Source organism: Megascapheus bottae, chromosome 10 (genome assembly GCF_031878675.1).
Source record: "Megascapheus bottae isolate mThoBot1 chromosome 10, mThoBot2.hap1, whole genome shotgun sequence".
In the NCBI taxonomy this organism is placed as follows: domain Eukaryota; kingdom Metazoa; phylum Chordata; class Mammalia; order Rodentia; family Geomyidae; genus Megascapheus; species Megascapheus bottae.
The window spans coordinates 43,575,463-43,646,887 of record NC_143518.1 but is presented as its reverse complement, the minus strand read 5'-3'; the positions used below and the strand labels follow the sequence as shown (position 1 = coordinate 43,646,887).

At 42.9% G+C, this 71,425-nt stretch overlaps 2 protein-coding genes, 1 long non-coding RNA gene and 1 pseudogene across 4 annotated transcripts; 1 reads left to right on the top strand and 3 right to left on the bottom strand.

The window, feature by feature from the left end:
* Positions 1-14,431: 14,431 nt before the first annotated feature.
* Positions 14,432-31,013, bottom strand: Hhipl2 (HHIP like 2). The gene is made up of 9 exons (XM_090339909.1): positions 30,901-31,013; positions 26,951-27,603; positions 26,004-26,147; positions 24,543-24,874; positions 21,590-21,716; positions 19,676-19,821; positions 18,183-18,264; positions 16,019-16,101; positions 14,432-14,925 (listed from the first exon to the last, which is right to left on the bottom strand). Exons 1-9 carry the CDS (start codon positions 30,964-30,966, stop codon positions 14,669-14,671), a joined length of 1,890 nt encoding a protein of 629 aa, XP_090196035.1. The 5' UTR covers positions 30,967-31,013; the 3' UTR covers positions 14,432-14,668.
* Positions 31,014-37,038: 6,025 nt separating this feature from the next.
* LOC150058363 (uncharacterized) lies at positions 37,039-47,199 on the bottom strand. Its single transcript, XR_016536873.1, has 4 exons — positions 47,025-47,199; positions 45,714-46,025; positions 41,735-41,840; positions 37,039-37,443 (listed from the first exon to the last, which is right to left on the bottom strand). It is a non-coding gene; the product is annotated as an uncharacterized LOC150058363 (long non-coding RNA).
* Positions 37,635-39,253, top strand: LOC150058364 (alpha-1,3-mannosyl-glycoprotein 4-beta-N-acetylglucosaminyltransferase-like protein MGAT4E; annotated as a pseudogene).
* A 227-nt stretch (positions 47,200-47,426) lies between the features above and the next one.
* Positions 47,427-70,905, bottom strand: Taf1a (TATA-box binding protein associated factor, RNA polymerase I subunit A). 2 transcript variants are annotated; one of them, XM_090341157.1, is made up of 11 exons: positions 70,768-70,905; positions 68,791-68,926; positions 65,379-65,548; positions 64,095-64,208; positions 62,875-63,073; positions 57,790-57,920; positions 56,334-56,492; positions 54,829-54,895; positions 54,059-54,182; positions 50,745-50,899; positions 47,427-47,844 (listed from the first exon to the last, which is right to left on the bottom strand). In XM_090341157.1, the coding sequence occupies exons 2-11, from the start codon at positions 68,912-68,914 to the stop codon at positions 47,720-47,722; spliced, it is 1,368 nt and encodes a 455-aa protein (XP_090197283.1). In that variant the 5' UTR covers positions 68,915-68,926; positions 70,768-70,905; the 3' UTR covers positions 47,427-47,719. The 2 variants fall into 2 exon arrangements, with proteins under 2 accessions (XP_090197283.1, XP_090197284.1); XM_090341158.1 differs by having other exon boundaries at positions 68,791-68,916.
* Between the last annotated feature and the right edge of the window lie 520 nt (positions 70,906-71,425).

Sequence of the window (71,425 nt, the reverse complement as noted above, 5' to 3'; positions counted from 1 at the left end):
GACAAAGGAACTGGGACTGCCCATCGAAAACACTTACGCAGGGTACAAATAAAGATCCACTTCCTCCTGCCTCTAACAATGCCACATCATAGGCAAGAAATCACTTGTGTAAAAACCAAATATAAGGGCCAGGAGTGTGGCCTAGTGGTAGAGTGCTTGCCTAGCATGCGCAAAGTCCTGGGTTTGATTCCCTGCTATCATATACACAGAAAAGTAGCCTTGTGGCTCAAGTGGCAGAGTGCTAGCCTTGAGAAAACCCAAGGACAGTTCCCAGGCCCTGAGTTCAAGCTCCAGAACTGGCATGTGCACACATATAAAAAAATTAGTGGACCATTCATACAAACACACACACACACACACACACACACACACACTAGTTTTAATTTAGATATGTGAAGTGTGTCTAAAAAGTAAGCGAATGACGTCGACCACCTGTGTGTAGTTATGCTCACCTCCATGTGGCGCAGGTGACAAAAGCTCAGCCCCACTGAGCTTTTATCATCCCGAAGATAGAGAGGAGCTACTGTGCTGCTATTGAACTGAGTGCTGGTGACTATTACTGGGGAGTTCAGGGTCACCCAAAATGGCTGGGATATTATAAGATAAACTACAACAACCCTGATTCACACACAGGCCTCCTCTTGTAGACACACACTTAGTCATACACTGCTGTTACCTGCCCTTCTTCACCTTAGATCCCCAGGCACAGCTAAGAGGCAACAGAACCAGTTACCACTTTGATTCCCCAAGCTTATATTCCCTGACCTATTACCAGATCACCTATGGCCAAGCATGTCACAAATCCATCTGGAAAGCTGGACCACCCCTTCCTACAAGGAAAACTAAGGCTTTCAACCAATCCTCTTCACTGATTTGCCCCTAGACTGTCTCATTTTTTTTTCAGTTTGTTTTCTTTGTAAATCTGAGTGCGTGTTTGAAAAACAGAAGGTAAATGGAAGAGGAAAAATGTATGTGATTGATTCTCCTTGGGGATAAACACTGGGGCCAGGGCCTCTTGATTTAAGTGTGCAGATTGAGAATTGAAGTATTCCAACCATGGGCTATAAAATAGATTCCCTAGCCAACTGTAAGCAAGAAGAAAATATTAAGAGTGGCCTGGGTACCTTTCAGTCAATCGGGTGACCAACATTGTCACTCACCAAGCAAGGACAGGCCCTAACACTGCAAAAACCATCTGCCACCTGGGTGAAGCTTAACTGTGTTGCATGCAACCTACTTGTCTTCCTCCCCAGCCAGTCTAACATCACACTCCACCAATGGCTGGGACTGCCTCCTAATGCTCAGGTACACCCAGCCCTCCAGACATAGGGACTAATGCCTTAGAAGACAAAGGACAGAAAGGAAAATCTGAAGGCCATTCTCACAAGCCTCCTTTCTAGGGGGAAAGAGGTATACACAGAGACATATCATCAGAACCCTGAAGTGTCTACAGCAAATCACCAAAAGTCATGTTGGAGATGAGAACAAAGAGCACCAAGTTTCACTCCTACGTGGAGTTGTTCAGGGATGGCCAGCAGAGATGGATACAGCCTAGAAATGCAGCAGAGGAGAGAGGTAGGAAGGAAGGATCCCTGGTGTTTCTGAGGAAGCCCCCCACATGACTTCTTCTGAGGTTTGGGTTTTGTTTTGTTGGTGTTGTAGTTGTTGTTGTTGTGTGACCCTAGGGCATGAATTCAGGGTGTGAATGCTATCCCTGAGCTCTTTTGCTCAAGGCTAGCATTCTACCACTTAAGCCACAACTCCACTTTCACCTTGTTGATGGGTAATTGGAGACAAGAGTCTTACAGACTTTCCTATCTGGACTGTCTGGATCACAATCCTCAGATCTCAGCTCCCTGAGTATGTAGGATTACAGGCCCCTGGCATCTTCTAGGGGTTTTTTTGGAAAGGAGCCCTGCCCAAACAAAACTCTCCTTACTTAGACACCCCTCCATCACTACGCAGGCTGGCCTCAGGGCCTCACCTGTAAACATGTGCTTTTCCGTTTCCTACCTCCTTTCCGTCAAGTCCCCTAGGGTCCTTCCTCATTCTTACCTCTTTCTCACTCTCCATTCTACTCAATGCTACCTCCCTCCTTTACATTTTCCAATTTCACCTCTCAGAAATGCCTGCCTGACCCAACATATTCAAAAATGCCCTCCTCAGCAGCCTTGAGAATGACCTCTATTCAAGGAGAAATCCATTAGGCTGCCAAGCTAGTGCTTGTCAGCTTCACACCTGGGGCTCTTCCATAACATTCCCTTACAGTAGTGCCATAGAAACAACCCTGAAGAAAGCCACAGAGGGCTTTAAGACAGATGGGGGGAGCAAACTAGGTGCTCAGGCAGGCTACTCAGCATCAGCCTCTCCTGACTTGGGCCCAGTGTTTTTCAGCAGCTCTGGCCTCACTGGAGTGTCAACGAGACACTGGAGGATTATAGAAGGGGGAGATGGATCGCCCCCTGAGAGCCATCCAGAGGTCAGCAAGCCACTTTGTACTGCTTTAAATCTATGAGGTGTGACATCTTGGCAGACAGGGAGATCGCCCTTCTTTTCTTTTTGATAGCAATGCTGGACATTCTGCAGCCCAGCCCCCTGTATGTATTCAGGCCTCGACAGCTCTGCAGAATCTCTCTCCACACAACTGGGGCATTCTCCATCATAGCAGGCAACCTGAAGCTGCACACAGCTTCCATTCAGGGCCCTTAACCACAGATGGGTAGCGGGGAAGGTTCGCTTTTCTGTTTGTGAAGGTTCTAGAAGGACTCTGCCCACTGCAACCCCCACATCGACACCCTCCTGGTTAAGAGGGTGAGCCATCGTGTTCATGTCCGACCTCAGAGGCTGGCACCTCGCCTTGACAGAGGTGACCAAGGACCCCATCAGCCTGTCCCTGACAGTCATTCAGGGAAAACAGATTGGGGGATTCAATTACTAAATTCTACGCACAAATCCAGCCCAATGTACTCTCCCACACTGGTCTGCAGAGTGACTGGAGGTGACCTGTACTATTCTCAAGGTAGTCAGGCCTGCTGGGTTGCTTCTCCCAAACCCCTGTATCCATCACTGGCCTTGAGGCTTCCTTTCTCCTTTTCCACCCCTACCACCAGCAGCGTGAGAGCCTAGTGATTTCCCTGTGATGGGAAGCTCCTCCCTAACTCTCACTAGCTATGGAAATCTCATAATTGCTTTTGCACGCACTATTACCTCTGCCTGGAATGTCCTTCTCTTCCTCCCTGCCTGCCCTTCTGTCCAACAATTCCCACTTCCATGCTCAGCTGCAAAGCTTCTCAGGCCTCCCAAGTCCTGTGAAACCCACTCCCCCCTCTGCACACACACCCCTGCTCACCAGACCTGACTAGTGCTTCTCTCAAAGCCTTTGCCGCACTGATGTATACATATCGGTATATACATATGTATATACATATACAAATGATTGCCCCCAAGAGAACAACCTTACTCAGTTCCTGAGTATTCCGTTCTACTCTCTTGATTTTGATGAGTCTCTCAGAAGACTGCGGGACAGCCTTAGGTTTGACTTCTTGCTAAGTGACCATCAGCCTGGCCATTCCCATCTTCGGATGCTACCATGAGCCCTAGACCAGGCCCTGGCTCCTGACGCCTCCTGAACAGAAGTATTCCTCACTGGGGACCTGGGAGGAAGAAGCGGGGCTAACGAGGGAGGAGGGTGCTTCACCAGACATCTTCCCCTGTGGGATTATTCTATTGGCAAAGTATTTTCTGGCAGAACTTGGGATACCGTTTATAGGCCTCCAGAGTATCAACAGATAGAAAAGAGGTAGGAGTACTGTCTAAAAGGGGAGTACCATAATAAACGCTAGGGGACTCTGTTAATCCATTCAAATGTCACCGGACTCCAGGCCCAAGGACAGTCAGCTCTTCGTTTATAATCATCCCTAAATTTATAGGATCTGGCTATCTTTCAAGCATTTCTCTTGGCAGAGATTCCAACAAGGTAGATGATCTTGACTACATCTACAGGAGAGAAAAAGAACATTAAACTTGCACCTGACTTGACTAAGTCCCAGCCCAGCCCTTTCATGCCTCCTGGGTTAAAAATGAGAGAGGCATTCTCAAATGTAAAAGAGGAATGTGGTCTGTGGTAACACAGATTTGAACCAAGGTTCAAATCTCAGTCCCACCATTGACTAGCTATGTGACCTTGAGCAAGGTCAGGGAGCTTGCGTAAGCCTCAGTCATTTCATTATAAAAGGAACACAAAAAGTGCCTAACTCAGAAGCTCCTTTAAGAATGAGTTCAATCTGGGCACTGGTAGCTCATGCCTGTAATCCTAGCTACTCAGGAAGCTGAGATCTGAGGATCACAGGTCAAAGCCAGCCCTGGCACAAAAGTCTTTGAGACTCTTATCTCCAATTAACCACCAGAAAGCTGGAAGTGGCAATGTAGCTCAAAGCGGTAGAGCACCAGTCTTGAGCTGAAGTGCTCAGGGACAGTGCCCAGACATGGAGTTCAAGACACACATCCAACAAAAAAAAAGAAAAAAGAAAAAGAAAGAAAGAAAGGAAGGAAGGAAGAAGAAAGAAAGAAAGAAAGAAAGAAAGAAAGAAAGAAAGAAAGAAAGAAAGAAAGAAAGAAAAACAATCTACTCTTTTATTCTTTGCTGGGTACCAGTGGCTCACGCCTGTAATCCTAGCTACTCAGGAGGCTGAGATCTGAGGATCACAGGTCAAAACCAGCCTGGGCACTAAAGTCTGTGAGACTCTTATCTCCAATTAACCACCAGAAAACCATAAATGGTACTGTGACTCAAGTGTGAGCTGAAACCCTCAGAGACAGCACCCAGGCCTGGAGTTCAAGCCCCATGACCAACAAAATAAAAAGCCCTCTGATCATACAAAATAAGTTTTATCAGAATGAACTCCAGGAAATGAAACCAAGAGATTTTCTTCTTTTTTGCTGTTTTTGTTTTCTTTCCTTTTTCTTCTGTTGGTTCCATTATATGTCTTTGGGAGGGTAAAGGGAGATGCAAAAATGGAGGGAACAAAGGATGAACAAATGGAGCAAATGAATCCACAGGACACGAGGTAGAAAGTGAACTGGACAACTTCTACATAAGAATGGGAGGGGAAAACTAGGAGAGAACAAGGGAAAGGCTGATATTGTCCAAAAATAAATGTACCCTTTATCTGACTGACATAACTGTAGCCCCTCTGTACATCACCTTTATAATAACAATAAAAGCAATTTTAAAGCCCTGTGTATCTTAGACATGAAACATCTAGCATGCCCCTACTTCAGTCTACACAGTTATTCTTGCTCATGGACAGACTTAGCACTTGCTGCTCTAAAACAAAAATCCGGCGAGAGCAGGGAAGTTCAAGGCCCTGGTTGGTTGTCTGAGTTTACCTACAACTTACCTGGATGGGAACTCCTGGGCCTGTTTGAGCCACGAAGAATTAACTAAACTGATTAACTCTGCCCTGGAGAGGAATCAAACTAAAGACTCTATCACCCACTGGCTAAGAAGGGAATCAAGAACCAGAAGGATTAAGCAAGAGAGGAGACTATGTACCATCAGAAAAGGCCCAGGCTGCTAAGCCTGAAAGTTCACCCCCACAAAATGAACGCTGCAACTGTTACTCTGACACATTGACTCTGGATCCTGGAATGTAGTAAAAATCAAGTCAGTTCACAGAGGAAGGGGACTCATGCACACCAGTCCTTTCAATGCCATCTATCAGCAATGAAAAGCCACTACAGACACTTGTGGGGGAAAAAAAAGAAAGGCCTGCCCAGAGTCTTGTCTAATTCCTTAGTTTTTGGATTCGACTCAATGACAATTTATCCCTGAATGCAGATGACAGTTAGAGCCATCTCACCTTTACCACTGTCCCCCGAATCCAGTGACATACTTCATCCTGTTGCTAAATCAAATGCAAAGCACAAGAGTGTTGACCTGTGGAGACAGGAATTGGGGGAACATAGCTACGAGAAGAAAGGTCAGTGTTACCAATGTTGGGACTCAACATGTTGTCACCCTACCCCCACATCTCTCTTGCCCCCTCCCTCCCCCTCCAGCTTTGTTCCTTTGCCTTTAGTAATATTCAACACCTTGCCCTGGACAACCACCACCCCCAATTGATTCAGAGTGAAGACCCTTCTGTTATGGTCACATGAGAAACCTGAGAAGGATCTTAACTGCTTACCAATGCTGCAACTAGCTTTTCATGACGGATGACTCAACCAGGGTTCAGACTGCTTCAGTCCTACTGAAGAATATTCGGGAAACAGCCATCTCCTATGTGAGGCCAGAGGTGTCTGGGACAGTGGAGCTAGTATAGCTCTATTAATGGCATCTGCCTCTGCCATTGTCATGCTGTCCTCCAAGAATCTTTTCATTACCAGTGGCTGATCAATGCTTCCTATTTGCAAGGGAGTGTTTTATGAATGGGAAATGACAATTGCAAGACAATTGCCTCAGAGCACAACTTCATCTGGGAACACAGCCTGTGGGTCTGTGCCAATAGGTCAGCTGTCCAACAGCTGGCTCCACCCACATCGGCGCCATCTTCACTGTTCAAGACATAATCCAACTTCCTACCTTCTCTGTAACCCTGTCCTTACCACCCAGATGCCCATTCCTTCACCGAAGGACACACATCATTTCCTCCTACCATGGAAGACGGCATTGGTGACGCTTCTTCATGTTACTCACTTACATCCATCTGTGGAGGTCCTCCAGCCACAAGTGTTTCATAATTCCCCAAAGCAAGAATCACGGTCTACTCCTCCTCCTGCATTGTCATTGATTCCAGCACTTTCTACAGCCATGATTTCTAAAATAACTATGCATTGATTAAGGCCTAAAATTCCATCGTAAGTCACATTAGGAAGAGCTTGGATCTGAGCTCAAAGCCCTAGTTCCGCCTTTCATCATGCCACAGGATGAAAGACCAGTCAGCCTTGAAGATGGCTCTACATCAAGACTGAAGCCAGCCTCCTGACTGGGGGATTGTAAGCAGTGAGATCCGGAAGCACCTAATGAGTACCTGAAACATAATGTGCCTGCAACCAACGTTAGCTCCCAGTCACCCTACCTGAAACTGATGACCAAGCATGACAAGGATAACTGTGTCAGGACATAAACAAGTTGAGCAATACTTTCCATTGTAAAGCTCAGAGGTCCAGTTCCAAGAAGCTTTGTGCTGGACAAGGTGTGCTAAAACTAGAAGAGGGACTGGAGGACAGTGAGATGCTAGCAAATTACCTCAAGCAGCATGCCCAGTCTAGTGGTTTGACAAAGTGCAGGCAACTGACCACCCATCTCTGATGTTTCAGAAAGAAGAGAGTTCAGTCCTAAAGAGTCGCTAGTTTAGAAAGCTCTGGTTTAATAGAGCTCCTCTATGACCCAGCAATTCCACTACTTGGCATTTACCCAGTCATCCAGAAACAAGGACATACTAAATCCACCAGCACAACAATGTTCATTGCAGCACTATTTACCATAGCAAAGATATGGAACCAACCCAGATGCCCCTCAGTTGATGAGTGGATCAACAAGATGTGGGATTTATACACAATGGAATTCTATGCTGCTGTCAGGAAGAATGGCATTGCCCCATTTATAAGGAAATGGAAAGACTTGGGGGAAAAAAATCATATAAAGTGAAGTAAGCCAAACTCAGAGGAACTTAGGCTCAATGGTTTCCTTCACTTGTCTTAATCAGTAGAAACCTTGGGCTCTCCTAGCAGAGATTTACAATAGAACAAAACCTAAATACATAAGGCCATATAATGAGTTATTGTTGTCCCTAATGTACTATGTTATCTCTCATCTCTTTTGCTGTCCCTTGGCTATCTCATATTGTTATAGTATTTCACCTTGTTATCTGATGTATTGTATATATTTGTATTTGGTTATTTGAAATAGGATAGGGAAAGGGGGGAAACAAGATGAGGGGTGGGGGTGGGGGAGGGAAATGGGAACCAAGACGTGAGAAAGGGTATCAATGTTTATGAAGTAATGCACATTCTATCTGGTGAATATAATGTAACCCTTCTATTAATTACAATAAAAATATATGAAAGAAAAATAAAGCTCTGGTTTATTTACTCCCATGTTTATGGGAAGGGAGAGCTAATCTTATCTAAACTAAATGTGGAAAAATGAGGGTTTACTGGGTCTGGACCTGCAGGCTCACATCCACCATGCATGGCTAATTTAATAACTCGCCATTAGGAGAGGCACCACGTGAGACACCAGTCAAGTCCCTGCTATTTATAACCTGATGAACATGTACAGTTCAGTATAAAAATAACACTGCATCTTCCCGAAGGGGAGAGAGAGAAAGGGGAGGGGGGGCTAGTAAGGCACATAGGTCCTTTGAAGTGTCCTTAAGGACAGAACGAGAACTCATAGTCCATTTTTTCCAGAACAGCCTCACATCACTTACCCTTTGAGAGGGATAAGTGGAGCCCTGGTTTCTCATATGTTTCATTTCCTGCCACCTGCTTTTATCCAGATGAACCTTAATTCGCCTCCAGAATTCACCCACTATTCCAGGATTTTGATGGGAAGGTGTCTTTGCTTTCTCATCCGCACTTTCTTGTTTTGACACCTTGCCAAGGGCTGTAACCACCACGCAGAACGCTGGATCCAGACTGGCTGCTCCACAACCATGGCCATCCTTACCTCATTCTAACTCAACAAACTGAAGCGCAGAGGGTCCACTAAGCATGAGGGGAAGGAACCAAGTAAGAGCAAACGTACAGGAAAGTGAAGAAGTGATTTGAGATGGGAGTTGGCATTGTCCAGCCCCACTCCTTTTCTCCATTTAGCAACAATTTTGAGGTGACAATCAAAATGACACCTTACAGAGACTGAGATTTCCAGGGTCACAGGGCTCAAGGGTCGCACAGCGAGGCTGCAAAATTATCAGCTCCGAAGATGCCATCCATGCCACATTGCGCCCCACCCAGGACTTCACCATGTGGGAAAGGTGACCAGATAGATAACTGTGGACGTGTTAGCAGGTCCAGGGACACCAAATCCTCTGGCAGCTGAGTCACTGAAAAGGCACTAGGGTGCATGGTGACTGTCCCTCAGTCCCCGGGACAATGCTACTGTCCCTTATGTCTACTGCCTCAATGACCTTCTTTTTGCCACCTTGTTTGATTGACTGATTCATTGTTTAGGTAGGTAAGTAAAGCTGATGCTGCTGGAGAAAAACTAAAGCTTGGTAAGGCAGTGTCACACTGAAGGGTCCAGCCATTCCCTCAGAATCCTGCAAGTCACTGGATCCCTGAAACACAGGGTCCTCAAGTTACAGCTTTGCCTTGACACAAGCTAAAGCCCAGACCCAGCATTGACAGGAAAAGTACCTGGGTGACAGAGCTCTGCACATGTCACAACAGAGAACGGCTTAGTGCCAGATTCCAGATACCTACAACTGAGCCCCAGCTGGTTCGCATTTGCTGGGGAGGCCAGACCTGCTGAGAGGCTTCATTTAATTGTGCATTTTAATCATTTAGTATCTGTTGCCAGAAGCCTGTAGGCAGAAAATGCCCTTTTTTCCATCAGTTCAAGCAAGATAATGTTACCTGCCATGGTCATATTTGCTTCTTGGGGCTGCTAACTTATTTTAAGATCTAAATCTGTTCCTATATTTTTCGCTTTGGGTGTTTTGTACTCCCGACACTGACAGGAATAATTTGCGGCCAGGACAGGAGCGCTTTCTTCTGTGATGACCTAGCGCCCCCTAGTGCCCACTCTCTCAACAGCAGCCAAATCAAATAACGTGTCTCATCCTGAACAAAAATACTATGTGCTCTCTGGGAGAGGTTTTATCTCTGCTCACCTAAGAGATTTCCAAGCAGTATTATTCCAGTTTTATTTTTTAATATACAAACTAAGACACAAGGCACTAGGAAGAAAGCTGAGGGTTTCATGTGCCAACCCTCTTTCCTATTTTCCCAACTTGAGTGGTTGTCATTTATAAATGATGAGCTCATGAGAGACAAGTGAGTTAATGCAATCTCCAGGTGCCCAAGGCTCGGCTGTGGAGACATGATGCAACCATCTTGTCATTATTTAACCTTTCAGACCAACATCTCTAAACTTGAGGTCCTCATAGCATCTTTCTGTTCTTGCCTATGGGTTAGCACAGCACATGACCAGAATGGCTGTTCACAGCGCCCTAAATTCATTGCTCCTTTCCTCGCTAGTTCTAGGAGCAAGCTTCATCACCTTGACTCCACCCAACAATTCCTCATTCTGTGTAAGTATTAGACTGGAATTTCTTGGCCTAGGTATCATTGGGTAGATAAGATGTCTTGGAAGCTGTATGATCAAACTGGAAAGTTTGGGCAGCACCCATTGTCTCTACCCCAGCTCCTAACCCCACCCCTGTTATAACAATTGAAATAGCTCTAGACAGCACCACTCTGTCTCCAGGTAGGGGTGCAAAATCAGGTAGGGCTGGTTGAGAACCACTCTGGTACCTGAGCTGTCTTCAAACAATGATCCTCAGATCTCAGCCTCCTAAGTAGCTAGGATTACAAGCATAAGCCATCAGCGCCTGACAAGCGACCTTTTGTCAAGCAACCAGTAACACTCCCAGATAGCCAGAATTGAGGCTTCTGGGGCTAGTTGAATCCTGACTCTCAAATTTCTGTTTCTACCCTAGAATCCCACTCTCTAAACTCAAGGCCATGTCTTCTTCCTTACAAGGCTATTAGGGATCTTGGGAACACAGAACTCATTTCTTTGTGTCATAGGACTGCCCCCTAAACCTTGAACACTTCCCTAAATCTCCCTCACAATCCAACTAACTGACTTCAGTCCTTGAGCTGACCATTCCCAGCATCTCATTTTCTACCAAACCACAAGCACTGGAGCATAACCAATGTCCTGTGGTACACTGGGTGTGGAAACCTGAAGGCACATGACAGAAGACAGCTGCAATCCCCTGAAAGGCAATCTCCTTGGCCTGCTCGAACACTTGCTGTCTGACTTTAATAAGGCTAACTCTAATCCAGTCTCACAGGAGGCGAGGGAGCCTCCTCTTTCTGAATGTGACTTCTATTTCAGGCCTTCTATTTCAGGTCTAAAGGAGGGTGATAATGTCTCACTCAGCAGGTGTCTCCAGGCCCAACTTTGGCCACATGGATGGGACTCTGCACTGAAGTCCCCTGGTCTTCATCCTAACCTGTCCCTTACCATCACTGTTGCTACAGGTGACTTTCCTGTACCAGGACAGTTCCATGGGAACGCCCAGATACCACAGACAATGAAGGCTGTGAGGGCTGAAGACAGGATGACAGTGGAATGAGGGGAGTGAGGAGCAGAAGTGGTTGGGCACCCCACAGGAGCCTGTGGAGAGCCTGCAGTGGCACGTAGAGACCACTGTGGGATGCTGTGGCACCACTCCCAGTCTCTGCTGCCAGCAGTGGGTGTGCAGGTCCCATAGCCTGCCCAGGCCTGCGTGTGGCCAGCCTGGCTGTCTACCCTGTGTCTGACACGTGTCAGCCCAGATCTGTGAACCCAGTCTAAGTTCAAGGCCCAATCTTTCAGAAGGAGGGTACAGGGTGGGGTGGGGAGGGCGGGGCAGGGGAAGAAAAGAAAAGGTCTAACAGTTGGGGAGCTAGTTTGCAACCTCTCCTTTTTAGCCCTGGAGTCCAGAAACCCACAGGATGACAGTGTCCCTGGAGGAAAGATGGGAGAACACATAGAAACAGGAAAGAAAAGAATGTAAACTACTCCACGAAATGTGTTTTATTGATTACATGTTGAAGTCAGAATTCAACATATTGGATTAAATAAAATACATAATAATTGAGCCTGTGTGTGTGTGTGTGTGTGTGTGTGTGTGTGTGTGTGTGTGTGTGTGTGTGTGTGTGTGTGTGTACTGGTCCTGGGGCTTAGATTCAGGGTTTGGGCTCTTTCCCTGAGCTTCTTTAGTGCAAGACTAACATTCTACCACTTGAGTTAGCCACAGAGCTACTTCCAACTTTTTTGGTCATTTAGTAGAGATAGAGTCTAAAGATTTTCCTGCCCCAGCTGGCTTTGAACTGCAGTCCTCAGATCTCAGCCTCCTGAGTAATGTGAGCCACCAGTGTCCAGCTTTGAACCTATTTTTAATGTAGCTATTGGTAACCTTCGAACTACATCTGTGTCTCTTCTTGAGTTAGAGCTATCTTTCTGTAGCATGGTGCAAGTCAGGGAATCAGAGTCCTGTGACCTTGTCTTCAAGTTAATTCTTAACCCGTGTTCACTCCCAGCAAACCATGATAAGCAGAGTTCCCCAGAGTCCATCCTGGGTCAGGCAAATGGTAAGTACTGCCATGATTCAGGTGAAATTCAAAATCTCCCCAACATAATCTTCAGTTCTCCAGAGAGCCAATGTATTTCTTTTACAGTTGAATGCTCTTGGGGAGAGAGAGGTAGCTGGGAAACTAGCAAGACTATCCTGCCTTGCAAAATCAGAAAAATCACACCCTTTACGGTCCTATGTTGCATGTTATTTGGCACTGCAGTAGTCAGGAATCTGCTGCTCGTAAGGCTGTGGAGTGATATGTTCAGAGTGCTTCAAAGAAGTGGGGAAAACTGATGACCCCAAGAAGGCTAGTCCTCCAGTGTGTGCCTTTCTGCAAAGGCATTTGAGCTCCTTCAGTACCTTAAGGCCAGGACCACATACCTTTAGCTATGAAGCAACAGGATTTGTAATCAGGATATGGCTCAGAAGCCTTCCAAGTCCTGACATTTCCTCCCCATTCCCCCCAACACCAGAGCAAGCATCTGCACACTTGCATTTGTTTAACTTTCTAAACTTTGCAACACCGTTGGCCGTCTGGAAGCTGAACTTTACATTTTGACTTGGCTATGCACTGAAGTTTTTCAGAAAGGCCCATGTCCATTCATGAAAGCTCACCAGCATCATTAGCCAGCCATCGTCCAGAATATCAAGCCACTTTGCCAGAGAGAAGAATGCCTCTATCTCAAATCCCCAATGTGTCAGAAGTGCGCATTCATTTCCCACTGTTCTCATAATCAAAACCTGTGTAAAAATGGCTTTGGTTTGGTGAACATGATCTTTTATTTTGATACCTGAACTCTGAATCCTTAGCTCTTCCAAACCACATCATACTTTCGCTGTATGTACTTGAACTGGGCCAAGTGAGGTAGAGTGAGCACAAATGGTCCAGAGGTGAGAGACAATCTCTCTGAACCAGCATTATTTTCCACCATCTTTCAATAAAGTGACCCAAGATATATCCCCTACCTTTATTATAATATCTTCATCTGAGAGGAGTTAAAAGTGGGAAACAGCACAGCTCTTCCGGCATTTTATTTCTATCTCGAGAGCATGCCTAAGAGCTACAAAGGATCTGAATACCAGTAGCTCCCAGCTATAATTCTAGCTACTCAGGAAGCTGAGATCTGAAGATCCAGGTTTGAAGTTAGACCAGGCAGGAAAATCCATGAGATTCTTACTTCTAATCAGCCACCAAAAAATTGGAAGTACAGCTGTGACTCAAATGGTACAGTGCCAGCCTGCAGCCAAAAAAAAAAAGCTAAGGGAGAGCACCTATGCCTTAAGTTCAAGCCCTAGAACCAGCCCAAGAAGGGAGGGGGAGAGGAAAGGGGTGGAGGAAGAGAGGAAGGGGGTAGAGGGAGAGAGGGAGGGAGAGAGGGAGGGAGAGAGGGAGGGAAGGAAGGGAGGGAGGGAGGAAGGGAAAGAAAAATAGCAAGAAGAAAAAAAGGATGGAACAAAGATGAACAAAGCAGAGAAAAACTATGGGGGGAAAGAATAAAATATTATCTAAAAATGATTTACCAAAAAGTGGTAAACAGCATTGTGTGTCTTTTAGAACACAGGGGATAAAAAGAATCAGAGAGGCTTCCTGAGGATGGACTAGACAAGGTTAGGTAACCTAAGAGGAACAATGTGATCTGTTTCTAGAATATTCTTTAAAGAAAAAAAGGCTGTCGAGGCCTACCTAAACTGTTCTCACGAAGTCTAAGTTCCTTAACCTCCTGGTACCACGGGCTTTTTTCTCTTTTTTTTTTTTTTGCCAGTCCTGGGCTTGAGCTCAGGGCCTGAGCACTGTCCTTGGACTTTCTCAAGGCTAGAGCTCTACCACTTGAGCCTCAGCACCACTTCCGGCTTTTTTCTATGTATGTGGTACCGAGGAATCGAACCCGGGTCTTCATGCATGCTAGGCAAGCACTTTAACCACTAGGCCAAACTCCCGGCCCCGGGCTTTTTTCTCTTAAGCCAAATAAGCAGCACTGCTCTGGCCTGCTCTTCAAATGCCACATGAGGCAGCAGAAGGCAATGTGATTCTTCCGTAGCCAGGAGGAGACCGGCTAGATTTCCTAATGCCAGAAAAACATCCAAAAGACTAAAGAATATGCATGGCTTAAGCAAATATGGTTTATTACCTCAGGCTGTAGGCCTTTGAAGGACAGATGGCAAATATCTAGGATTGCAAGGAGGAATACAAACTACTGCATGCAATAACCCAGCATGAACTGCACACAGGCCCTGAGGAAGGCCCGATCTCCAGCAGCCTTCCCAGACGCCATATTTAGAGCAATTCATTTTCCTGATGCTCTTCCTCTTTCAGGTCACTGTTGATCACCTTGACCAAGAAGTCAAGCATGACTTTGGTTCACTGGCCTCTGCTATGCTGACTGCCTCAGCCCATCACTGTGGGTTTTCAGATTCTGCTTCCTCTTGCCCAGGGGACGTGGGGACCACACTCTGGAGTTCTTCCTTGTGTCAGATCCTCGAAGTGTTTTCCTCCTGCTTGTGGCTGAAGTTGGCTTCCTAGAGGAGCCCTTCCTGGGGAAAGCCCGGGCTGGGCTGGCAGGTAAAGTTGTATTTGACGACCGTCCAGCTGCTTTGTCTGACTGCTCCTTCAGCAAGTCCAGGACTGTCTCTGGGAGACAAACACTTAAGAAGTGAGCTAAGTCTAAGAAAGAAGCTACAGAAGACCCACTGTCCATGAAACCTTTCAATAGCATAAACTTAAAAAAAATTTGCTGCGTTGTCCAAGGTGACCTTAAAACCTGGGACTCAAGAATCCTTCTGCCTCAGTCACCAAGCTGGCTGGTACTACAAGTACAGGCTACTGTGCCCAGAATTGCATGAGGGTTCTTCAATACCAATTATTTGTATTCACATTTGTGATTCCCTTCTCTGACCCAGATCTAAATATTTTACTTTTTGATGGGATTTCTCTGGAGAGATCCATTGAGATGGATCTTATGGGATCTTATAGAGAAAAGTCTCCTCTTTATAAAGTTGTGTGTGTGTACATGCATGTGTGCACATTTGCTGGTACTGAGGCTGGCACTCAGACCTTCCTTGCATTCTCACTTAGCTTGTTCACTCAAGGCTCTACCACTTGAGCCATGCCTTTTATCTAGTCTTTTGTTAGCTACTTGAAGTATCACAGACATTTCTGCCTGGGCTGACTTCAATCTGGATCCTCAGATCTCAGCCTCCTAAGTAGCTAGGATTTACAAGCATGAACCACCCAGCACCTGGTCTGCCCACCTCTCTCAGTCTTTCCTGACTCCCCACCTGGCCCCCCTCCAAGGAAGAAGTCTCCACTCCAGAGACCCCTAAAGTGCCTTGGTCACCCTTTTTACTTGTTTTTTTATGGTATCCTCAAAGCTATATTTATTTTCCTGCCATCTGTCCTCCTGTTTGATTTTGTACCACTACAGATTAGAGATTCTAGACAGAGCTTAGCAGAGTACTAGCAACAAATTCAGTACTAATAAATACTTGATGCCAGATGGATAGATGGATGGATGGATGGATGGATGGCTAGAGGACAATACGTCAAAGTAGTAGCAGGTATCACTGTCACCTACTCTGGTAATAGAGGAGGAGATACAAGTAATAATCCTTATCTAAAAGATAACTCTAAAGGAAGAAATTAAGCCCCTCCACCCGGAGGGCTGTCCTAGGTTTATGGAGGACACTGCTGGGCCTCCACATGGAGGCCTCAGACTAAGACTCACTGGTGAATGGCCTGAACCGGATCCTCTTACTCTTCGTTTTCACTGGCACTGGCTTGTATTTGCACTTGCCTGGGGGTGCTCTCCTAAAACAAGACAGAAAGAATGAAAACACAAGACTCTGAAAATCAAGGCCACAGGAAGGTAAACATTTGCCAGAAGTGGGGTTAGACTCAGGTGGCAAGGAAAGAGGCACAGACACCTTGGAGCATTCCAATTTCCTTGGGAGACAGTAACAGGTGTGGCTGAGGGGAGAATGTGTCTCAGAGAGTGTTGGACTTGCTGAAGGAGCAGTGAGACATCATCAGGTTCAAATTCTGGTAACCCAGTCCAGGAAGCCTTGCCAAGTCTCAAATCCTATATCTACAAACTACAAAAAGGAGGAATATTCTGTTTTACAGAATGACGTATTAGTCAATTCTGAGATCAAAATCAAAACCAACACTAGGCGCTGGCATCTCACACCTGTAATCCTAACTACTCAGGAGGAGACTGAGATCTAAGGGGTGTGGCTCAAAGCTAGCCTGGGCAGGAAATCTATGAGATTCTCATTTCTAGTTAACCACCAGAAAACCAAAAGTGACTCAGAGGCTCCAAGTGGTAAGTATGTGCTAACCTTAAAAGTTCAAGCCCCGGGGCCGGGAGTTTGGCCTAGTGGTTAAAGTGCTTGCCTAGCATGCATGAAGACCCGGGTTCGATTCCTTGGTACCACATACATAGAAAAAAGCCGGAAGTGGTGCTGAGGCTCAAGTGGTAGAGCTCTAGCCTTGAGAAAGTCCAAGGACAGTGCTCAGGCCCTGAGCTCAAGCCCAGGACTGGCAAAAAAAAAAAAGTTCAAGCCCCTATGACTCTATAGACATAATGCTTTATTTCATAAATTAATATGTTTCTATGACATACAAACCCTTAGTCTAATTTTGATTAAGTTCTAAATACTAAGTCCCAGTGATTGTAAATAGAGATTCCCTCCTTGAACACTTGTTTGTTAAACTTGTCATTTAAAATATGATGGAAAAATTAACATTAATAAATTCTTTAAAAAAAAAGTTCAAACCCTACAATCAACTAAAAAAATTATAATAAAAACAAAACCAATGGTGGGGGGAATAATCAGTCCTTTAGACAAATGAAGTGGAGAAGGAGATAGAATGTAGCCAAGAATTCGTTGTTTATACCACAATACTAAGAAAGATAAGGGAAGAAGTGGGTTGAGGGGGAATGAGAATGTTGAAGGCTGACACTGATCAAGATGCATTGTATTCATAAATTGCCTTGTCAAATGACACGTTTGTGCAACTATTTAGAGATTATATCTATTAGAGATTATATCTATTATATATATGTATGTTTATATGTCTGTATATACACCCAGAGGCTGGTGGTACAGCTCAGTGGTAGAACTCCTACATAAAGCCCTATATTCAATCTCTAGCACAAAATTAAAGAAACAAACAAATAAACAAAATGTGAAATAATACTAATAAATAAAAGTGCTGTCTTTTTATTGTAATGTATAGAGGAGTTAGTTATATTTGCCAGATAGTAAATGCATTACTTCTCACACACTGCTACCCCTTCTCATGTTTTTGTCCCCATTTCCCTCCCCCCACCTCCTCCCAATCATCTTGTTTTCCCCCCTTCCCTTTCCTGTTTCAAATAAACATATATACAATATGCCAGGTAACAAAGTCAGATACGGTAACAATAGGAGATTAACCAAAGAGCCACAGAAGAGAAGAGAAATAAAGGTGCCTGTCTTTAAGAGAGATGGTAAAGGCTAAATGAGGTCTATGTGCCTAACTCCCAGCAAGTGACTGGAGAAGAATGCAGTTTAGGAGCCAGGCATGGCAGCAGTCAGCTATAATCCTAGCACCTAAGAAGCTGAAGCAGGAGGATGAAGAAAAGGGATTTTTTTTTGTCCTTTTTTGTTTTTTCTTTTAAAGAAAATAGGAACTTCAAGGGTCAAAGTATGGCTATGTCCCATCATTTCTACTGACACCTTGTTCTACATGTTTGCCCAATTGCTGTTCATCTGGTGCCTAGATAGGTTTCTGTATGATGTTTTGGTAATTCTGGAGGACTAATTACTGATTTTATGACCTGCTACAGAGATTTAAACATTAATAAAATACCCCAAATGGGAATATAACCACCCCCCAAATCTCACCTTGAAGGGTCTACGAACTTGTAAATAGATCCTTGTGGTGCATAGGCACTTGGGTAGGTGGTGGCCAGGAAGTACAGCTCCCCTAAGGAAACAGGGATCACACAGCTGGGGGACCAGAAAACAACCCAAACCAGGCTACAGGACACCCCCCCCCAAGAGAGCTCTGGACCCCTGACTAGCAGCCAGGCCTTTATTGGCTATACTCCTTAGAGGAAAATTGGACATGAAAAATCCCCAAACACCAGCTCAGAGTCTTAAGAGCTTAATGGGAAAACAAACCATAATAAAAGCAGAGTTTGGGGTTCCACTGAAAAGCAACTTAACCTAAAGCCACCAGCTCTTATATAAAATAATGAAGGAGGGCTCAGATCTAAAAGGCACCTCTACGTGGTCAAGAACAGGTTAAGATTTGCAGAACATGCAAATCCATGCATGAACCACACAAAAGCAAACAACTCAGGAAGAAAAACAACACTTGCCTGAGGAACAACTGTACCAGACACAGTTGCCCTTAAGCACAGTCTGGCTTAGGAACACTTTGGCCAGTCTACTTCTCAGAATTCAACAAGGACACTGGGACCTGTTTGCCCAAATGTACTGACCAGTTTCCTCTCATGAAAAGCCTTCAGGCACAAGCCAGAGGCACCAGAGCTGGGCTTCTGTGGCCTCCAAGAGAGGAGCAAATCACAGAAGACAGCAGCCCAGCTGTCTTCCTGGGCAGGTGTGCCTCTGGGCTCTGCTGTCCAGGGGGCTCCACCTTCTGGGCAGATCCTAAAGAAGAGTCTCATCTCGGTGCCAACTCTCACACAACCCATCCGCTCTGCTGAACAGCACCCTGCCAACCTGTGGTTTTGCTGTATTTTTTGTCTGTTTGAACTTCCAATTTGGAACTCCTCTAGACTTTTTTTCTCTATTAAAACTGATTGAATTTTCCAAAATACCATCTGTTCTTATATACATAACTAAATAAAACATTCCTCTCAAACTATCTCTTCATCAGCTAGCTGAGAAGAAAGATGCAGGAGCAGACCGGATTTCTTTATGTCCCACTCAACTAAAGGTCCCCTACAGCTTTATAGCTACAGTGAATCTGAGGACTGAAGAGATTCTGAGAGATCATTTTATTATCTTTTTTTTTTGGCTCTAAGCATGGGTAGGGCCAAATATTGAGTCTGTAGAGAGCTCTGTATGCACCTATGTAAAACAAAATGGAATTTATTTAAAATCAGAATATCTTAATCTTCAAAAATAAGCATAACTTGCTGTCACCAGGGGCTCATACCTTTAATGCTAGCTACTCAGGATGCTGAGGTCAGAGGATGGTAATTCAAAGGCAACCCTGGGCAGAAAAGTCTCCAATGAACCACCAAAAAAGCCGGAAGTGGAGTTGTGGCTCAAGTGACAAAGGTCCCCCTAGCTAAGGGAACCTTTTCTGGCCTATGATTACTAAAGCTCAAGCACACAGAAATCCACCAGCTTTGTGCATGCGTTACCTGCTTCATCTTCAGCAAAGGAGATGATGAACTTGCTGTAGGTGCTGCTCAGCCCTGGGAAGGCGCAGGAAGAGGTATTGCCCAAGCAGATGTCCTGCTTCTTCCATTTCTTGGTTTTCCTATCTTCCTGCAAAGCCATAAGTCGACTGGATGAAAAACAAAACCTTGTGTTTTAGGAATCCATTTCCACTCTGTAGGATGGTTTTCTTCCTAGAGCCACAAAGCCTTGAGGACCAGCACTGGTTCTTTCATAAAGACGTCAATAGCCAAGTACCTTGCCTACACACACACACACACACAAACACACACACAAACACACACACCACTGCTTCCAGGATATTTTAGACATACCCTTGCCCTAGATGGAAAGCTTGATTGCTTTATTTTTGGTTTATTTGTTTGTTCGTTCATTTGTTTGTTTGTTTTGATCATGGGGCTTAAACTCTGGGTCTGGATGCTGTTCCTACACTTTTGTGCTCAAGACTCGTGCTTCACCACTTGAGGCACAGCTCTTCCATGTCTGCTTCTTTGGTAGTTAATTGGAGCTAAGGGTTTCTCAAACTTTTCAGCCACTGCTGTCTTAAAGCTGTTATCCTCAGATCTCAGCCTCTTGAGTAGTTAGGATTACAGGCATGAGCTGACTGCTATTTTGCTTTTATAGATGGAATTCAGTCCCCTGAGAAGGCTGCCAATTTGAAGGAAAAACAAAGAGTCTATAACCACAGGCTGAAGAGTTTTTGTGTAGACAATCCACTTGAATCTATTTTTGCTAGCATATTAGATTTTTGCTCTTTGGCTTTTTGTTATTGTTACTTTTGGTCTTTGGGAGAGGCAAAGGGAGCACAGAAATGGAGGAAGGGTAAACAAATGCTATCATGGTACTCAGTAGGCACTAGCGAGGTGGAAAATGCAAGTTGTGAAGAGATGGCAGAGGGAAACTGGGGGAAAGCAAAGGAAGGGTTGCTGTTGTCCAAAAGAGAAATGCATGCATAAGCAAAATTATGAAATGTACAGCACCTTAATAATAACAATAGAATTATATTTTTAAAAAACTTACTAGTGCCAACAAGATATTCAGCAAGGTTGCCAAAACACAAGCTCAATACAAAAAAAAAATTGTAGGCTAGGGATCAGACTCAAGACCCTATGCAGGCTGGTCAAGAAATAGACCATTAAGTCATATCCTGTATCCCAATATGCTTTTAATTAACAGAGAATGACATCGACACTATGCATTCAAAACATTGAGAAATACTTAACTGTGCAAGAGCTTTACATTGAAAACTATAAAACAGCAGAGCAGTTTTATTCATGATATCCTCATACTGAAAGTTGCTAAAAAAAATCCCTAAACCAAAGAATCACCAAAGGAATTGTGATGGATTTATACAAATAAATCAAGCATAAAGTAAGCATAATGTCAAATTATTAGCACATGCCACCACATGGAAAATCTCCGGATGAAAGAAGCAGATACAAAAAAAAAGAGTGCATAAAATATAATTCTATTTACTTATGAAGTTTCAAAAGAAAAGCTAATTCGTGATGAGTGGTCACCTTTGGCCTGGGATGGGGGGTAGGCACATGGGAATATTTACAGGCAGTAGGCTAAGAAAGAAACTTCTAGGCTAATGGAAATGGTCTGTACCTTGATATGGTTAATGATAGTAGTGTGTACATATATAAAATTATATCTGATTTTGCTCCTAAGATATTCTATTTCACCAAATGCCATACCAATAAAAATATGAAAATAAAAAAGGGAAACACTGGGAGAGCTCAAAGGAAAGGGTGACATTGTCTAAAAAGAAATGTACCCTTTAACCTGACTTATGTACAGATAATTCCTCTGTACATTGCCTTCAGAAGAACAATAATGTTTTAAAAGGGAAAATAATGTCAACACTTCCTTACCCACTCATGAAGTCGCCAAAGATGTAGAGGCCGTTAAGGTTTGGGGACTCACACCCACGGTAGACGAACCCGCCTGTAACTGACTTCCCCACAGCATGGCCATAAGCATAGATGGGCAGAATGTCATCTGTCCAAAACAAGAAAAGAGAGTGAACATTATAGCCCCCAATTAGGAATCTTAGGGAGGAAAAGAAGAAAGATGGGCATGGTTAATGTCATTGCCTGGTAGGCAAATAAATCATTTTGTTTTTCTCAACAGAACAGCTACACAGTTTTTTGTTTGTTTGTTTTGCCAGCCCCAGGGCTTGAAGTCAGGGCCTGGGCACTGTCCTTGGACATGTTTTGCTCAAGGCTAATGCTCTGCCACTTAAGTCACACCGCCACTTCTAGCTTTTTTTAGGTATGTGGTACCCAGGAATCAAACCCAGGGCTTCATGCATGTGAGGTAAGCATTCTACCACTAGGTTATGCTCCTGGTCCAGCTACACAATCTTTGTATCTCCATGATTGTTGTCTAAGTCAAATCTCTCTCTTCTCTACTTCTCTCTCTGCCCACCTACAACTCTCTCTCTCTCTCTCTCTCTCTCTCTCTCTCTCTCTCTCTCTCTCTCTCTCTCTCTCTCTCTCTCTCTCTCTCACACACACACACACACACACACACACACACACGGTAGTAACCAACAGACACATAAAACACCTAAGATTCTCCCCTAGGTTGACAGGGAAGAGACTCAGGTTTTAAGATATTGTGAGGATACATAGACTGCTTTATAATCTAAAGAAGAAAAACAACTAAGCCATGATGGCAGAGATTGGACTTTTGAAACAGCTATAATTCCCAAACCATTGAACTTTTACTTGAGTGTGTATGAATTATTATCTAAAGGACTTAATAGAGTGTCTTGTGGGTTCTCAAAATAGTGTACCTAACCAAGTGTAGTGGTACAAGTCAGTAATTTCAGCATTCCAGAAGAAGAGATAGAAGAATCAAAAGTGTTCAAGACTATCCTTGAAAATAGTGAGTCAGGCCAGCCTGAGTTGCATAGTTTGAGCTATAGTATGCCTCAAAAAAAATCATACAGGTAACTACTTTAAAATATACATCCTGGTCAATCTCATTGATTCAACAAACCCAAAATACAAACTCAGGTCTGACAGACAACATGGGAACCTACTTCGTTAAAAAAAAATTTTAATGGAGAACTGGTAGCATACACCTGTAATCCTAAATACTACTCAGGAGACTGAGATCTGAGGATTGAAGTTCAAAATCAAGCTAGGAAGGAAAGTCTGTGAGATTCTTAGCTTCAATTAACCACCAAAAAGCAGGAAATAGAGCTATAGCTCAACTGGTAGAGTGGTACCCTTGAACAAAAAAGCTCAGGAACAAAACATCATGACCCAAGATATTATAAGGACACCTGCTCAGCTATGTTCATCTCTGCACTATTCACAATAGCCAGGCGATGGAAACAATCCAGATGCCCTACTGCAGATGAATGGATACAGAAAATGTGGCATATATACACAATGGAATTCTACATAGCCAACAGACAAGATAAAATAATGGCATTCGTAGGGAAGTGGATGAATCTAGAGAGGATCATGTTGAGTGAGACAAGTCAAGACCTAAGGATCAAAAGGCGCATGGTATCCTTAATATGTGGCTATTAGATCCAAAGAGTACAAGAGCGAGGACTCAATAACTGCATACCCAAAGCTACGGACATGGTAATGGAAATATAAAGATAACTATATAGACATAAAAACCTACGACTCTATAGACATAATGTTTTATTTCATAAATTAATATGTTTCTATGACATACAAACCCTTAGCCTAATTTTGATTAAGTTCTAAATACTAAGTCCCAGTGATTGTAAATAGAGATTCCCTCCTTGAACACTTGTTTGTTAAACTTGTCATTTAAAATATGATGTAAAAATCAACATTAATAAATTCTTTAATAAAAAAAAGCTCAGAAACAGTGCCAGACTCTGAATTCAAGCCCCAGAAGCAATGTACATGTACTCATGCATACTCATGCATACACATACACACACATACACACACACACACACACACACACACACACCTTAATTAGCATTATTTTCTTTGTAAAATCAGGCAGTAGTGGCTTGAGTTCAACACCAGTACCATCAAAAAATAAAATACAATGGTAACCCCTTTGTACAACTAAAGATAATACAATAGTAAAAGAATCAGGCAACATATCATTCCATAGAATAAACATTCTAATGGTCTGACAGAGGAGGCTGATTTTATAGAAAGAGAAGCTTAAAGAAAGCTGAATCATGGAGGCACTAAGAGTGAACAAATGCCGCAGTGCTACTGGACACTATGTTGAAAATGAACTATTCAACTCGTGGGTGGGCACAGGAGGGAAAAACTGGGAGAGAGCAAGGGAGGGGGTGCCTTTGTCAAAAAAGAAATGTTCTCTATGCCTGACTTCTGTAACTGTAACCCTTTTGCATATCACCTTTATAATAACTTCTAAAAATAAGAAAGCTGAGACAAAAACACAAAGCAAAGTAGAAATCTGAAAGTCAGTCTTCATATGTGTATGTATGGGGGGGTGTCTGTGTGGGTGTATGTACGCACATGCATGCGCCAATACTGGGGCTTGAACTGCAGGTCTTACACTCTCACAAGTCACAAAGCTTTTTCAGTCAAAGACGGCACTTTAACACTTGAACCACACCTCTACTTCTGGCTTTTTCTGCTTAACTGGAGAAAGAAGTCTCACAGTTTGAAGTCCTGCTGGCTTCAAAGCTTGATCCTCAGATGTCAGCCTCCTGAATAGCTAGGAGTGAGCTACCATAGTTGTGATGAGTATCTCCAAGATGTCTGGGGCTACAGAAGCAGAAACACCCTACCACTATTTCCAACCCATTGACTCATCCAAGAAATCCCCAGATGGCTTCTTACTTACCCAAAGAGGTGTTGTGACAGAGTTTTTTGTCGTAACATTCAAACCCTTCCTTGGCCCTCCATCCATAGTTCCCGCCTTTAACAATGAGGTCTACTTCTTCAAACTTGTTCTGGCCAACATCCCCACAGAAGATCCGGCCCCGGCCCTGGCGGGAGACTGGGTCTCCTCTGTCCACAGAACAGCGCCACATATTTCTGACCCCATACGCATAGATGGCCGGGTTGGCCCCTGGCTCAGAAACAAAGGGGTTGTCTGGGGGGATGCGGTACCGCTTGCCATGGGAGCCTGCCCTGTTCACATCGATCCTTAAAACTTTTCCCAGCAAGGAACTTCTGAAAGATAGAAGGCCAAGAAACAGGTCTAGGTAAGCAAGGACACCAAACCACAGGAGATGACCCGCAGTGAATGCCAGGAGCCTGCTGGGAAATCAGATGGGGAAATGCAACTTTTTTTTTTAATATTTGCAAGGTGTAGCTGGATGCCAGTGGCTCACATCTATAAATTCTAGTTTGTCAGAAGTTGGAAACTTGAATGATTACTCAAAGCCAGCCTGGGCATTAAGATCACTATCTCTGAAAGAGCCATAGATCAAATTTTAAGAGTATCAGCCAAGCAAAAAAGCTAAGTATGAAGCCCTGGGTTCAAGTAGGGTGTGTGTGTGTGTGTGTTTATAGTTTCCCCATTTGAGGCTCAACTACTAGGCAAAGTGTGATGTGGTCCTGCTCCAGGCAACCCTGTACCCTCTTTTAACTATGAGGATGGTTGCTTCTGACATAGTCTAATATGACTTCTTTGTAAATTAAAAAGCTTGTCTTATTCTTCCTCTGAAAGGTGATGCGATGAGAAGGAGCAGAGGCTTGGGCCTCTGAGCTTCCGTCTCCTCATCCATAAAGCAGAAGATAGAAATGTTTCATTGCCATGTGGTCCAGATCCCAGGGATAAATGATAGGGATAAAATTTCATGCATTTCCTAATTTGCAGTAGGCATTGGGCAAATGTCAGCTTAGTGGAATTTTTGTTGTTTTGTTTTGTGTCAGTCCTGGGGCCTGGACACACATTTTGCACTCAGGACTCTTGACCTCTTATTTCATTAACATTTCATGTGTTCCCTAGGCTGATACAAGTAACTCACTAGACTGAGGGCTTGGCATTATATATATATATATATTATATTATATATATATATTATATTATATATAGTTTTATTTAAAATGTTAAATTCTTCTCTGCATAGGACTTTGAAAGTCACAGTAGGCATCTATGTGATATTAACTACCAAAGTATACTGTAGGCATTCATTAGAAGACAAGACCACAAAGGCTCCTCCTCTCACTTGCCTTAATGCAGAAACTACATAGTGCTCTGAATGATTTGAGTTTGACTCTCATCTTGGGGAAAACATTGTACCCAGGGCTCATTCTCAAAGAACAGAGGCAGAGGTCCAGCCTCCATCCAGCTTACTTGTTCTGAGCATTCCCAAACTTGCCAAAGGGGTCTCCAGCCTGCCCTCCGTCCCCAGAGAATATGTACAGATACCCATCCAGGCCGAAAAGCAGTTGTCCACCATTGTGGTTTGAAGCCGGTTCTTCTATTTCCAAGATGACCCTGGAAGAGAAGATGAAACTAGACGCTAGGCTTCTGATACAAATGCTGTCTCTTCTTGGAACATGCCACCAACACCTATAAACCACCAAGATTTAAAGATTCTACCCAAAGTGATAGCCTTGGCTGTTATATCCTAATATAACTTTCTTGGGTCCTTTTTCTTTCATATCATGACTTTATGAGCTGAGACCTAGCCAAGATGAACAACCACCCCTTTCTATAGCATGTCCTTTACCCTCTGCTCTACCAGAACCCTACCTCCCTTCCTTTGAGCAAGTTATCCCATCTTAGTCTATCAGTTCTTCATGTTCTTTCCAATCAGTCAACCTGTCTGTGATAGGAAGGGAGAAGGAGGGAAAGTAGTGTGGTAGAATGCCCTGAACATGAGCTCAGAGTCAGCTGAGTCGTCATCAGACCTGCATGAATAGCTTTATAGTCATACACCACTGTTACTATGAGAGTGAGAATTATCACATTTGAGGTGAAAGGCCCACACAATAATCAGAAACTGTTACTGTATTCAGCATGCTGATATTCTCTATAACCATTTCTATAGCCTTCGGGTAGCTGGCCATGGCTTATCTCCTGGAAAGGCAAGCAAAGCATGTTCTGATTAGGGTTCTTCACAGTGATGGCTGTACCCCATAAAGTGCCTTGACTCAAGAGTCACACTTGGGCTGTCCTCCTTTCTCAGCATTTTAATCTGGTGCTCTAAAATCAGTAACATCTTCTCTGTTCATATGACAGCAGGGCATGAGGCCACAGCACAGCACAGCATTTTAGATTCCCCTGAGACGCCTCACCTTTCCGAGTGTGGGTCCGCTTTGTTGGGATCCACCTGAGAAACCTTCATCTCACTAATCCGGATCTTTTCTACCTTTTTTTTGCCCAGGCATGAATAATAAATATAGAACTTGTGGTTGCGATGGAACTTGGGATGAAAAGCCAACCCCAAGAAGCCTCTCTCGTCCCCAATCCATGGCGTGGTCAGCACGCTGTTCTTGAGGTCCAAGAAGGGTTGGTCCAGGCGACTGCCATCCGGCAGGTAAACCCACACCACCCCCACCTGCTCGGCCACGAAGAAGCGATGGGTGCCATCGCCTGCGTGGACCATGGAGACCGGGTTCCTTAGTCCATTGGCTACCTCGGTCAGACAGAGCTGCAAGCAGCCCTGATGGTCCTCAGACACCACTCCCAGGTTGTGGTTGAGACGGTCATTCCTCAGGACGTTGGGGAAGCAATAGTCCTCATCAGGGAGGTTGAGGAGGTGACAGAAGCGGGCACCATCTTTGTCATGGGAAGGCTGGAGGCCACGATCACCAGTGAGCAGGGAGATGGCAGAGTGGCAGCTAGAATGGAAGGCCGAGCAGTAGTCAGAGCAGAGACCGGGCAGATTCCGAAGGGGTGTCTTCGGGTTCTCAGCGTCGTAGAGGTGCGCCGCATAGGGCGAGCATTCCTAGAAAAGGAAGCTTGGCCTCAGTTTGAACAAGGAGGAGGCAGATGGAGTCTGAGGAGAAGGAGCAGGAGGAGGACAAAGGGGAGAGGGAAACCGAGACAGAGGGAGAGGAGGTAGAAATGGCCTAGAGGAAAAAAAAATCAGGATTCTTGAGCTTTTATCGCCAATTACAGGCAAATCACTTCTCTGGGACCCAATTTTCTACTCAGTTAATACTTCTGGAAGGAAAAAAGAAAAGCTTCTTCATTGTCCCCAATAAAATTATCTTGGATTCCTCACATATGCTAATGAAAAATCTATTACATTTACTGTACTGTCCAGCCTTTCAGCTAAGCTCTTAACATTTAAGATTACAGAACATGACGAGTTAATCATTTTAACTGGCAATATCATTTGGTGCTGGTGGCTTGTAATCCTAGCTAATTGGGAAGGCTAACATTAAGTTTATATAAAATGATAATGATGAATAAATGTTTTTAAAAGAAGAGCTCACCAGCACCAGTGGCTCAAGCCTGTAATCCTAGCCACTCTGGAAGCTAAAACCTGAGGACTGAGTGTTGAAGTCAGCCCGGGCAGACAAATACTCAAGATTCTTGTGTCCAATTTACCAGCAAAAAAAAAAAAAAAAACAACAGAATGGGAGGCATGGAGACACGATTCAAATAGTAGAGTGCCATGCATTCAAGGGAGTATTGGCTTCTTGGCCCTCCCTTGATTAGAGCAATTTGTAAGAGAGTTTAAAGGGCAGAGTTTGGAGCTAGGGAGTAGAGGTAAGCCCACCAGTGTTGCAGCCCCTGATACAGCAGCTTCTGTAAGCTGGTGGCCTGTGCAGACCTGATTCACTCTCTGCTAGAAAAATGATACCACTTTCTTGTGAGCTTTTCCTGTGCTCCAGAGCTCCTTGTTCTCTTACTTCTTCCTGACTGAATGTCTCAGAGCTCATAGTTTACCAGGCAGAGCCCAAGACAACCCCTTTCCCCTCCCCAAACACACACACACACACACACACTCTTTGTGGGCTGTCTGCTGCAGCTGAAACTACTTGTGCAAGCACCAAGTAAAAAGTAACATAAGCTTGCTCTTGAATCTATCTGAATCTGCCCTTCTTAGGAGATTGTAAAGCAAAGACAGGCAGACTGGAGCAAGGATGAAATAATGACAAAGCAGGGAACAGAGAAAAGCTATGAAAATGGAGCCATCTCATAGCGCTCTGCAACAGCCATGTGGAGTTTGCAAAGTTGCTTCCACACAACAGCTCAGTAGCAAAATGTTTTTCTTACAAGGCAAGAAAACTCAGCCAAGGAGGTATCTTTGTTTTTTCTTTCTGTTTGTTCTGGGATTGGAGCTTGAACTCAGAACTCAAAACCTCAGCACTGTCCCTTAGCTTTTCCACTTTACCACTTGAGCCTCAACTTCAATCCCAGCTTTTCTGCCGATTAACTGGAGACAGTAGTTTCCTGGGCTGACCTCAATCTCAGCATCCTGAGCAGAAGGGAAAATTATAGTCATGAGCCACTAGCACCTGGCTTCTAATAGAGTTTAGAGAAAGCTATCAAGCAAATTGGCCACGGCTGCTGTTACTACGCTGATGAAATGCAGTAATGACTCAGGACCTGCTAGACAAGTACTCTACCACTTTAGCCATGTCCCCAGCACTTTTTTGCTTTCTTTTTGTTGTTGTTAGTGTTTTTGATAGGGTCTCAGCCTTGTCTGGCAATGGCTTCAGACCACATTCACACTACCTCTGCCTCCCATATGACTGAGATTACAGGCACGTGCCACACCCATCCCCTGCCGAATGTAGCCTTCTAAAACCTCACCCACATTGATCAAGATACAGTGTATCCATAAACTGGTTTGTTGAATGGCCACTCCTTTGTGCAGCTATTTAAAGATAATACAAAATATATTTTTAAAGTTAAAAATAAAAGCTTATCTAGAGAAGTGGCCTGTGGCCTTGAGCTGAATTGCTTAGGGATAGAACCTAGGCCCCAAGTTCAAACCCCACAACTGAAAAAAAAAAGTTCACCTAGCTGTGAACAACTATAGACAATCAAAATACAGATTATCTAGGTGCAGGTGGTTCGTGCCAGTAATCCTAATTACTCAGGAGGCTGAGATGTAAGGATCACAGTTTGAAACCAGTGCAGGCATAAAAGTCCCTAAGATTCTTCTCACCAATAACCCACTCAAAAATTGGAAGTAGTGCTGTGGCTTAAATTGAGCACTAGCCTTGAGCAAAAGAGCTCAAGAACAGCATCCAAGCCCTGAGTTTAACCCTCACAACCCCACTCAACACACACACACACACACACACACACACACACACATGCGCGCGCGCAAATAAGTAAAGCCTCATTCAAGAGGGAAAGGGAAGCAGGAGGCTTTTTCAGCAAAGGAAATCTCAGAAGTAAACCACCTCAGTGCTGCTCATGAAAGCCCAGCTCCTACCTACGTGGTTATCTCATCTATTCTCCAGGAAACAGCAGGGGGCTGGCACACAGGCCTGTATTCTATGCAGGGAGTCGGGGTGGCTAGTGCACTCTGGGATAATGGAAGAATGGCAGTAGGGGCAGGGACAGGAAGAGATACTCTTGTACAGTTGTGTAATTGCCACTGATGTGCAGCAAGGTCTCAGATCGAAGACCTGCTCACCTCACATCCTTCCCCCAGAGTCATTTATTCCATCCACTCTCTGCACCCCTAAATATCCACTGCCCACAAAAACAGTGTGTGCAGCCTCCACCCTGTTATGTATCCAGGCTCCATTCAGCTAAGCTGATGCCTCCCAAAGATGTGGATTTTGGCTGCTGGTGAACCCAGAGAAACAGAAAGCCTGAGTCATCACCACTCTGCCACTTAAAGCATCCTCTGTCCAGTTCTGGTAGCCAGAACCCAGAGGAACCCCTCAACCCCACTCCCCCCTCCATCACTGTAATGAGTGAAGACTGGACCCCCTAATGTGCCATGTCTCCCCCCCAGATGCAAATGCCACAGGTGTGCCAGGCCTGGCTCTCCTCTCTATGCAGGAAAGATAGAGTCTGTCGCAGCCCCAATAACTCCATGAATACCTCTCATTCTCAGACCCCTGGAGAAGAACCCTGAGGCAGAGCTTTGGGGAAACCTGTAGCATTCAAAGGGTTAATTACAGCCTTAGTATGTCTGTCCAGAGCCTGCAGCTTGATAGTGAGGCAGGTGAACTTCTAAAAGCCTCAATATCTGAAGCTATTTTTCCAAACTCTCTCCAAATCTCCCCCCCCCACACACACACACACAGGCAACTCCACTCAGACTTACCTGGCACAGGATGTCTTTAATGTACCCTCCACACAGCTCGTGGCCCCTCAGGTCAAAGTAGTTCATGATGTCCCAGTACCGGCCAGCAATGCGGCGGTCCCTGTGCTGGTCACAGCAGCCAAAGGACTGATAATCTGAACAAAACTCAAGGTGCTGAGAGGGCCGGAAAGGGGGCCCATAATCCAGACACTGGGGATGTCCCAGCAGCAAACCCACCTGACCCAACAAGAATGCAAGGCAGAGGTGGAAAATGCCAGGAAGGAGGCAGGAGGGCCAGCCACTCGGACCCTCCATAGGGCCAGGAGTGGATTTCCTCTGCATTTTGGCCTTGGCACACCCTGGGGGTGGCTGTATTTGTTTGTGATGTCTTCCTTGCTCTGCCCAAGTTCCCTCCTTTCTTCCCCTCCCCATCCTTCCTTCTCCACCCCCATCCCAGCCCCTCAGCTCCGCCCCAAGTTCTGAGGTGTTTCTGAATAGTGTTCATCCTGTGGGAAGGCCATCTCAGTCCCATCTATACACAAAGCAGTAGCCAAGTCTCAAGACCAGCTCCCAGTCCCTGAGGCCACCTGGTTGCTGGGCCAAAAGGAGCAGTGGTGTCAGTAGCAAAAATGCTGTGATCCTCAGCATTGTGTAGAATTCTTGCCATGTTGTGGGGGGAGGGCAGACAGGGGAGAAGGTCAAGACCTTCCCGCTTGTTTACTGTCTTTTCACAGGCTGAGCAGAGAACCACACATTACAGACAGGCTTTGGTAGGTACGCTTCCAGCATTCCTGCAGTGATGAGGGAGACCACACAGGGGCAGTATGGAGCTAGGAAAATGGATGGAGCACCTACTGGAAGGCCAGGTATGCTATTTCGTGTGTATCTGGAGAAACGTGTTATGAATTCCAAGACACAGTGCAAGGAGAGGGAAGAGGACAGGGCACAGGAGAGGCAGGGAGGTCTTAGTTCACACTGCTACCATTAATATTGCAGACTGGGTATTCTTGATCAACAGCAGAAACGTGATGTTACTGTTTAGAGCCTGAGAAATTCAAGATGAGGAGCCCAGGGCTCTGCTCCTCACGAAGGCCAGCGTGTTGCTGCATCCTCACATGGCAGAGGGGGAACAAATATACTCCCTCCACCTCCTAAAGAGGGTGTGTGTGTGTGTGTGTGTGTGTGTGTGTGTGTGTGTGTGTTGGAAATTGAATCCAGATCCCTCCCCACACCCAGTCTCTGCCACCCCTCACCTACCCAGGTACCTCCTCCTTTCTGTCAGGCCTGGAGTCTGACTTTGGTTTCCCTGGTGCACAGGCTAATCCATCTGAGCTTCTCCTCTTCAGTTCAATGCCATCATCTCAATTAGCCACTTCTGGTGCTTTGGAATGCTAACTGTGTGATGGTCCCGGGGAGAACACACAAACCACTGGACACTTGTGTCCTTGTTTTTGTGTATTGCTACAACATCTGGCTACTAGTGTTTGTCACCATTTATCACTGTACTTTTGGCTTGATATTTCTCTTTTCCCCCTGCTATTGCTCCACTCACAAGCCTTCCCTCACGTCACCCCATTCCCAGTGGCAAGCTGTGGCTAGAGGGAGGGGCAGTCTCTTGTGCTTAGCACCAAGTACGGGATAGATAACTCACCATTTGTTAAAAGGGATTGACACTATATTCTTAGTGTCTCATGTTTCAGGTCCAGCCACAGGTCCCCATAGGCCAAATAATAAGGCATGGCAGAGTCAGGAAAAGATTTATTACATGGCACAGATAGACCATAGAATTTCTTCAATGTATGGTCAGAAAGAATTGGGAGAGGGGATGAAAAAGATATGCATAATGAAAACATCCACAGTTCCTCACAGGTGTAGCCTGGCTAGCCATTATCTCAGTCTTGGTCTCTGAAGACCTTCCCCTTTCACCACTGAAAGTGGGCTAGAACAAGCCAGGCACTGCTGGCTGGCAGGTGGCAGGTAGCAGTTGGCAGGACAAGGTTGGTCTGTCCTGAACTTTTGTTCTTTTGTAGCAGTTCTACTTTTTGACATGGGATGTTTATTCCTGGTTAATCCTGCCTTTCCTAGAGTTCAGGGCATTGCCAAGTGGCTGCAGGAGGGAATGACTTCCCTCAAAGGGCACAGATGCAAGAGGGAGGGGCTGCCCAGATGCCCAGCTTTGTGTACATATGTGCATATAATGTACATATGTCCATACTTTTCTATGAGTGTACTGCACTTACAAATCAAGAGCACATTATATACAACAGGGCACAACACACTGAAGTTTACTATACAAAAAATATACTTGGGGAAAAAACAGCTGTATACATTTTGGGGCAACAGTTATACATGTTATTTACCAAAGAGTTCTTTTTCTTAAAGGGCCAATATTTAAATTGTAAGTATATGTTTGATGTAGTCCCACATGGTTGCTTATATCCATAATCTCAACTACAAGGGAAGCAGAGGTAGGAGGATTGAGGTCTGAGGTCAATCCTGGGCAAAAGGTTATGGCCCCATCTAAAAAATAACCTAAAACAAAAAATGCTGGATGCAGGGCTCAAGTGGTAGAGCATTTGCCTAGTAAACATAAGATCCTAATTTCAGAGAAAGAAGAGGAAGTAGATAGAAAAGGAGGAGGAGGAGGAGGAGGAAGAGGGGGAGGGGGAAGGAGAAGGAGGAGGAGGAAGGGAAAAAGGAGAAGAGGGAAGAAAAAGATAGCATGTAGATTTTTTTTAATGCTCTGAAAAACAGAATCTACTACAGGTGGAAGATAAAATGATCATAGGTGGAAGGAAGAGACAGTAACCTCTCTGCCATGACAGAGAACATAAATGAATAAAGACTAAAGATACTAGTTCATGAAGACCCTTTCAAGGACTTTTGCTGTAGAGTGGGACAGAACTTAAAATATGGACTCAGGAAAACAATTTTCTTTTTGCCTTCTCTCTGCGCCCCCCCCCCCCCGCCATTGAGAGTTTATGGATCTGCTTGTTCAACGTGATAGGAACAATCTGAGAGGGAGAAGCAACATACAGAAGAGGAAGAAAGACACAAGGGTGAAGCCTGAAGGTAAGAGGAGTGGGAGTCTGGCCACAGAGGTCAATGGCACTAACAGAAGAGAAGGAGAGAATGAATGCTGAGGTAGAGATGAAGGGAAATGAGGACACAGTAGGGGCTGGGGCACAGTCAGCAGTTGTATTGGTTGTTAAAAAGATAATGTAGAGAGAGAGAGAGAGGAGAGAGAGAGAGAGAGAGAGACAGAGAGAGAGAGACAGAGAGAGAGAGAGAGAGAGAGAGAGAGAGAGACAGAGAGAGAGAGAGAGAGAGAGAGAGAGAGAGAGAGAGAGAGAGAGAGAGAGAGAGAGAGAGAGAGAGACAGACAGACAGACAGACAGACAGACAGACAGACAGAGAGGGAATATTTCAGGCACTGATGTCTCATGCCACCAGTCTGAGATTTGGTTTGAAAGTCCATGACAGTCTTATCTCCAATTAATCACCAAAAAAGCTGGAAGTAGAGCTATGGTTCAGGTAGTAGAGTGCTAACCTTGAGCACAAAAAATCAGGGACAGCACCCAGGCCCTAAGTTCAAGCCCCAGGATAAAGACACACACACACACACACACACACACACACACACACACACACACACACACACACACACACACACACTACAGAAACTAAAAGCATTGCCCAAGAGCAAGGGGATGGTGGAGCTGATTAAAAACACAAGGCCCTGAGTTCAGGGTCCAGTAGATCGCACTGCTGCTGGTCTTCAGAGTGAATGATCATTACTAGGCCCTGATTGTGAAGTATGCACATATCCCAGGGGAGTCCTGGACATGTGTCCCTCTGATGCCAGGGCCAGAAGTGGGACATATGAGAAACATCACAGATGGAGCCAAGTTCAAGGGGAGAGAAGTCCAGGGACCTCAGAGTGCCTAGCCCAGACTCACTCTCATCCTCTGTTCAAAACTCCAAAGGAAACTGGCCCTGATCATCCCAGTTCTCCTTATCCATTTGATCTCTTTCTGTCTCCTTCTCCCTCCCTCATCCATAAGCCTGTCAGATTCAGAGCTGAATATAAACCAATGGTCAATAGCATAGGAGAGACAAAGGGGGACAGAGTTATATTCAGTCTATAAAATCGGTGTGACTGTGATTGCAGAGCCTTGAAATTCAGAGTTCGCATCCATATGTTCATGGTCTAGAGAAGTCTATTTCCTTTCCACATAGGCTTCTTCCTGAATCACCTAGGTGACAAACCATCTCTGCTTAAGGAAGCAGAAAAGGTTTAATCTGTAAAGTCTTATTACTATATATGTTTTATAAGTCTTGTTTGAAAAGTATGACTCAACGAGAAAAGTAGCTTCACTTCTACCAGCCCACTAACTTGAAATGCATCCCTGAGAATGCACTTGAGCTAAGCCTGGAGACAGGGTAGGGGTCTCGGCTATGGCAGTTCCCCTGGATGAGACTTGTGACAAGGAAGTGAGTGATGTGTCAATGTCCTGGCCACCCTTGTTATTGGGGTATTTCTTCTGTGTAGTTGCAGATGAGGTGATTACTTCTGAGGTGCTCCGTGGCTCCCAAGCCCCATGTGTCTCACGTGAGTTGATGGATGCATTTGTGGTTATCCTTATTTATGAATACAAATAAATTACATTGCAGGCTGTGTTTCATGAGGCGCTCGTAGATGGTGGTAGTTGTATGAACAAGACTTAGTGCCGTTCTGACTCGGCACTTCTATTCAAACTGGAAGGTAGAAAGTATTGCTCTGCAAGATGATGTCACTGGAAGCTACGCACCTTCCTGAAGGTTCTGCCCTATCTAGATAGCAACATGGAGTAATGCTGAGCAGGGCCTACATGTGCTGCTCACAGGCCTCCTTTCTTCAGGCAGAGAAAAAGGCTTACATCCCATCTGCTTCCTAAGCTTAGGCCTAACTTAATGATCATGATGTCAGACAGACTATTAGGGATGGGGTGGGTAAGGACAGAAGAGAAAGTGTAGGCCTGGGCAAGAGGAGAAAAGTCCTCTAATTGTATGTGTTGACTTCTTGTTCTAGGAAACCTATCCCAAAGCAGATACAATGTGGTATCCCAGCAGGCACAGCTTTGTGACTGCAGTGGGCGTCCTACTCCTGTGGCTCTTCATCACTTTGAAACTCTTTGACAAACCTGAACATAGTCAAAACCTGGTGATTATTAAAGACCAAGTTGTGACGTAGTTTGCAAACTGGGAATGGAGGGTGGGTGGGGATGTAGAGGCCAGGCAGGTTCACCCAGTGCAGTTTGGCTTTCCTCTTTGTTCTACTTGTCTACCTGAGAGAAGGAAGCTCTAGGGTGGTTTGGAGTGTGGACCTGAACCCCGTGGTCCATAAAGAAGCTGCTCTTATTCCCCATACTTTTAAGTTAAGGGAGAGAATGAATACTAATTGAGCCCTGGATCCTTCCATCAATAGCGAGGCATCCTCAGAATAGACTGGATTTGCTTTGGGAAGGATAATTCAGTCTTTTCCCCCTGGAGAAGCTTATGCAATGTCACTGGGACATTCTCTTCTTCTGTGAAAGGAGGTACATTTTTTTTTTTTGCTTTTTCTACCATGCCAGGAGAACAACCATAACAGTAAAAAGAGCCTAAGGCCACTAGAAGATTGGCATGCCATCACCTTGAAATATTTAGGAAAAAAACAAAAGAGAAGAAAGGATGAGTGCTAAGGGAAGGGGAGGAGTGGAGTTCCCCAGGGGAAGTAGAGTAAGATAGCTAAGGAAGAAAGAAAAAAAGGGGGGGGGAAGAGAAGAGGCAGAACTATACCCTGCAAATTTGAATCTCATGAACAGTTCTTTACTCTTTACCCAAGATGTTCACATGTCAGAATTTGGAGGAAGAAGGGGGAAAGTTGTTTGTTGCAGTAGGAAAATAAAACCAATGTTAACCCCACTTCTGAACATGTACTTGCTAGTCTCATCCACAGAACATATTCATATTGAATAGACAAAGAATATGACTTGCCTAACTTTATGTAACTTAATATGTGAGGCTGCAATTATAATGGCATCCTGAACATGGGAGATTGTATAGCCTTATGACACAGAAATATGAAAGGAAAGATACTAAACCCTTAAAAAAGAAAGAGCTGTGGTTGAGGTTGTTTATATGCATGTATATGAAAAGGAAATCAAATAATAAATGAAATGCATGACTATGAAAAAAGCATCACTGAATTATTGAAGGGAAAATAGTAACTAAGAAGGTGCAGGCACTAGATTAGATAGAGAACATTTGGGTATGAAGCAGGTCTTGGAGTCACATAGTTCAACTCCCTTAGCTCTATGGATTTAAAACCAAACTGCAATAGAAGATCACATAGCCAGTGACAGAATTGAAGAGAACTGTAGACTCCTCGGCTGAGGATACAACTCTGGTAGGGTACTTGCCTAGTGTGCTTGCCAGGTTCAATCCCCAGCACTGCCAAAACAAAAGGACTTAGGCTCCTGATTTCTGCAGGGGAAGTCTTCTTTTAATGTCTTCTTCAAAGGAACACTTTTGAAAGATGAGCTGGGTAGAAAAGAAAGGTAAGTATAATCGCTACGATCCAAGTTAATACTCACTGAGTACTTGAACTATGTGCCTCAAATTTAGAAGTTCAATGACTCAGAGAAACCCACAGGGACTCAGCATCACATAGCTAGTACTGACTCCAATATGCATACATGTCTCTTGACTTCACTGAAATGCAGATTCTGACAATGGGGCTGAGATTCTACACATCTAATAAGCTTGAAGTTGAAGATGATACTGATAAGTTATGGAGCACACTTAAGAGAAACAAGGATGGGGCCGGGAGTTTGGCCTAGTGGTTAAAGTGCTTGCCTGGCATGCATGAAGACCCAGGTTCGATTCCTCGGTACCACATACATAGAAAAAAGCCAGAAGTGGTGCTGAGGCTCAAGTGGTAGAGCTCTAGCCTTGAGAAAGTCCAGGGACAGTGCTCAGGCCCTGAGCTCAAGCCCAGGACTGGCAAAAAAAAAAAAAAGAGAAACAGGGATGCAAATATCCCTTCTGCCAAAGAAAAATAAGAAATGGGAGAGGGGAGGGAGACAGGAAGTCCTAAATGGCACTACTGCCCTTTGTCTAGAGAGTCTCACTATTTTAGCCCAAACTTGCAATCTCCCTGCCTTAGCTTCCTCAGTGCTAGAATGACAAGCCTCCTCCACCATACCCAGCATCCTTAATCCTAGGGTAATCCTCACCACCACTGCCTACTGACGACTGTCCATGCTCTCCTCCTTCTTAGCATGGCTGACAGTGGGGATCTCTTCCACATCACAGCAAAATCGAAGCAACTGAGAACCAGCTGAGAAGAAACATCTCACAGTGTTGGTCCACTTAGCAGATGCCAACTTCACCCGGCTCCAAAACACTGTGGCCAAAACTCAAGACTCTACAGCCCAGAGATCTTGGCAGGGAAGTTGCTCCTGATCTATACTCCCCCGATGCCTACCCCACTGTGGATGGCACCCAGAATGAGATCTCGCAAGGCCAGTTCTACTCCAAGCAGAACACAGACTATGCCTTCCTCATGAACTTTGCCCAAAACCTCTCCACTTATTTCCTGCTAATAGAGGACAATGTCTTCTGTCACCCGCATTTATTCAACGGTGGCCGCCATGAAACCCAACTCGTGGGTGCTCCTGGAGTTCTCTAACATGGGGCTCCTGGGCAAGCTCTTCCACAGCAGGGATCTTCCATTCTTGGCCCAGTTCCTCCTCCTATTCCACAAGGAAAAACCCCTGGACAGGCTCATCCTTCACTTTCGTACTCGCCTGCTCCAGAAAACCCCTCTCCTTCACAGACCATTCCTCTTCTATCACAGGTTATACCAGCACCCCTATGGTGTCAAAAATGCCACAAATATTCAGGAAAATCCTGATGGTCCTCACATCCTCCCTGCAGCTGTTTTCACGGACATGAAGGTTTCTGATGCTCATCCACCCTGCGAAGCTCATCCACATTGGATGAGTTGTTTCTTTGGACTTACAGTGTTAGCAGAGGGAACCACTTGACAGTGCTTTTAAGCCATCCAGCAACCCTGACAAGAGTGTAAGTGATAACAGGTGCCATTGTGGATGGAAAGTATGCTCTACGGAAGGGACAGGTGGAGCTAGGCTACGACCCTGAGGGAAGGCCTCAATACTGTGCCAACTTTGTCCTGCTGGGCCATCTCCAGCAAGGGTTGATGGATCGGGAGATTCTTTCAGAAAGTCTGAGGGAGCTCGTGAGCTGTGTGAGGGTGGTGGTGAATGCTGAACAGGATGGTGGTCTCATAATTAGACACATTTACCTCTGGAAAGAAAATGCCAAATGAAAATGAAGCTTGAGAGTTAATGATAAGTCAGTATATGACCATTTAAAAGTGCAAAGCCATTTTGTCCTAACCTGTAAGAGTGACATGGGGGCAGACAATGAATGAAAGGCAGCAAGAGAAGAATCCATCTTTCTTTTGGTCCCACCCATTCCTTTTTTTATCTAAATGGATGACTCTTTAAGACAAATATAGCTTAATCTAATTTGGGGAAAGATCTGGGTCAGGCCCAGAAATTTTACATTTCTGGGATGTTTCCTTCAGCTCAAATACTCTGTGTATGTGTGTTCATGTGTGTATACATGCAGGTAAGCATGTCTGTATGTTCACAGATAGAGATAGGGAGGTGGTAATATGGTAAAGGGATGAATAGGGGAATCCTTTGGGAGGTGGGTGGTTAGGAAAGAAAACGTCAGGGATTTGCACATGCTAGGCAAATGCTCTACTACCAAGGCATATCTCAGCCCATGGAGGGAGCCGAAGAAGGGAAATTACAGACATGAGCCACCTTGCCAACACCCAGTATATATACATATATATAATGCATATATACACATATAGATATGCATACATTACAGATTACATAAAACTTCATAAGCCCAGGGGATTGCTCAGCCTTATCCTACCTAAAGCCAGTGACTCCTGCTGCATTACCTAGTGCAACCAAAGGCAATGCACTAGCAAGAAGCTCCCTCCATCCTTGCAAGGTGAATTCTGAGAAACCTCACTGGAGTCACCTCGAAGCTGCTAGCAGGGCCTGGCTCCTCCCCTATTTATGATCTCTGTCATCACGCCTGACTTCTGACCTTCCATGCTCAGATCACCCCTTCTGGGGGTGTGACTTTCCCTCACCCAGAGAAAAGACTAAGGACTAAGGTCATCTCAGGCAGATGTGGAGGCTCAGGTGTTCTCTGTCTGTCATTAGAGACAGAGATTGACCCTGGGCAATCTGAATGGTAGCTCCTGTGGGTGTGGGGGCAGTGAAGGGAGAGTACAAGCCCCTTTTCAGGCTGGTCCATTAACTGTCTTCCCTGATGGTCTCCCCCCTTCTCTGTCTCTCTCTCTCTGTCTGTCTGTCTCTGTCTGTCTCTGTCTCTCTCTGCCTCTCCCCCTCTCTCCCCTCCCTCCCTCCCTCCCTCCCTCCCTCCCTCCCTCTCTCTCTCTCTCTCTCTCTCTCTCTCTCTCTCTCCCTCTCCCTCTCCCTCTCCCTCTCCCTCTCTCTCCACATCCTTTTATCAAAGTAAACGTTCTCCTGGCTTGCCAGGTGGGAATGGAGAGTAGTATTTTGTCCCCGGTATCCAGTTCCCACCGAAAGACAATGCTAGAAAGTCCATCTTCTCTTGAATACCGAGGAGTCCACACAGACGAGGTGACCACTGTGAGACTGTAGACCCCTTGCCTTGCCCTACCTCCAGCAGTAGCCTTTTTTTTTTTTTGTAAACTTTTTCCTTTCAGGTTTTTCATCCACCAAACTGCTGAGCTCCTACCAAATGCCAAGTCCCTGGAAGGAGGATCTCAGTGCGAAATGTCACCTCCTCCGTGAAACCCTGAGGCTCTTGGGAAGAAGTAAGTGCTTCTCTGGTGACAGGTTCAGCGGGAAATACAAAGGCTCTGGTGCCTCTCAAACTGGAATTTCAACCTTGGCTCGATTTATTAGCTTAAAATGACCTTAAAATGGTTTTAATCACCCTGATCCAGTATCCCATACCTGTAAAATAAGGATTCCACCTACCACGCCAGGTTGGCACATGAATTAAAGACACTCAGGGGACCTTGGCTCAAGTGCTAAGTCCTCAATGTTTGCCGTGCATGGCACCCTCCACCACCCTCTCAAAGGGATCTCTTGAATGGACCCATTGCCCCAGGATCCTTTTTACACTCTATGATGTTTCCTGGGACTCCAGGCCAAATTGCACACTTGGCCCTGCAATATAAACTGCCCTGGAAACTCTGCCATGGGTCAGAACAGAGAGCCTCAGACAGGCCCAGGCAGGGTGAATATCTCTACTGATGCCCCAGGCAGATGGGAAAGGCCCATTTGTCCCCCCATTGACAGGGCTGCATGATTCTCCCCTTTCTGGTTGGGCTGCTGTAGGAATCCTGAGCATTCAAACTACACTACTGTCACCACAGGATTAAGAGATGGGACAGAGAAGCTGGGCATGGAAGCTCACACCTGTAATCCTAGCTATCCAGGAGGCTGAGATCTGAGGATCACAGTTCAAAGCCAACCCCACACTAAGGAACTTGAGACTCTTATCTCCAATTAATCACTAGAAAATGGGAAGTGGGGCTGTGGCTCAGGGGTAGGGCAGTAGCCTTGAGCTGAAGAGCTCAGGGACAGCACCCAGGCCTGGAGTTCAAGCCCCATGACCCACAAAAAAAAAAAAAAAGATGGGACAGAGACAGAAGTCTTGGTTTCTGAGGTTTTCTAGGGGTATTATTACCTCCATTCAGGAAGGTAATGGGTACATGGGTGCTTACCCAGTAGAGGAAGCCAAGGGGTAGGGTGATGTGTTCGAGATATGTGAAACCATCGCCCCTCTAGGATTCCAGATGTTCTTATGTGCGAGATGTCTCCACGGGGTTGCTGTGGCAATTCAATGAGATTATGTATACAATATTATATATAAATATACTATACAGTATATATATATACATACTTAGAACCTGTAAGGCAAGAAATACATCACACTGGGTCATGATACCACCCACTTTAAAGTCCTTCAGTGGCTTCCCCATAGGTATTGGAGTAAAAGTACTTTTAACACAGCCTACCACCTCACCTCATCACTCACCCTCTGAACCACGTGGTTCATAAAGCATATGGGCCTAGCATATGTTTGCCCTGGGTCTTTTACATATCATATTTCCTGGGCTGGACCATCTCCATCTAGCTAACCAGCTTCAGTGACACATTCTCAGAGAGACCTTCTCTGACTCCCACCCACTCTTCCTATTTGACAAACTAACCCCACTAGCTCGAGGCTAATAAACTAAAAAGGGCTCCAGGATCAGGAATGAGGGTTATCCCCTAGTGGGATGCTCTGGAACAAGGCAGTCCAATGGGCCAGGATCTGCTGCCTCCTTTCTGGTTGTTGCTGCATGAAATCCTTTATAAGACTTTGCCAGGGGGCCTTTTTAAAAGTAGAGGTACCCACAGCCCTCTAAGGAGCCTATCCAGTCTTGATGAGGAAAAATGGATAAGACTCTAGGAGATTAGCAAGAAATGAAGGATTGGGGAGATGTGGAAGGCCTCCAGATCAGAAGCCATCATCCTTCAATCTCTTCCTCCTTTTCAAGATTCTATGTCCTTAGAGTCCATAGGGACAGACACAGGATGTTCTTAACTGAAGATTGTGTGTTCTTAACTGAAGATCTACACAAAGTCCTTCCAAAGGAAGACATTACCTCACTAGTCTCTACTTCTCAGATTCAGAGATAGGTCTTTTCCCATGGGCTACACTGTACTTTGCCCTTCAAGACTGAGGACTTGGGAGAGGAAAGCCCACATGTTCCCTTCCAACTCTGTCATCACCTTCACCTTGGACTTCAGACCTCCAGAACTATAAGGGAATGCTATTGTGCCTTAAGCCACCTAGTTGATGACGTCACCTTCCAAATAAAATGAGAAATTTAGAGAACATCTCATGTGGTCCCTGGCAGAGTTGCTCACAAACTTCTCTCCAAGTTCCATCAACTGCTAAGTTCTGTGATCACAAACATTTGATTCTCTTCATTGTCACCTCACTGCACTGCAGAAGCATTATTTTTCACCTAGATGACCCCTGCCTGCCTTGAAATGAAACTGCTGAGCACTTGTTTCAGGTGAGGTTTCCCAAGTCCTGAAATTTTGGGCTATGGTAATTTTATGGTTGGGGACATGCCAGGACACCCTCACAGTAGTTTCAACAACTGAATGTGTCTCTAAATATTCCCAGATATCCCTTAGAAAGGCAAAATTGGCCCCAACAAGGAACAACTGCTCTAAAAACGGATTGTGTTTAAATGTAAATACTTGAAAACCACTGAATATTACATATGGAAGTTCAAATACTTGAGCCACAACACCATTTCCAGCCTTTTCTGAGTAGTTTATTGAAATAAGAGTCTCACAGACTTTATTACCTGAGCTGGCTTCCTGAGAAGGTCACCTTGGAGCTTAAATACCCATGGTGAGACTCCCATGTTGCAAGGAGGGCAGAGCAGATTCATGTGGGCTGAGGAAGCTTGGGGACCAGTGTGTCAGGCCTGCAATCCAGTGAGAGCAACTCCGGGACAGTGCCCAGGCCCTGAGTTCAAGCCGTTATCTGTCCAGATGAGATGACCTCTAAACATAGGTACAATTTGACAAAGGCTATCTCCTTTGTATATTCTGATATAAAGCCTAGTAAACAATGAGGGCTGACTTTCTTTTGGGGTTGACAATGAAGCGTTCAATGTCCAAGCAGTAGTGGGGATTAATAAAAAGGAACCACAGCAAAATATAAGGGGAAAGGGGCCACATTCATCTTCACAATAAATGTTGATATCATTCCCGAGCAAAGGCTCTCAAACCTGAGATGAGTTCAGAGTAATGTGTGTCCAAGTACTTGGTTAACTTCTGTTAACTTTTAAAAGCAAAAAGTACTGTAGATAATTAGGTGAGCCATGCAACCAAGCCTCTCTTGGGTACTTGTATACTTTCTTGAATGAGAGAAGCAGCTGGCTTCACTGATCAGTATATGTGCATCTATAGTCCTATGTCACCATGGCAGATACTGCTCTGGTAGTGCAAGGAGGGGAAGAAAGAGAACCCCTAGGTAGGAAAGACTGCCAATGAAGAAGGAATATGATACTGTAAAACTGGGGGGTGGGGAGTAGGAGCTAGGATATGGATGCACCCTGGACTAGGAAAGAGGCATGCTGCATTATGAGGGGACAACACTGGTGTCCTGAGTCACGTGACTGTACTTATCCCTGCATCCCTTTATTAGCACAGAGAAGGCAGCACAAGTCATGCCTGGGCCAAGGCTGGTTCTCATATAAGAGCTTTTACAGCTGGGGTGAAGCTGAGTCTCCACCCCTGCAGTTATTCATGGGAAATCCATCCCAAAGCTACATAGAAAGTGTTCTTGTCATCTAAGCAATTTCAGCCAATGGGTCCAATCTCAGAGTCTGCACAGCCCAGAAACCTGTTGCCCACATCCCTGGTGAAGACTACATTCTCAAAGATGAACATGTCAAGTCACCAGCCAGTGCTCTTGCAGACTGACCGAAGGGTTAGGATGGCTGCCAGCAACCATCCTGGAGGGAAGAAAAAGCTGCAGGGAAAGGGACCATAGGAATGTCAAAGCTGAGCTGGCTCACACACCTCTCATCACATCATTCTACTGATACCTCTCATGGCTCCCTGGGAAAGGAAAGAAGTGTGGCCATGAGCTGGATATAGACGAGGATGCAGGATGCCTCTTCTGGTGCCCTGAAGCTTCAGATCTTGAAAGCAGCTAATGGCTGATGACTTCCCCACTGCTCTCCTGGGACTGTAGACCTGACACACTGGTCCTCAGGCTTCCTCAGCCAGTGTGAATCTGCTCTGCCCTCATTTCAACATGGCAGCCCCACCACAGGTATTTAGCCCCAAGGTGACCTTCTCAGGAAGTGTTCCCTGACCAAATAATCAAAAAACAAACAACAAAAAAAACCCTGAAGAACTGAGCATAAGTGACACATAAACCATGCTTTTACACGCTCACACATGCTGGTAAAACCACTATCATAATGAATAATCGATCACTTCTAGAAAGTTCTGCGTGCCACTTCTACTTTTTAACTTATCTTCTGAAATTTTCTTATTATTTCCCTCCATTGGTATATCTCCATGTACAGGACAGTAATTGGTATAGAATAGGAACTCAGATATTTATTAAAATGGCCAAGAGGAGATCTGGCTTTGATCTGTTTTATCGTCGTCATAAATACACTAGACTTACCTTAAAAAGAGGAAAATCCAGCTCCAGAACTTGGAATGTAATCCTCAGGATCTTGCAACCTCCCATCTACATGACTTTCCTCATCATTGGGAGAAAGCCCCAGTGTAGGCACATGTTCAACACAGATTACTGTAATTTCCTCTATGTGAGGTGCTGGCTCTCACTCTTCCCACCCATACTTTTAAAAACACAGCTGGACATCAGTGATGAATGCCTACAACACTAGCCACTTGGGAGGCTTACATCTAAGGATCACAGTTCAAACCCTGCAGGGAGGAGAAAAGTCTGCATAATTTTTTGTTGTTATTATTGGTCATAGGGCTTGAACTCTGGGCCTGGGCACTGTCCCTGAGCTCTTCAGCTCAAGGCTAGTGCTCTACCACTTGAGCCACAGCGTCACTTAGTCTGTCACTAAGTCTATGTAATTCTTATCTCCCATTAAGCATCAAAAGACAGAAGTGGAGCTGTGGCTCAGATGGTAGAGCACTAACCTTGAATGAAAATTGCTTTAGGGACAGTGCCTCCTCTGTTTCTCCAGGCTTCTTTCATGGCTAGAGCAATCCTCTGGTCCCTGTAGAGATGAGTAAATACTGCCCTGCTGTGATGAGCTGCCAGAAAGCTTTAAGGGGTTTCAGTTAAGGAGTCTGATGTCCTTCAAGTTGAAAACGTTCTCTGTAAGAGCAAGAACTAGTTTGTTTTCTTCTTCTTGAAGTATATAATACACAGCAGGGCAGATGAAATAACAGGTTGTCTCATGAGATTTTTTTTTAAACTTTCTGTCCACATCTTTAGAAATTGTTTTTCTGAAATAAAAAGAACTGCATTTGATTAGTTGAGCTGATAAAATTCAAAAGGAAGAACATGATTCTTCCCAGTGTCCTTTTCAAATAACAGGAAATTTCCAGAAACACTACTCAGCCAGGAGTCACTCCTGGCCCTGGACCCAGCTGTTCTGTAGCCAGGCTTCCCCTAGTGTTTTTAAGACCTACACAAATGTCACTTAAGGATAGCCTGCCTTTTAGGGTTTTGAATGAATGAGGGAGGCAATACTTGAGGCAGTGTAGAGGGATCTGGGTCCAACGACCCCTCAGCAAGCTTTTGCCACATTATCTTGGTCTACAGGAAGCAATTTAGGATGATGTGAACCTTTTTGAAGTGGAAAGGCAAAAGATGTGTAAAAGACTTCATTGCTAATCTCTGTTCTAATTCTAGTGGCCATTTGTTATGAAGTAAAGAATGATTTGGTGCTCAGGGGTTACTTTCAATGGTCTATGGATCCAGACCAATGCTGAAGTTCCTGCTCATATTACTCTGTATTCTATCTTTCCATCACATCTCCAGCTTATTAGTTATGGTGCAACTGGCTATAGGTTTCCTGAAAGGGGAAGAAGAACTGAATGAACTAGGGCACCTACAATGAATGCCTTACCTACTCAACATCCACTGCACAATTTTTTCTTTATCTCTCATTAGGTCCACGTTTGGTAACATACAACACATTACACTGTATCCTGAGAATCCGTGACAGGCCGTTTGCGTATGAGACTACAACCTAAATAGGAAGCCAGACTCAAAGCCAGTAGCATGTGATTTTTTAAAAAATAGCAATAATCACATTATGTGTTCCAGTCTTGGTCCTGTGGTACGGACCCTACCACCTTAAATACCACCACAGAAATCCCCTTGGCCTCCAAAGTTCTGATAGGGCTCTTGTTTGGTTTTCCTCCAGAGTGGAACTGATGCCCCAGAGACTTATAGATTAGAAAAGATATCCATTCAAGCTTGGATTTTACTATGCTTACCTAATAATCTCCTGAGGCCTTTTAAACTTGCCAAGATACTGCTTTAGCATTGTGCCTCATGGTCCTAAATCTAACAGGGGCCAATTAGTATCTAAAAGAAGAATACAAATTTATTTTACAGCAACACAAACATTTTTTTTTCCCAAAGGAGAGGATAGTTTGTTTGTATGTATGTATGTATGTATGTATGTATGTATGTATGTATGTATGTATTTATTTTGCCAGTCCTGGGCTTGAACTCAGGGCCTGAGCATTGTCCTTGGACTTTCTCAAGGCTAGAGCTCTTCCACTTGAGCCTTAGCACCACTTCTGGCTTTTTTTTTCTTCTATGTATGTAGTACTGAGGAATCGAACCCGGGTCCTCGTGCATGCTAGGCAAGCATTTTAACCACTAGGCCAAACTCCCGACCCCAGCAACACAAAATTTTATTATGGAACACTAAAAAGGCAAGTAATCAGAAAACAAGTATTTCTATAGAGCTACATTCTCTAACCAATTTTCTCTTTTGAAGAATCATTCCTTTTAAAAGATGCTACCTGTAACATTACAAAAAATATCTATGTACATATATTTAAGAGCAATTAGCTGTAACTAATAGGAAAAGGAAGTATAAAAATACAAAAATAATTATTTACACTCATATAAACAATATCAAACAGCAAATAAATACATTCGATATCCGTCTAGTGAGCTACTACACTGTAGATCCAATGCCCACATTCACAATACTGTATTTTCTCACTGATTTCTTCATTTGCTTAATTTTCTTCCTTAACACTTGATGATCTTGTTTTAAAATATACCGGAAATATCTACAACCTAAAAAATAAAATAAACAGGTTAGTACTCACTAAATTTTTTTAAGGACATGTCTTCACTTTAAAACTGCTTCAAATCTGGCATACTGATTTAATATAAACTTATTTATATTGTCTATACATAATAGCACACACCTAAGCATTTTTAAGAGCTGTCACCAATAAAATGTATTATTTCCTACATGTTTCTAATCCATCATAATTAAAGCATATACTTTAGCCTGCATCCTGCTCTTCTCTCTAAACCCTAATATGCTGATATGCCTTATACATACATATGTGTATATATGTACATACCCTATATATGTATATAACACATCATGTATTATCTGCTGCATTATATACTATAAAAGGTATGTGTGTGTGTGTGTGTATATATATATGCATGCCTCTCCAAAGGTCAATTAGCTTCCATCTCAATATTAGCTTGCAACTAATCACAATGATATCTATCACAATATTAGTTCTGTGGTTTTACTAGTAATTTCTGGGGTTTTATTTATTATTTTTTTTAGACAGTCTTGCTATGTTACCCAGGTTAGCTTTGAAGGTTCCTGGGCTCAAGTGATATTCCCACTTCAGCCTCCTGAATAAGTTACATACCAATTCTTATTTCTGAACATATCGTATCTTAGTTAAAACAAAATATCTCATATCCATATTTTCATTTACACTTAGAAAGCTGGAAAGAACTTACTATCTTCACAAAAAAGAAAAGCTAAGCAGGGTGCCAGTGGCTCATGCCTACAATCCTAGATTCTCAGATGCTAGGCTAAGTTCCAAAGTCAGTCTTAAGCAGGAAAGTCCATGAGACTTTTATCTCTAATTAGACACCAAAAAATAGAAGTGGAGCTGTGGCTCAAAGTGGTAGAGATCTAGCCTTGAGTGAAAAAGTACAGGAACAGTGCCAGACCTAAGATCAAACCACACGACTGACACACACAAAAAAACTGAATAAACTATAAAATTTTAATAATTTTGTAACTCAGTATAGAGAGCTAAAGTAACAAGGTATCCCCCCTAGGAGAAAGGGGACCTAGTTTGTTTTTCACACAACACAGAAACAGTTACCACATCCCCTGCTAAGAACAAAGCAAAAACAGATCACTACCACTACAATTTGCATCTCTTTAGAATACCTTAAATTTCCTAGCAACATGTCTTACTAGCAAAGTCATAGAGTCATTATAAGGTTTACTATATTCATTTCTGAACATATTTTGTGGCAAGCTTATTCCAGTACTGACCACTGTTTCACATTCAGTGGCAGAGCAGTGAAGAGTTATATTGGTTAGGAGCAAGTGAAGAGTTTTACTGAAGAAAGATCAATTTTTCTTTCCTTCTTTCTTTCTTCTTTTTCCTTTTGCCAGTCCTAGGCTTGAGTTCAGGGACTGAGCACTGTCCTTGGACTTTCTCAAGGCCAGAGCTCTACCACTTGAGCCTCAGCACCACCTCAAGCTTTTTTCTATGTATGTGGTACCAAGGAATCGAACCTGTCTTGGTGCATGCTAGGCAATCTACCACTACGCCAAACTCCTTGTCTTCTTTTTCTTTTAAGGGGACCTATTCCCCCCCCCCTTTTTTTTAAATCGTAGGATAATGGGGTTACAGTTACATTTGTCAGTTAGTAGGTGCATTACTTCTCACACATTGATACCCCCTTCTCATGTTTTTATCCCCATTTCCCTCCCCCCACTCTCTCCCAATCATCTTGTTTTCCCCCTTCCCTTTCCTATTTCAAATAAGCAATTGAACATATATAAAATATACCAGGTAACAATGAAGGGACTTCCCCCCTCCCTCCCCGCTTTTTCTTTTGCCAGTCCTGAGGCTTGAATTCAGGGCTTGGACACTTTTTGCTTCAGGTTAGCACTCTGCCACCTGAGCGGCAGCACCACTTCCAGCTTTCTCTGTGTATGTGGTCCCAAGCAATCAAACCCAGGACTTAGTGCAAGCTAGGGAGCACTCCATCACTGGGCTAAGCTCTGGCCCTTAAGTGGACTTTTTGATGTACTAGCAGGAGGTATTCTTTCTCTTCAGGAGAGGAAACCAGAACAAATAAGTACAACATACAGCTACTAACGAAGAGTGAGGTTATTAAAGAATACCTTGTTTGTTGTTATTGTTGGTCACAGGGCTTGAACTCAGGGCCTGACCTTATTATCCCTGAGCTTTTTTGCTCAAGGCTAGCACTCTTGCCACTTTAACAACTCTTCTGGTTTTGAATGGTTTCAAAGCTAGCGCTCTACCACTTGAGTCACAGCAACACTTCCGGCTTTTCCAGTGTATGTGGTACCAAGGAATAGAACTGGGATCTCTGTGCATGCTAGGCAAGCACTCTACCACTAGACCAAACTCCCAGCCCTAAATAAATAATCTTGGTAACCTTTCTAAAGAGCAGGCCAAAATGCTCATTTATTATTAGTAGAAAGAGTTAGCACTATGCATCTTAATGACCCCAAACAACAATCAAGTCAGAGCATAAAAATCAATCACAATCAACAATAAGAAATCACTTTCCAGTGCATAAGATCCTATACATGCTCATTACCTAGGCCCTACTCGTGACTCATTCTTCCATTTACCAATTATTTCCGAAACATGTAGAACAGAAGCTTCAGGCACCATATTTGCAAAGCTCTAAATGAATCAATCATACTTTGGAATTTCAACATTAGCCAACATTAGCATTGCCAGTGCTGGGGCTTGAACTCAAGGAGTGGGCACTGTCCCTGAGCTTCTTTTGCTTAAGGCTAGTACTCTACCACTTGAGCCACACAGCCACTAACAGCTTTTTCTGTTTATGTGGTACTGAGTAATCAAACCAATGCTTCATGCATGCTAGGCAGGCATTCTACCACTAAACCACATTCTCACCCTATTTTTTTTTTTTAAACATACCTTTTCCTAACAATATTCCAGCCACAAAAGCTTTCTCACAGGCCAAATCTGTGTCTTCCTTCCAATCACATTTTGCCCAAAAGTAGCTGAAATGAAATGTTGGCCACCAGGTTTTCCTGGAGTTCCATTGCTCTTGAACCCATGCAGGATGATTTCTGGGAAAAAGAAATGTCAAAAAGAGAAAGTCAATGATGCAATGATGTGGACAAATCTGTATCATCAGGATTAGAATTTGTGAAGAGTCTATGGAGATGATAAGGAAGAAATTTCCACACCAACTTCTGAGTACAGGCGTGGCTTGGCACATGACTGGCAGTAGCATGAAGGCAAATCCTTTTATGTTCTCTTTGATCTCCAGAATCTATTCCAGTTCATTATAGCACAGTAGTTAACAACATAAAAATCTGGATTCAAATCTCAGATCATTCATTAACCAACTGCATACTTTTAAGTAAACTGCTTAACCTAAAAATGGCATTGGTTCAGTAGCACAGGATGCTTTGCATAAAGCTCCTTCTACAGTGTCTGATACACAGTAAATGGTCAAAAAATGCTAGCAGTCACAATTACTTAATTACATATTGCATAATTACCTTAGCAGAGCACTGGTAACTCCTGTCTATAATTCTAGCTACTTAAGAGGCTGGTATCTACAGATCATGATTCAAAGTCAGCTCAGGCAAGAAACTCAATGAAAATCTTATCTTCAATGAGCTTCCAAAAAGTAGAACTGGTACCTTAAGAGGCACAGTGCTAGCCTTGAACAACAACAAAAAAATCTGAGACAATGCCCAGGTCCTGAGTTCAAGCCTGAGGACCAGCACAAAAAAAGTTACTTTTAAAACCTTTCATAAAATTAGACACTACTTAGAACTGCAATACAAATTCAGATGCCATTTTTATATAAATACATGAGTACACATTGTGATGGATGCACTGAGGCTAACTAAGCATTCATCAATAACTTAAGTAAATGCTTATTTAGCACCTACATGTTCCCTGAGGCAAATCTTTTAGAGACTGGAAAAAGAATAGTATATTTTCTGGCTCTCAAGAACACTATGGCCAAATACTACAAGAATTATTATGTGAAGCCAGGTGTGGTGGCTCACACCTGTAATCCTAGCTACTCAGGAGGCTGAGATCTGAGGATCGTGGTTCAAAGCCAGCCTGGGCACTAAAGAACCTGAGATCCTTTTTTTTTTTTTTTTGCCAGTCCTGGGCTTGAGCTCAGGGCCTGAGCACTGTCCTTGGACTTTCTCAAGGCTAGAGCTCTACCACTTGAGCCTCAGCATCACTTCTAGCTTTTTTCTGTGTATGTGGTACTGAGGAATTGAACCCGGGTCTTCGTGCATGCTAGGCAAGCACTCTACCACTAGGTCAAACTCCCAGCCTAGAACGTGAGATTCTTATCTCCAATTAACAATTAGAAAATGGGGCTGTGAATCAAAGAACCGAGCGGAATCCTTGAGCTGAATGTTCAGGGACAACATCCATGCCCCAGGGGCTAAGAGCTCAGGGAGATGCCCAGGCCCAGAGGTCAAGCCCCAAGACCCACCAAAAAAACCCAAAAAAACAAAAAAACTCAAAGAATTGTTATGTGCAAAGAAAAATGAAAAAGGTTGTTATATAAAATTTAAACTCAGTTTTTTTCCCTTCCCTAAAGGTCATTCTTTTTCTTTTTTTTTTTCACTAGTCCTGGGCTTGAGCTCAGGGCTCGAGCAGTGTCCTTGGACTTTCTCAAGGCTAGAGCTCTACCACTTAAGCCTCAGCACCACTTCCGGCTATCTTCTATGTATGTGGTACCGAGGAATCGAACCCGGGTCTTTGTATATGCAAGGCACTCTACCACTAGGCCAAACTCCTGGCCCTCATTTTTTTTGTTTTGTTTTGTTTTTTTTTTTAAGAAAAAAAAAGGAACCTATAGTGTAGTAAGAGAGTTAAACAGTATGTTAAAATTGGAAAGTGGTTAACTATGAATGTATGAACATAATCACACTTCTGTTTCCTCCTCTCCCAAATTCATATGTGAAACCTACAGGCTATTATGATACAAGGAAATAAGGAACTGGGATTAGTGATGAAATGGATTATTGTGGTCAGGAAAATAAGTCTCAGAGCCTTGCCTTGATCCCTTCCACCCATCATGAAGGCACTCCATATGAACCAGGAAGCTGCCCTCATCAGGCACCAATTATGTTGGCACCTTCACTTTGGACTTTGTATATCCCAGCCCCTAGGATTATGAGGAAAAAATTTGGTTCCCATTTGCATGTATTCTTATAACTTAAAGAGACTAAAACAAAACAAAAGAACATTTTTTTTACATTCAGCATGTACTATTTCCATCAAGTCAATTCTGAAAATTGAAATAAGTTCCCAGGTCCTTTTTACATAAAATGTGGCATTGATGATAGTAAAATTAAGTATATACTTTTAAGTACTTACTTTGAGACAAAGTATCTAACAGATGTTACTCTCATAACTTTGCACTCAGAAAATAGCTGAAGACATTGCTCAAGAAATAATATTTTAAAAAGCAAAACCATAATTTAAAAATTGAAAGATATGGGCCAGGAGTTTGGCCTAGTGGTAGTGTTTGCCTAGCATGCACAAAGACCGGGATTCAATTCCTCAGTACCTCATACATAGGGAAAAAAAAAACAAAAAACAAACAAAAAACCCAGAACTGGTGCTGTGGCTCTCAAAGGGTAGAGCTCTAGCCTTGAGGAAAGCGTTCAAGGACAGTGCTCAGGCCCTGAGTTCAAGCTCCAGGATTGACCAAAAAAAAAAAAAAAAAAAAAAAAGGGGAAAGATACTGCAAGATGCCATAATCCTCAATACTTGGAAGACTAAGAATCCTGATGGAGGATTGTGGATGGAGGCTAACCAAGAGAGAAAACTTCACTAGACCCCTTCTGAATCCATAGTTGAAAACAGTGGTGCATGCCTGTCATTCTGAGCTACATGGGAGGCTGAGACAGGGAAGATCATGGATCCAGGCCAGCTTGGGAAGAAAGATTCCCAAGACTCCATCTGAGTGGAGAGAAGCTGGATGAGAAAGTACACACCAGTCATCCAACAATGACAGAAAGCCTGATTCCTGACCAGGTGCACTCACCCCTGGTAAGACAGAAGACCTTTTCTCAAAAATAACCAGTGAAAAGCAGGGCTAGGGGCATGGTTCAGAGGTAGCAAGTGTGTAGCTTTGAATTCAAAACCTAATACCACAAACAAGAAAAAAGAGACATTAGCTAAAATATTGGTTAATATTATTTATAATTTTCCAGTAATAAATGTTACTTCTTACTTACTCTATTAATATTTGTTTCAGATATTTTGCCAAATATTTCCAAGCAGTTATATTCTTAGTGCATCCAGCAAAATCCAAAATCCCAAATAACACTTCCAAACCCAGTTTACGGTGTTCTTCTTTTTCTGCAATAGTGGTAACAGTCCAAGTTTACACAATTACTAAATTACTGCACTAGGTTACAAAGATATATGAAATTGATCAAGTATTCTGAATTGTAAGCTTCTGTCTGATTTATTGTTTTATACAATTCACCATGTTTGATCTCCTGTGATGAATCAGAAGTACACTATTCTCCTTTATAGACAACTAAGAATCTGTCCTATGTAAGCATTTTTGTTATATTCTTCCTTCTTAAGTAAGAGATCGGTATAGTTTGGTATCAATTGCAAGCATTCTACCACTAGGCCAAACTCCCGGCCCCAAGCTGACTTCCTTCTAGTAAGTATGTACTTTCCTATGCCTAGCTGAACTCTATGGAATGAGGTAAAGCCATTTCTCTTTTGCTACCCATTGCCCAATGTTCTATCAAAGCAGGCAAACTTTTTCCGTAAAGGTCACCCAAAAAGAGCTTTGTGAGGCATATAACCTCTATCACAACTCTGCCTTTAAACTATACAAGTAGCCTAAGACAATAAATACCTAAAGGAATGGGGTCCTGTTAAGCTTGCTTTACAAAACAGGGGATAGGTGAACTGGCCCCCCCGTCTCCTTTGCTAATTTCCTAAACTATAGAATATCCATACAAAGATGTATAAAAAAATTATTTACCTGATTTTCTAAGTAATACATGGAATTCTAACATCAGTTGATGAGATGGAACAATCTCATACAAAATCTAGAAGAAAGAACAACTGGTAATTTATACACAATAATGACATTTCTTAAGTTTCAAATCCATTTCAAATAAAGTTTAAGGTGTGTATAAATAGATATGTGTTTACTATGCATCCCATACTGGTGTTTTTCTTTTTCTTTTTCTTTTTTTTTTTTGCCAATCCTGGGGCTTGAACTCAGGACCTGGGCAATGTCCTTGGGCTTTCTCAAAGCTAGAGCTCTGCCACTTGAGCCACAGCACCACTTCCAGTTTTTTCTATGTATATGTTGCCAAGAAACCGAATCTAGGTCTTCTTGCATGATAGGCAAGCACTCTACCACTAGTCCAAACTCCAGACCCCCAGGCTGATCTTAAACTCAGTCTTCCTGCATCTGTCTTCTAAGTGCAGAGAAAAATAACCTCTGCTAACAAGAAAGTCAGGACTAATGAAGACTTTTCATTTGCATCTTATACATATCTATTTCTTTCTACCATACTTAAAGACTTAAAATATTTTATTTTGCCCCTAATGAAATCAATTATCTTGAGATAGGCAAATGATTTTTACATAAAAACACTAAGAATAAAATGCATCAAAATTAAAAATGTCTTTCCTTCAAAACATACTATTAAGAAAGGAGAAAAGAGGTGAGGTACAGTTTATTAGAATACATGCTTAGCATATTCAAGGGCCCTGAGTTCAATAATCCCCAAGATCTGTAACATAAAAAAGAAACTAAAAAGAGAGAAGCAACCATCTGTGAGGAAAAATTCCCAATCCATGGAATTTTATCCAGAGTATGCAAATTCTTTTAAATTGGAAAGATAAGTATACTGTTCCAGCCAGGCACCGGTAGCTCATGCCTGTAATCCTAGCTAATAGGGAGGTTAAGATCTAAGGATCCCAGTTGAAAGCCAGCCCAGGTACTAAAGTCTGTGAGATTCTTTTTGCCACTCCTGGGTTTCAGCTCAGGGTCTGAGCACTGTCCTTGGAGTTTCTCAAGGCTAGAGCTCTACCACTTGAGCCACTGCACCATTTCCGGCTTTTTTCTATGTATGTGGTACTGAGGAATCGAACCGGGGTCTTCGTGCATGCTAGGCAAGCACTCTACCACTAGGCCAAACTCCCATCCCCTATCTGTGAGATTCTTATCTCCAATTAACTACTAGAAAGTGGAAGTGGGGCTATGGCTCCAGGAGTAGGGCAGTAGCCTTGAGCTGAAGAGCTCAGGGATAGCACCCAGACCCAGAGTTCAAGCCCCATGAAAGACCAAAAAAAACCACACACACACACACAAAAAAAAACCTTGTGGATGGGAATAAGAGGGAAAAACTAGGAGAGGGAGTGAGGGAAGGGGTGACATTGTCCAAAAGGAAATGTACTCTTTATCTGACTTATGTAACTGTAACCCCTTAATACATCATCTTTATATCAAGAATTTAAAAAAAAAATCAATACCTTAAGCACACTTATCAGTTTTGTTTTTGGTGCCTTCTCTCGCTTTAGAAAGTTATATAAGTAGATGTGGGCATTGGGGTTTGATGGGAACTTTGCATCGTAGGCATAATTAGTCAGGACTTTCTTGGCTCCATCATGATCACCATAGAATTCCAGCATCTAAAAAAAGTAAAGCCATAATGTCTTAGCTGATTTCTCTCAGATATCTATAAAAATGTAAGGTACAACCTTACCACTGGAAAGCAACAACTACAACAAAACATCACAAAATGAATAAGTAGTAACTGTTTAAGGAATAACAGTATTATGTGCTTTCACTATCTGTTACCACTTGTACACAAAACAAGATCACTTAAGACAGAGATCTATGTGGAATCCCATTTAAAAACTGATATTTTGTTGCTAAAAAAATAAAATAAATAAAAGTAACTGCAATATAAAAAACATTCCCACCAGAAATAGAAGTCCTAAGGCTGGACAGTCTGTAAATCCTAGTTACTCAGCAGGCTGAGAAACCCCGGCAGGAAAGCTCCAATTACCACGAGAAAACAAAGAAGTGGTGTGGTAGAGCACTAGTAATACTAACGATTGTGAATAAGATGTACTTCAGTGTCAGCCAGGCGGGGTGACTCAAGCCCGTAATCCTAGCTACTCAGGAAGCTGAGATCTAAGGATCGAAGTTCAAAGCCAGCCCGGGCACAAAAGGACCTAAGACTCTTATCTCCAATTAACCTCTAGAAAATCCGAAGTGGGGCTTGGCTCAAGGGTAGGGTAGTAGCCTTGAGCTGAAGAGCTCAGGGACAGTGCCCAGGCCAAGTTCAAGCCCCATGACACTCCTCCACCCCTCTCAAAAGATGTACTTCAGTGTCCTACTACAAAAGACATGCATGACAATTACACCTACTATAATTTTGTCCTCATCCTTACACAGGGATTCAGAGTAGGATATGGTTTTGGTAATTATCTTTACAATGACCACTTTAGTATTTAAACTCTTAAAAGAGCAAATATATTCTTATAGTACAGGGTCAATGCCTTCTCTGTCCTTTTACTATGATTCTGACATGATGAGACACCTTATAAACTTTCTGAAAGCTATATTCTTCACCTCATACACTGTAATCTATGTAACCTAGATTCATTATATCCCAGTCTTCCTATTTTTCTTTTAAGCTCAACAAGAATAATAAGAGAATTGACATACACAATCATATACTTTTTATATAGTGGATATGTCATATGGCAGGTTACTCTGTGGTAAAAACAAAAAGTAATTTTTGATAGTACATTAATAAAGACAGAAAGAAATGTGCTATTTTTCTTTTTTAAAAAAATGATCTTCTACATTCTCCATGAATGATTCTCCATTCATTTTCCCATTTGAACATGGGACAAACTATCTTTGCACTGGCTTAGTACAAAACAAAACTAACAATTTTTTGAAAATTCTTCTTACCTCTACATAACTCTTCACAAAAGGGTCCCAAACTCCAGGAATTTTAATCAATTCCCCAATATGTGTAGATGTCTTCCAGCTCTGGTTAAATATATTTCGGGATTTTGTGCTGTAAGCATAATCATCCTCATCTGCCCAAAGATACGTGATTGTTAAAGTTATGAAATCTTAAGGATTTCTATTAAATTAGTAACACAAAACTCCCAAGAAAAGTTCAAGTCCCGATGGCTCAAAAGTCAATTCTAAGAACTGGATCTCATATGAATAAAGATGCAGAACTCCTCAACAAGGCATCTTGTCACATATATAAAGAATTATATAGCTGAGGACTGGTGGCTCAAGACTCTAATCCTAACTACTCAGGAGGCTAAGATCTGAGAATCACAATTTGAAGCCAGCCTTGTGGGTAGGAAAAGTCCATGAGACTCTTATTTCCAATGAACTACCAAAAAGCTTAAAGTGGAGCTGTGGCTCAAGTGGTATTCCTTTGAGCAAAAGAAGCTTTGGCGCAACACCAGGGCCCCAAATTCAAGCCCCAGGATCTTGTACAAAAAGAAAAAGAAAAATTTGATAAAGGGCATCTATGAAACACTCACAGCTAACACCGAACTTAATCATGAAAATCAGGAATAAGACAAGGATGTTTTCTCTCACCACAACTATTCATTTTGCTGTAAGTTTTCTGGCAATTAAGCCAGAAAATAATAGAAAAGATGAGTAACATTAAACAGAAAGTAAAGGGGCTGGGAGTTTGGCCAGTGGTAGAGTGGTTGCCTAGCATGCACAAAGACCCGGGTTCGATTCCTTGGTACCACATAAGTAGAAAAAAGCCAGAAATGGTGCTGAGGCTCAAGTGGTAGAGCTCTAGCCTTGAGAAAGTCCAAGGATAGTGCTCAGGCTCAAGCTCAGGACTGGCAAAAAAATAAAAATAAAAAAATTTTAAAAAAGTAAAATTTTATCTTTTTGTAGATGATAACATCATGTACAGACAATCTAACAACTTATTAGAACTAAAAAATGAGATTGTCAAGGTTGCAGGGTACAAGGTAAATACACAAAAATCAAATGCATGTCAATAGACTTGCGACACAATAAGAAAATAACAGTGGGGGAAGTGGAGCTGTGGCACAAGGTAGAGCAGTAGCCTTGAGCTGAAGAACTCAGGGGCAATGCCCAGGCCGAGAGTTCAAGCCCCACGACCTACCCCTCCCACAAAAAAAAAAAAAAAAGGAAAAGACAATAACAGTGGGAAAATAAAGCCATTTACAAAAGTAACAAAACAATACTTAAGTATTTTTACTTTTAATGCTCAGGTATTATTTTTACATCTATAATCAACTATATTTATCTGTAATTCTAATCAAAACCTCAGCTGCTTGTCACATGAAACCCAAGATCCTGAGAATACTATATCTACTGCATAGATAGATAGATAAGAGAGAGAGAGAGAGAGAGAGAGAGAGAGAGAGAGAGAGAGAGAGAGAGAGAGAGAGAGAGAGAATTGTTATGACCCAGGGGCTGGTAGCTCATACCTGTAATACTATCTATTTAAGAAGCTGAGATCTTGGGTCTGAGGACTGCAGTTCAAAGTCACACCAGGCAGTATGAGTCCTTAAGACTCTTATCTTCAGTTAACCATCAAAAAGCCAGAAAAGGAGCTGTGGCTCAAGTGACAGAGTACCAAACTTGAGCAAAAAAGCTAAGGGACAGTATAGTACCTACGCCCTGAGTTAAAGCCTCAGTACTAGTACATGCTGTGCATGTGCATGCACACACACATAAAGAGACTTATCTGTTATAGGTAAGTGTACATCATATCTTGATGTTTTAGGGTAATAAACAGCACCCATTTATTTAGCCACCAAGAACTATTTGCTAATAATTAGACGACAAAACAGTGTATACTTTCGCAGCTTAAAAAGTATAAAGGCCACAATGAAAGCCACCATTTGGAGTCTTTTACTACTATTCCTACATAGGGAAATGCCCCCCCCCTTTTCCTTTTTTTAATTTTTCCCTACTGTTGCACTAAAATAAATCTTTGCTAATGGAAAAAAAAAAAAAAAAAAAAAACGGATACTGGTGGCTCACACCTGTAATCCTAGCTACTTAGGATCCCCCAGTTCAAAGCCACCTCGGCAAGAAAATCCCAAAGACTCATCAGCAATTAACTACCGCAATTCTGGCTCAAAGTGGTAGAATGCTAGCCTTGAGCAAAAAGAGCTCAGGATCAGCACCCAGGCCTTGAGTTCTAGCCTTTGTTTTGCTTGTCAAAAACAAAACAAACAACAACAAAAAAAACACTCCAGAGTTAATTTCAAAAAGCATTATTTATTTATAATACTCCAAAGTATATATTCTAAATAGCCACCAACAGTACAGGAATATTAGTGTGAATTTCACACAATGAAATGTCTTAAAACTATAAAAATGAATAAACCATAACTACATCTAACAGTGTATGTCTTAAAATCAATGGTAAATAAAATGCATAAGACCCAAACGAATGTACATACTATGAATTCAAATACAAAAAACATGGCAGGGCTGGGAGTTTGGCCTAGTGGGAGTTTGCCTAGCATGCATGAAGACCCGGGTTCAATTCCTCGGTACCACATACATAGAAAAAAGCCGGAAGTGGTGCAGAGGCTCAAGTGGTAGAGCTCTAGCCTTGAGAAAGTCCAAGGACAGTGCTCAGGCCCTGAGCTCAAGCCCAGGACTGGCAAAAAAAAAAAAAAAAAAAAAAAAAAAAAACATGGCTTGTAAAAGGGAGGAGTGCAAACAAAGTGGAGGGGATGGATTTGCTCAAAGTGCAACTGCATGTAAGGAAATACTGCAATGAAACAGTGTACTATAAATAAAACTAAAAAATTATATAATCAGGAAAACATTTCAGATCTATCCTAACGCTACTTATCTGGAACATATTACAGACTTTCAATCTGTTTTAACCAGTCTTGCTGCTACCTTTTATAACCTTTTAATTACTAGAAAAATTTCAGATATAGACAAAATAAAACTACAGTTACATATATGAGAAGGAAGAGTGTAACGAAAATCAAGGAAGGATTAAAAGTCCATAGGTGGAGCTGCTTATTTATTAACAAAGCTTATGAAAGCTAGGCACCTACTCTCCTATAGAAGCTTGGTATCAGGAGCCCTGCCTCCAAGCATGGGCTGAATCAAAAATTCTTTGGCAGCCACTTTAAAGGGAATGGGTCATATGGAGATACAACCTTGAGCTGTTAGAAATTAACTTAGGAGTTTCAGGATTCTCTGCAACTTTCCTTTCTTTATAGTTTTCCTCTATGGTTTTTAGGATAAACCCTTCCTTTTTCACATCCTCATCCAATTTTGTCCTGATACATACCTGTATGGTAAGGACTACTTGTATATTATTCATATTTAACAAGCAGTATTTTCTTGGTTCCTAAACCAATTTAATTCCTTTCCTCTTCAATTCCTCCCTTTTCATGCCTCCCAAAACACTACAGAACTGCTTTGTTTATGTTACTCTTGTATTTTGCAGGATCCAAATCTGGAATACCCTTTACCCTTTAAGACTCACTGGCCTTTGCTTAACAACTCCTACTTTATACCTTCAGTGGTAAGCTACATATATGTATTTGGCCTTATCTCTTGCCTTTTATTCTGCAGTTTTCAGGTGTATTTAATGCTGTCTTCCCATTTATATTAAGCAATCTTTTGGTATTACTTCTGTACTTTCTTGGGGGGAGGAGGGCATGGGGCTTGAACTCAGCCTGGGTGCCTTACTTGAGCTCTTTGCCTCAAGGCTACCACTCTACCCTTGAGCCAAGCCACTTCCCACTTTCTAGAGGTTATTTGGAGATAAGAGTCTCAGGTCTTTTTGTGCCCAGGCTGGCTTTGAACCTTGATCCTCAGCTCTCAGCCTCCTGAGTGGCTAGGATTACAGGTGTGAGCCACCGCACCTAGCCATATACCTTCTATTTTCTTAACCTTGCCAAAATTTCTGATGTAATTTATCTTTTTAAAAAATGGCTTATAGACCTTCAAGTACTATGTTGTCTCTCATCTCCTTTGCTGTCCCTTGGTTATCTCATATTGTTATAGTATCTCACTTTGTTATCTGATATATTGAATTTATTTGTATTTGGTTATTTGAAATTTGATAGGGAAGGGGGGAAAACCAAGATGGGTGGGGGGGTAGGGGGGGGAGGGAAATGGGTACCAAGACATGTGAAAGGGTATCAATGTACGTGAATTAATGCACCTTCTATCTGGCAAATATCATGTAACCCTTTTACTAATTACAATAAAAAAAAAAAAAAAAAAAGGCTTATAGAGTACCTGGTGTGGTTTGTGGCTGTAATGGCTACATTTGGGAGGTGAAGTAAGGGGATCATGAATTTGAGACCAGTTTGAATAATGTATTGATGCCTCATCTCAAAAAGGCAAAGTAACCCAAACAAAACAAACATACAGATATTAATTGACTAAGTGAAGTTCTGAAGAAAATCATTTGGAGACCTAAGCTTGTGGAAACTGACATTTAAACTGACATTCCCATGGATAGATAATTCAGTACTTTTCTGTAGATTGTATTTTATTCTATAGCAATAATAAATGCAGAATATATTATGTATGTACTTTCTAGATGATCTTTAGTGAGAAAAACTTGGGACTAGTTCCATATAGCCTTTAAATATACGCAATCTTCACATGAATTATACCTGTTCTCTATATCTAGTCAGCAGGGTAACTAGATGATTTCTTCAAGATCCCTTCTCTAAGAAAAGCTTATTTCTTTTTTAATCAGTAATAAGGCTTGAACTCATGTGGGCTATCTCTACACTCTTTTGCTCAAGGCTGGCGCTCTACCACTTTAAGCCACAGCACCACTTACAGTTTTCTTGTGGTTAGTGGAGATCAGAGTCTCATGGACTTTCCTGAGCAGGCTGGCTTCAAAGTGTGAAGTGTGATCCTCAGATCTCAGCCTCCTGAGTAGCGAGGTATAGGTGTGAGCCACCGGCACCAGGCTAAAAGTTTTTCTTATAAAAGCAGTAATTATATACTTTTTTAAAAAGTTTATTCATATTCACTCACCAAGCTTTGACAATTCCATCTTCTTTTTAGACCAAGTATAGTACTGCAAAAGCCCTTTGTAGGCCTGAACAAGGTTCATTATTATTTCCTGCGAAGCTGACTTTTCACCGTATCTCCATGTTTCTGCCTGACTTAGATTTTTGTTTGCATCCTCAAGCATTCCATGATGTAGAAGGTACAATGCATGCTGTAAGGAGATCTGCACCAATTTAAAAAAAAAAGACAATTGTCATTTAAGTCACTATATAAACATTAGTCAAAAAGCTCAGCAAATATAAAACATATGCAAAGCTAAGTCTTGGTAGAATACAAAGGACATAATACTGTGGCCTTATCATCCAACATGAAACAACGCCATGTAAATGAGAGATAAGTTATGTAAATTCACAAACAGAAGATAATGTGATATAAGGGGGTGGAAGAACAAGATGGGAACAGCTTTAAGATCAAGCGTTCTCATTCAAATAAGCGCAGGAAAAACATCTTGAGGAATACTGAAGTGTAATAAAAAGGAAAGTATAACCCAGATATATTCTAAGTAATTAAACAAAGAAGGAACATTTTTTGTATTTTTTGGCCAGTTCTGGGGCTTGAACTCAGGGCCTGGGCACTGTCCTTGGGCTTTCTCAAGGCTAGAGCTCTACCACTTGAGCCACAGCATCACTTTCAGCTTTTTCTGTGTATGTGGGTACTGAGGAATCAAACCCAGGGCTTCATGCATGCTAGGTAAGCATTCTACTACTAGGCTAATAAGCTCCTAGCCCATGAATAAGTGTTCTTTTAGTTATTAAAAACACCACAGAAAGTAGGTAGGATCTAATATATTTGAGAATCTCATTTATCTTGGGTAAGTTAATTTTTCCAAGTCCTGGAGCATGAACTCAGGGCCCGGGCACTGTCCCCAGCTTCTTTTGCTCAAGATTAGCACTCTACCACTTGAGCCACAGCTTAGTATCACAGTTTATGTGGTACTAAGAAATCAAACTCAGGGCATCAAGTATACTGGGCAAGTAATCTACCGCTAAGCCATATTCCCAGCTCAGTAAGAGTATTCATAAATTTGGACAGAAGGTTCCACACAAGCATGAGGAAAACTAAACCATTTTCTCTTTGAAGGACTGATCTGAATAACCAGACAAAAAAACAAACAAAAATGAAACTCAAAACAAAACCAAAGGAAATGCTGTGCATTAAGTTTACCTCTAGAGCTACATACTCACTTTTAGATAGTTCAAGACACCAATGTTTTTCATCCGGTCAGCAAAGCTATTGAAAGTCTCCACGTTGCTTTTGGGATGATAAAATAGAATTTCACTTCCAAGCTTCCAAATAATCTGCCAAAGCACAAATTACTACCAGAATATAACAATTTTGCCTTCTACAATTCCTGTCTATAATTTTCTTTCTGAGTTTAACATGTAAAACAACCTAGAATTCTTTTTTCAGTATACTGAAAAATACTTTTCAATGTACTGAAAGTAAGATACTGTAGTAAGATACTAATAGTATCTTATTCCACTTTACCCAGTAAAGCTAATACTACATATTAAGTGACAGACACTTTTCACTCATTTAAGATACTATTATGTAACAGTACTATTATGAATTTTGTAGGCTAAAAAAATAAGCAGTTGCTGGGAGTTTGGCCTAGTGGTAGAGTGCTTGCCTAGTATGCACGAAGACACAGGTTCGATTCCTCAGTACCACATACGAAGAAAAAAGCCAGAAATGGTACTGACGCTCAAGTGGTAGAGCTCTAGCTTTGAGAAAGTCCAAGGACAGTGCTCAGGCCCTGAGCTCAAGCCCAGGACTGGCAAAAAAAAAAGTAAGCAGTTAAGACATTAATTACTGTTTCATATATTTAGTTGTACTTTAAATAAATTTATATTTTAGTATTAAACATATTTAATATTATCTTATATACACTAAATATATAATTTTACTAACATAGGAAAAATAAGTCAGAATAGGTTCTATGGCAGTCAGCAGCTAAACTTGTAATCAGATTTTTGTTTTAGTCCATTAGACACAATGTTTGCTATGCTAGTAAAAGCTATTTGAGATAGTTTATGTGAAATTATCTGTGGAAAATTGTCTTTTTCTGAATTGTACATGCTAGGCATTTGTGTTTTTTTAACCCCTGCCCTCTGAAATGGAGTTCTGTTTGGACTTGGAGAAACAATTAACAAAAAAAAATTATTAAATTGGCACACATTATGGAAAAGGATATGGAGTTGCGGAGTCCTGTCCAAACATACATAGGGATGAGGAAGTAAGAAATATAGGTCACAACTATAAACAGGATAGAACTCATAGAACTTGCTGAAAAGCAGCTTGCAGGAGGGTAACCACAGTGATAGCTAAAGCCAGATCCTACACCAAGTCAATAGCTATGGCAAGGCACTCTTGCCCTATCCTAGTAAGAGAAAAGCCAAGGCTGGAGAAGAAAAGCAAGAAAATACTCAGGAATCTGCTATTTCTTCCAGCAAACTCACACTATTTACCTCAGGTGCAGCCTGTCTTTTGCTGCTGTCTGAGTCTTCCAAGATCTGCAGATAACTGTGCATGAACTCTGCAGCTCGCTGCCACTGGTGCTTCAGCAGAGCTTCCTGGATGAAACTTAAACAAGCACTTGTTGTCTGAGCAAAATCCTTCTCCTTTTTCCCTCTAGTCACTGTGAAGATAAAAGAGTCTTTTACCCACCGTGACTCCAATAGAGCTATGCAAAGTAACTTATTTCTCATAAGCACAAGTTTTAATGCAGAGAACAGTAGGTATTACTTCACATAGCCTATCCCCAATGTCAAAGCTAGTTTCATTTGAAATAAGCTCTGCCACACTATATTATTTTTAGTAAATAAAAGATATCCAAGTTGGCATAGTGATACAAACCTGCATACTGGAAAGGGGAAGCAGGAATATCAGGATTTTGAGGCCAGATTTTATCTACAAAATAAGATACTATCTGAAAAATAAGAGATAGGTCTGAAATTATTTAACTCAGTCATGATTTTCTCTTCCCACTAAACCATTTGGGGAGAATCTTTCAAAGAGGTTGTCTAAAGAGTAGGCGCCACTACACAGGAAGATGAGATATGAGGATCATGGTTCAAAGTCAAGCCCAGGCAAGAAAATCTGTCAGACTCTTATCTCAAATAAACTACTCATAAAAACCAGAAGTGGTGCTGTGGCTCAAGTGGTAGAGTGCAAGCCTTAAGTACAAAGAAGTTCAGGGACAGCACCTAGGCCCTGAGTTCAAGCCCCCAGGACTGGCAAAAAAAAAAAAAAAAAAGAAGCCCCAGTATTTTTTTTTCATATATTTTTTATTGTAATTAATTGAACGGTTACATTATATTCACCAGATAGAAGGTACATTACTTCACAAATATTGATGCCCCAGTATTTTAGATGGGTAAAAAAGTACTCAAGGTCATCCTAGGCTAGCCTAGCCTTAGTTACCTAACAATGGTCTGAAAACTCTATGACAGCTTCCATATTTTAAAGGACCAAATTCTCAGTAACTCAGTGGCTGACATATTAAATGCATGTAGAATTAAAACAGTTGTAGACATTGGCTTTTTTTTTTTTTTTTGCTAGTCCAGGGCCTGAGCACTGTCCTTGGACTTCCCTCAAGGCTAGTGTTCTACCCTGAGCCACTGCACCACTTCTGGCTTTTTCTATGTATGTGGTACCGAAGAATCGAACCTGGGTCTTCATGCATACTAGGCAAGCACTCTACCACTAGGCCAAACTCCCGGCCCAACATTGGCATTTTATCTCTATAAAAAAAAAATGGACAATGTCCACATTAAGGCAGACGTTAGGGCTTATTTACAGCCCTATTATGTGAGTGACTGGCTCTACTGTTTATCTTCTCTTCCTTCCACCACAACCTGGGCTCAGTCTTCCAGCTAAGTACTCTTACCCTAGGCACCAATAGGTACCCTGTAAAGATAATTTTAAACAGCCTGAAGGTTTTCCACGTCCTATATACTGCTCCCCAAAATTAGTCTTCTAGAGAATTGTGGCTATAACCAAAGCTTTAAATCAAAATCTACACACTGTCCATATATACAAAATCAACAAGCGCTGCAAATGTGGAAGATTCTAAAATCTTCATTTGCAATTGATTTCCAATTCCTTGTTTATTAAAATTGCAGATATCTAATTATTTTTAAATAGATTATATAACTTTTTCCACAAATTAGAAGTAAAATACCTGAAAAACTTACATCACTTACATCTAATTTCTCATTTGATTAAGGTAATGTATCTCAGAATTTACATCTGTTAAAACAGAATATAAGAGCTGAAGTGTGGCTTACATGGTAGTCTGCTAAGCAAGCGAAGGTCCTGAGTTCAACCCGCAATTCCTTTTTCAAAAAAAAAATCCAAAAATGATGCTAAAGTCTTCTCCTAGAAATATATAACAGTCTAATCAAGCCAGGCATAGTGCCTGGTGTGTCTAATTCTAGCACTCAGAAGGATGAGGCAGTAGGATCTCAATTTTGAGGCCAGCCTGAGCTACCTGGTGAGACTTTGTTTCAAAAAATGAAAGAAACAAAATAGTAATATGTAATAGTCATTAGGAAAAACTGATACTAGGGATTCAACTCCTGGCTTGCTCTAGAAAAGTATTCTACCGCCTGAACCAGATCTCTTGCTTGTCTGTCCTTAGGTCACTTTTTTTTTTTCTTTTGCCAGTCCTGGGCTTGGGCTCAGGGTCTGAGCAGTCTCCTTGGACTTTCTCAAGGCTAGCACTCTACCACTTGAGCCTCAGCACCACTTCGGCTTTTTTCCATGTATGTGGTACTGAGGAATCGAATCCCAGTCTTTGTGCAGGCTAGACAAGCACTCTCCCACTAGGCCAAACTCCCAGCCCCGCTTAGGTTACTTTTTAAGATAGGGTCTTGTGATTTTTGCCCAGCAAGCTCCAGACTGAGATATTTCTACCTCTACCTCCAACATAGCCAGGATTACAGTTGGGTATTATTATACTCAGCTTACCTGTTGAGATAGGGGATCTTACTAACTTTTGCCTGGGCTGGTCTCAAGCCATTATCCTCCTGATTTCTACTTCCCAATTAGATAGCACTACTGTGCCCGGCTAAAACTCACATAAAAATTTGACTTTGATCAAATGTGTAGACCTTTTAGATATAACCATGTCTCAACTTGGAAGAAATTTTAGTATTTAAGAACTTACAGGATGTTTTGCTGGTGTGGTGAGCCATGCCTATAATACCAGCTACTTGGGAAGCAGATATATGAGAATTGTGGTTTGAGGTCAATCAGGACCAGAAAAAGTTAGCCTATTATTTAGATTTCACTATATGCCTTTTTAAAGTAATATAATTTCATTTAAAAATTCCACCAAGTGCTGAAAATGGTACATGGCATTTTAAAACCATACAGGAGAAGTACACAATTTAGGGTAAAAATTAACTAGGGGGGCCAGGAGTTAGGTCTAGTGGTAGAATGCTTGCCCAGCATGCACAAAGACCCAGGGTTTGATTCCTCCCGGTACCACTTACACAGGAAAAAAAAAAGCCAGAAGTGGTGCTGAGGCTCAGGTGGTAGAGCTCTAGCCTTGAGAAAGTCCAAGGACAGTGCTCAGGCTCTGAGATCAAGCCCAGGATTGGCAAAAAAAAAAAAAAAAATCAACTAGGGGATATGTAAGCAAAAAAGATACCAGTAACTGCTCCCAAAAATATACATGGATTCACTATACTGCAGACTGTGTATTTTACTTCTTGTATTAATTCAAAGCCAAAGGCTTACAATTTCATGTTTATTTACAGCCTAAAAAGACAGACTCATACATTACTATTTTGACAATGAAACCAACATGGGTCATTCACTTTACATCCATGTTACCATTTCCTTGCATTAAAATGATTCTATCGCTTCACTTACCTACAGTTTCTAATTTCTTTTGAAGCCAAGGAAAATGCATTCCTGCACTGGAGACCACCGAGGTTTCCATCTGGTCATCATCCTCTGTCACAGGCCTCGTCAGTTCTTCACTGAAATTACTCATATCTGCTCCAAACTGAAAACACATGTCCCTTACCACATTTTAATCCACACACTTCCGAGCTGTCCAGAAAAACATCTACCTTTTCATTTAAGAAGTATCATGTGACCACCAAAATTCATTGTACCTGACAGCTTTTTAATTTTTTTTTTGTGCCAGCCCTCAGGTTTGAACTCAGGGCCTGAGCACTATCCCTGCGATTCTTTTTGCTCAAGGTTAGTGCTCTACCACTGAGCCACAGTTCCACTTCCTGCTCTTTCTGATATTTTATTATTTCTATTATTTTATTAGAGATAAATAGTCTCATGGAATTTTTTCTTTTCTTTTCTGTCACGGGGCTTGAACTCTGGACCTGGGTGCTGTCCCTGAGCTCTTCAGTTCAAGGCTATTGCCCTACCCCTTGAGCCACACTGCCACTTCCGGGTTTCTAGTGGTTAATTGGAGATAAGAGTATCACAGTCTTTAGTGCCTGCGCAGGCTTTGAATCATGACCCTCAGATCTCAGCCTCCCAAGAGGCTAGGATTACAGGCGTGAGCCACCACACCCAGCTATAATGGAATTTTCTTGCCCAGTCTGGCTTTGAAGTGCGATTCTCAGATCCCATCCTGCTAAATAGCTAGGATTATAGGGGCGAGACATAGGTCTGATGGCTTTTTAAACTAAAAAGGGACTTCAAGGTCAGCAACAGGCAAAATATTGTTCCATTTTTAAAGACAACATAATATATTTCAAACACAAAGCTAAATAAAAGTCCTTTAGTTAAAAAGTAAAAGGCTTAGCAGGGGGGCTGGACCTGTACGTCTAGCTATTAAGGAGGCTGAGGCCTGAGGACAAAGGTTTGAAACCAAGTAGGAAATAAGTAAGACATTTATTTCCAATTAGCCACCAAAAAACTGGAAATGGAGCTCAAGTTGGTAGACCAAGAGCCTTTAGAAATGGGGGGTGGGGTGGCGGGGAGGAGGAAACACCAACTAAAGGACAGTGCCCAAGACCTGAATTCAAGCCTCAATACCAGCACACAAACACACACACCCAAACTAGTCTAGAGAAGTAGCAAACAGAATAACAGGAATAATCAGAATAATAATAGTAGTAGCTGCTTCTATTAGACCCTATAAACGTTAGCCTATTCATTAGCTAATTTAATCATCAGACCAATGCTGAGGTAAGACCTATTCTTTCCATTCATGCTAATGTTGAAAAAAAAAAAGCCACACAAACGGAAAGACTTAAAATATGTCAAGTTTCCTAAAGTCATAAAGAAAAAGAAAAAACAAAACAAAAAAAAGGTGAAGACGAGAATCGAGGGGCGGAGAGAAAAACGACGGGCATGGCTAGAATGAAGTGCACGGACTGTGGGAAAGGAGTCCGCCAAGCCCATCATCCTGAGCTGGGAGTGCGGTGTCAGACCTCCGGGTACTCAGCGTCCCTCACCTGGGTAGTCCTCTCTCCCCACGGCAAGTCAAGAGTGACCCCTCCGATACTCCTCGATTTCTTCCCAGTCGTCCTCCTGGCTGGCACCCCTCCGGCAGAACCCCCGTTCGGACCCATCTGCCAACAGCCTTGCAGGACCTCCTCAGCTTTCTGGGTTACGTCTCAAATTCTGTCTCTCCACATGACCGCCAGGCTAAAACCTTTCTATATACACGGCAGTGGCTTCGCTAAAGCGTCTGAGGAGTCAGAACACGCACACGCCAAAACCCGTCCTCCCCAAAGCCTCAGGCCCAGGTCTTCCCGGCTAACGCGGTTGCCAGGGTAACCAGGCGGCGCCACCGCACTAGGCCGTGTTACCAACGCCGCGGTTTTAGCGTATTCGGAGAAGTATCTGGAGGAAAATACGGTGGGTCGGACGCACCTCTTCTGGTTCCTCTGTCACCTCAGCGATCGGGAGGAACGGAATCCGCCGCAGCCGCTTTCATAACGCCTGAGGGAGTTCCATGTCCCTAAGGCTTTCTCCCGCCTCCGGAACAGCACGTGGGAACTCCCGCCGGAAGTGGAGTCGGCGAGCGTTTGCTTCGCCGGAAGTGGAGCGCGCTATTTCACGTTGGCTGTGGACATGCGCACAGCTTGCCTTGGGCGTTCCGGCGGCGCACTGACGTCACCCTCGCGCCTTTCCCGGTTCGTGGAAAAAGCCGCGTGTACAGCTCCAGCCCGGAAGTGATCTTGGTGTGATCGCCGCCGCCTTCCGCCCACTGAAAACCAACTCCTGGGCTTCCACTGCACATGAGTGCGCGCCTAGGGGATGGTGGCCCAGCGAAGGGATCATCCGGAAGAGCAGAATGTCACTATGAGAAGCATCCAATGGCCGCACGGTTTCCTCTCTGCTTGCAGACAAACTACACGAATGGAGCAGTGGCTGGTGGCTGGGGACAGGAAAAACTCACGTATAGCCTCTCCTTGACATCTCTTTTTTCTTTTTAGCCATCGATTTAAGTGACTTATTGCCTTCACAATTTGGTCAAGAATCGTCCACCTTCTGAACAAGGGTCCTCTTGTAGTAAACTTAAAATGGG

Coding starts and splice junctions, on each gene's coding strand:
- Hhipl2 (XM_090339909.1), bottom strand. CDS start 30,966: ATGAACTACTTTGACCTGAGGGGCCACGAGCTGTGTGGAGGGTACATT. Junction 21,717..24,542: donor CTGTCACAACACCTCTTTGG/GTAAGTAAGAAG, acceptor TGTTTTGGACAG/ATGACATTCTGCCCATCTAT. Junction 18,265..19,675: donor CTTTGCTGAAGATGAAGCAG/GTAACGCATGCA, acceptor CTGTTTCCTTAG/GGGAGCTGTACTTCCTGGCC.
- Taf1a (XM_090341157.1), bottom strand. CDS start 68,914: ATGAGTAATTTCAGTGAAGAACTGACGAGGCCTGTGACAGAGGATGAT. Junction 57,921..62,874: donor GATGGAATTGTCAAAGCTTG/GTGAGTGAATAT, acceptor ATCTTTGGGCAG/ATGAGGATGATTATGCTTAC. Junction 54,183..54,828: donor TGTATTACTTAGAAAATCAG/GTAAATAATTTT, acceptor CCACTATTGCAG/AAAAAGAAGAACACCGTAAA.